Genomic DNA, 71,598 nt, shown 5'->3' with positions numbered 1-71,598 from the left:
CGTAAATTTCGATAAAACCTCCCGAAATTATCATACGAATAGCGTGCTTTGCCGCATCTCCGAGGTACGAAGTCGGCCACAAGAAAACCTGAAGCGCCGTCTGTAAGCGCCCACAAACCACAAAAACCCAGGTATCAGCTTCTTGATGCTTGGCAAATGCTGGATGCTCTCGTTAGCATCCTCAACCTTTCCCAGAACATCCCGTACCGCGCTCACGTGCAAACGGTGCCAAGGACTTCAAGACTTCCCTAACCCAACCAACCGCCTAGCAAGCTGGAGTGGAAAAGGTACGTGTGTTGATGAATGTAATAAATTTCCTGAATTTCAAATACCGGGGATTAGTGGCAATGGGAAAAACCCTCTTCAAAAGTTGAACTATTTTCTACCGATGCCGTTGCCAGAAAATGACACTCTTCGTTCGTAAACCTTTCCTTAAGGTACAACCCCGCTATCTGATCGCACAAATCGATAAAATTCTTTCATCTTTTCTTCCTTTTTCGAACCAAGCACACTCCAAGCAATTGCTCGTTATCGGGAACCAGTCACCACCGGATGACCGGTGGGGTAGCCACGTGGAGCCAGGAAAAGGCATATTCTTTTCGACAATAATGTGCACTGTCGCGTCAAATAGCCATCGCTGTATCGTTCGTTCTTCATCGTCATCATAACCATCCTGCTCATCATCCTCGCTCCTGGCTCGTTAGAAGCGGCCCTGCACTGGCCAGTAGCCACTGCCGGCTTCCGGTTCGTGCCGGGATGAAAATTGACGATACCGCAACGGAACGAAACCGCAACACTGGTGCCGCTGGACGCTGGAGCTGCTTTGGCAACATCATAAAAACGAACGAAGTATGTGCAAGCACGCAGTCAAAGATGATTATATTGCGAAGACGCATCGTATAGAGCCGAATGACAAAGGCATTTTGCAATAACGCTAGCCCTGGCGGTTGGAATCTGCCCGATTCTTTTTGTTCCTCTTTTAGTTTGGGGTTTTGCTTGAACGCTGTTCTCACAAAAAAAGGGATAGTTATTAGAAAACGTGCGTCTTCATCACGGACGATGAGTAACGGTGGCTTCGTTCAATGTTGCATCTAGCTAGCCGTTTTGGAATTTGCAATCGATGAAAAACATAACTCAACTCTTATGAACCAATGTTAAATGCATCATGTGTAGGAAAAAGGTTCGATACTATTTTTTAAATGGATTGAAATATGTTTTCACGTGAATAAATGTAATAATATTTCAAATATTTCACTACACAAATGCTAACTTAGAACCAAAAAACCAAAAAATGAAAATAATACATTACTATTCGTTTTCTAAATTCTTCGCTGTGAAAGTTAACTCAGATGCAATACAATCGCAGTTAAATATGCAATTTTTTTAAAACACTTTCCTCTTAGATTTAGATTAGCTTTTTTTGCAAAATAGCCTACCTTTAGGGGCTACTGTTGAAATTGAATCAAATCGATTTATTTCAACCACTTATTGATTAGAGGTCAAATACTTGTGTTTTTTATCTTTTACATAAGCTGCTTTTCATTCCATAAAACGTCGATAGACAAAAAGAAACCATCCCAAAACGATGAACATAATAAAACTCACATTAGATATGACCTTTGGTACTTTATATTGCGTCAAAAAAAAAAGACGCCACGCCGTAAAAACCTTACACTCCAACTACCAACTACATCGTTACAAAGTTGCCATTCATATCCACTTCAATTGGCAATTCGCATCGTTAGCTATCATCACGGCTGCAAAATAACATCACTCGCAAGGTTTAACGGCCTTTACAACTATCCCGCTGCTACTGGCTGGCAATGACTGGTCGATTTTTCCTGCTTCTTGCTGCTTTTTCCTTGCTATGCTGTAGCTCTGTACCCTTTTCCTAACTCGAAAACGACCCCGTCCATACTTTCTTCACCAAACACATAAACGCTGCTCCACTGTCCGATCGTATGTAAGAGAGAGCATTTAGAGCTTCGAAGAGCAAATAAATAAAAACGACCAAAAGCATCATGAACTATCGCTATCCTTAACGTTTTCTTTCGGAGTTTTTTTTACCTTCTCCTGCATCTTGCTATTTTGCTACTGCTTGTACGCCGACTGAAAGCATCCGTAATGGTTCGTGAGCGCATGTGATTGCGATGGCCGGGAGTTTCCCTAGCGACGCTAGTACCGAAACATAACGGATTCAATGGCTCTTTTCTTTCAGCATCCTTTCAAAATCAACGAACCAAATCTTAGAACTTATCCTGTTCCGTCCGCCCATCCCAAGCACCTGCAGGAAAGCGCGGGGGAGCGCTTTCTCACTCTCGACTCTGCAGTCTTCCTCTTTACCTCGCTTGATCCATCGTTTTGTCCTTTTATTACGTTGCTTGCAAACGAATGCTAGCTCGCAGCATGGAATATATTTATATTGAAAGGAAAGTTTATCGATTCCGATCCCACCCACCGATCGCGTCCCATATCCGTCGGCTAAACTATACACTATTCAAGGGCATCCACGCAATCGAAATAAGGGAGCGAAGGGACTTGGTGAATGGCAAACGACGAAACGACGACCCTATCAAAATATGTCACAAAAACAGCAGCAACCGTACTGGGAACAACACAAATACAATCGCAAAAAAGCACGTGAACGCCTCACCAAACGACGTTGGATGACGTTTGTGAGCTTTGCACTGAACCGCTGTAAAAAGGGAGCAGGCCAACGAATGGGCGCTAGGTGAAGGTATAGCAAAACAAGCAAAAATAAGCTGCAACAACATCGAACACGAACAAAAAACTCAACAACTCACTACCAAAATGAAAGAATATCGTCAGCAACACACACCTACACACCACACCTGACGTCCTCCATTCGTTCCGTAGGCCGACAGCTATGACATCAACGCCTCCTAGCTGTCATTCTCGTGCCACACACACACACACCGGGCACAGACACTAAAGAAGATGTTATTTCCTCTGCTAAACATCTCATATATGTCACACATGTTTTCCTAAACGATTGCCATACATTTTTCTCCCCTGCTTCAGCACCGCTTTCGCACGCAAAAAAGTTTCATTCGTCGCGAAATTCGTCGGTGCTTTTTTGTTGCCAACCATTTCTTTCACTTTCGCACACTACTGGGGTACTGGGAAGGAAGAGGCCGAAAAAATGGCACACACACACCGCCGTCCAATAGTTGCTTTTCCTGTTTTCAATTTCGACAGCTTTTCCCAACCATCCTTAAGCCGGTAGGATTTGTGCGATGCCACAAATGTAGCCACGACAACGACCAGCAGCCCTCGCACGCTGAAACACGGCTGCTGAACTTTCTCTCACTTTCAAGCCAACTCAATCCACCTGCCCCCGCTACCCTCCCCCATCCTTCCAAACCGCACCAACAATCACCCCAAAATCCTGCAGTACCAGCAACCAAGCGCAGGGCAATCGTTAGTTGTGTGTGAAAAATCAGATGACAAGTTGAGTTTTATGTGGCCATAAATATGTAGCCCACGGCGGCACTTGTGTGTTGTTCGGTGGTGATGCTCTTGAACGACGCCGAGCCCGCATGGGGGCGCGTAAGGGGTTTTGTGAGTGGATTTTCGGAAAAAACGCGAATATTACCATTTACCAACGCAACAACGAAAAAAAAAGAACACACCGCATCTTCCTAACGACTGTGCGCCGGGAACGGACTTCGATCGAATCACACGAACACACGCTTGCTTGGAGGCTCAAGTTACCGCCGGAAGGCAACACCTTCCTCTTGCTACTAATTCAGGGATTAGTAAACTTTACCATGTAGCTGGAGCCGGTGTGTTTTTGTGTCGAATGGTTTGAATGATTTCGAATCAAATTTATAACCCCCCGAAAAGTATGCAATTCCCGGTACAAATATTTTTATGTGTGTACAATGATTGCTTTTAAATTTATTTAAATTTTTTATGATTAATACAAAACTTACACCCTCCTAAAGGTAAATTTATATACCGAATTCTACATTGACAATCACTGTACCGCTTCACTCGGTTTCGGCGAGACATTAGCAAACGCCTCAACGCCACCAGAAACTGTGTTGAGCTTGAAAATTCATCCGAAAAGCCAGCCGCCATTCTAATGTTTGCTCACCGTCTTTGCTGCGGATGGAAAATCAACAATTTTTCTGCAAGCTCTTTCGATTTCGCTCCCCTCCGCTCCATTCCTACCAGCACGTTTCCCCTTTCTCAATGGCGCTCCCTTAGTATGGAATAGAATACTCGATCATACGAGCGATCCTTTAACACTAACGCTCGATGAATTGTTACGGGTACGCGACGAAATCCTGTAGCTGAAATGCTTTTTTTTTTGCTCATGGCGTCCTCCATTTGCTCCACAATTCAAAATCACCCTTTTGTGAGAGCGTGTGTGTTTGTGTGTGTGTGGGTTGTGAACGAACGAAACGATCTGGAGCGTCATTACTCTGGATTGCGTCCTTTTACCCGTAAGCGTGCCGGGTGCTGGTGCCGTGTGTTCCTGCTGCCATACCGTACGAAATATGAGTTTTGAAGGACGCTCCGTCCGGGGTGGTGCGACATAAATTGGGACAATGTTGCTTTTTCGGTTTCACTTCCTAACCCATCATGGATCACGACGGACCATTCGCACACATACACACATGCATCGTTCCTCTTGTTCCGGTTCACCTAAACGCAACATCAGCAGCCGAGCAAACACCATACCGATCAGTTTTATGTTTTCTTTGTCTCGACAAACGGTTGAACAGTTTTCGCAAGCTCATGTATTTTTACGTAAACCTCGCTCGCACCATCGCCTCCCCAACAATGGTCCCACACAGCCATGCAAGCACCACACTCGGGAGGGTTTTATTTTTTGTCTTTCTTCCAACGCATTCGATTTTAGTGCTCACATGTTTTACGATTAAACAAAATATGTGTCCAAAGCTTACAACAACGCTTCACGGAGCCTGCCTGCGTGGACTATTCATCCGAAAGGGTGATACCCAAAACGGTAGACGATGCGTAAATTTCTACCCTGTCCACTACGTGGCATACGGTGGGAATTGCTGTGGAGCTACTTTTTTATACTTACCCTCATCCCAATCACTCGCTCGTACCATCCTCCTCCGGACGCGATCATGCGTTCGCTTTATTTTCTTCCTATTTCGCATCTTTCTCTCTCCTGTCCCTTCTCTGCTGCCAATAATTTGCCAAAACCAAATCCGGTTATTTGTCGCCGGTGTTTCGTTGCGTTTACGCCTGCGTGTATGCAACCCGGGCCAGCCTTATTACTAATAGACGTTTACGACGGTGGCCCAATTCGTTTCGAAGGCACTGGGGTTCCTTTTTTCGTCGGGGGACGATTTTTCAAACCAGCTGTTTCCCAGCAGAGCGAAGTTTTACGATAGGGTTCCCCGGGACAGAATTACGATATTCAGGCAATTTGGTAGTAACGACGCATGGATTATTTTCTCCTTTCTAGCGTACCCTGAGCATTTTCGCCTAGCGCCCAACACCCTTCACGAGGGCACCAAAAAGGGGATGAGTGAGTTGTGGCAAACAGCTGTTCGCATAGTAATCGGGGTCCACTAAACCTTCACTGTAAACTATTACAACAGTGTTTTGTTTCTGCCTCTAATCCTAAACTCATAGCTCTCGAGTGTGGCGTTGAGTTTTGAAAGAGTAATCTGCTAGCAGTACACCATAATTTATAATTTCTAGGATGAAGGATAGCAAATAGAAGCGAATGGAGTGAGGAACATGAGAAGGTATGCAATTTTTCCGGGCAAACAAGGTAATACTTTGTATGCGGAGTATAAACAGGAACTATTTTTCGCTTGTGTTATCTCGCTTTATGTACAGTTCATTCAGATAAAACACTGACAGCAGGATAGTCTGCCGAAAAATTGTCTAACTTTAGGCGCTTTTCTAATGCAACGTGCAATCCGTTTTGCTTCACTCGCACAGTTTATTTTATACAAATTACAATTATATCATCCAGCTATCCAGCAGATACTAAAACCAAATATCCTATCATAATTCAAACATTCATTAATTTTGGTTTCCAATTTTCAGCCCAACTGCACGCACCGTTTAGTACGTTCGTACCACACTGCAAACGGGAAGATAAAATTCATCCAATTATCTTTCTCCCCTCCACCGTGGGGCATATACACATCACCCCCACCACCAAAGTAGACCGTCACTAAACGGTCTCCCCCACCCTAACCAACCGAGAAAAAAAAAAATCCCCTCAAAACGCAATGACGTTCCCTTGGCGTAAGGTCGTTGCGGTGGGTGATGCGCGCCATATCGGCCAACCAGGTGCATTTTCGTTCACACAGGTGTAGGAACGCTTCATTTTTCCACACGAAAGATGCCTGCACCAACCTGTAGAGAACGAGGAGGAGCGTTCAGCCCGCCGGATAAGTTTACGATTCGGGAATGGGGTTTCGCTTGCAACTGGAAAACTGCTCCAACTCACCTCAGGAAGTCGCGCTTGGTTGAATCTGTACCATCATCCACCCTTTCCTCCAAACCACACATCCACCCCTCCCACCGGGAATGTGAGCTTATTTCGCTTTTTCACGAGCCACGAATGCCGCGTTGCATGTTACCGGGGGTACGATTATTCTTCGAGCGAGCAGGATAAGTGGTTCCGGTGCACACGCTCCGGGGGTAAGTGGCTTTTAAAGTGCGCCACATGCAATGCCAGCCCGACGATACGTCTCATTGAAACAATTTTTCTGGAAACATTCGGAATCACCGTTGCCAGCGCCAGTGTTGCCAGCTGCTAAACTGCACAATGTTCAACTCGTGCGGAACAACGCCTTCGGGCCGGAGCGACCGCCTAGAGTAGCAGGTGTACCGTGTACGGTTGGCTTGGAAGATGAGCTGGCAGTGGCTATCATCCTGCACCAGCAGCTGCGATACCAGCGTCGGTAAAGTCACGCAAAGTCCTCACGGGTGTGCAAGCTAACGTTTACCGCCACACGCGTGACCTCACCAATGCCGCCCTGGGACACTTGAGTACGTTTTTCATGCTACAAATGAGCTTCCTGCTCATTCCCGCCCCCGGCTGTACTCTTCTCATTCTGCGCCGTATTAGGTATGTGCGACTGTGTGTATTCATATCGCAAGGCTTTCGTCACCTGTTCCCAACCATCCTCGGCACGGAAAATTCCCCGGACTGTATCGTACTCAACAGACTCAACAGTTTAACGGCCGGATTGTGTGGTACGTTCCCCGGGACGACCACTATCCTGCATCCCCTGTCGTTTGCATCCATTGCCCTGCGGTAGTTAAAATTTCCAAAAAATCACAACCAGATCACAAGGCTCAAACTCACTCACATTCGTTAAATGAAGTTACCGAAAACGATTCCTACAAGAACTGACACATCCACGCGCATCAGTCAGCAGGTCGGGTCTATTAAGCGGGCGAGCAAGAGCTGGTCGGCAAGTCTGGCCATCTGCACAGAACGTTCCCAGCGTCTTTCGTTTTCGCTTTTCATATTCACCCAGCTGTCTTCACATGTTTTCAAGAAGCCTGCACTGACATGCAGAACAACATCAAAGCCACTCCTCAGTGAGTTCTCACACATGCCAAAGGCGGTGCTGTGAGTGTGTGCCTGGGACAAGGCACAGATTCTCTCATGTATATTGACACAAAGTGCTCGCTTCGAACGTTCGGTGGAACCATGCGCTACGCTAATGGTTAGTCGTATAAATCGGTTTGAAATATCAATTTTCTCTAGTCATTGCTAGTGTCCGAATCAGAACCAATGCTCATGACACTTCGGAGAATGTTCTCTAGAATATTATTCTTCGAATGAGCCTGTAATTCTGAAACATTTCGTTGCATAATAACGCCTAATATTATGCAATCTGTTCTTCTAAAGAAATTTATTTAGTTTGAAGCACAATTGCTAATAGAATTAATCATGAACTACAACATATTGGAAACAGGCGTTTCCGATAAAACCTCTTTCCTAATCAAAAACAAAGCAATATAATGCAACAAAACAAATCTTTCCCGATATGATATCCGTGAGAAAAACTTCTATCCGCTTATCATATTTCATTCGCACCCATAAGTTGAAATTCAAAACAATGTGAATTCCGATTCCGACCACTTTTCTAGGGAAAAAAATACAAACTCCCTCTACCCGGAAAACGGATACAATCGTCTAGAACTATGCCCCTAACGCTTCATGAAACATCAACACTCAACCGGTCAATATCGCCATGACAATCATCCGATAACGTTCCCATCGCTCGTGCTCCAGCGTGCTCTATTGTACCTGCAGTTCTCAAAACATGTTCTCCTTGCAGCATGGTTCGAGCTCGTCGAACGGCTACGGCTTCGCAATAGCGCAGCAAATGGCTGTATATTCTATGCATAAATAATGATAACAATAATAATAATAAAATGCACCATTTGATTTAGCATGCGTAAAGAATCGGTTTACCGCTTTTCGTGCGAAGTTTCCGGAGCGCTGAAAGCATGAAACCTTAATGCGCACGGGTCGTCCGAATAGCCCTCCGGAATCGAAACGAACCAGTGCGACGTGTATTATGTGTACGGTTTGCAATGAATCGGATGGAAACGTCGTCCTGCTGGAGGAGCGATCGAACCGTATTTGATACTGTACGGACGAGCTGCATCACACAACGGTCAGGTACATTCTTTGGCCGAAAGCTATTTGTGTATGCTTCAGTTGACAGCACAATGGTGCGAACAAGCAAACCATACTGACGTCAATTTGTACGGTTCACCAAGAAAGTATCCTCTTTCACAGAATTCTCTACGTGCCGGAGCCATATTCCTTCTAAATCGCTTCCCGAACGATTTCATTTAATTGCGCATCATTACAAGGACATGAATCACGCCTAAAATGCCACCAGCACAACCCTTAATTGGGCTGTATTTTGAGGTTTAAAATTAAATCAAAGTGCAATTTAGTTTCATTTACTCGATCTCCACCACAAAACTGAATTATGTCGGTTCGATTTGTTGACTGTTTGATCGTTGGAAGGTAGTAATCAGCTCATGCTGCACTTGGCCAGTGATATTATGTCCCACATATAGCTTCAGCATGGTGCTGGCTCCGTTGCGAGTGAAATAATTACGGTATTATATATTAACCCTGTGCCGTGACCAGTATACCCAACCCCCAAAAGTGAACTCGGTTCCGTTTCGAAGCTTGTAAAAATAGCGTTACGCTGCAGACTAATACGCACCGCCAGCAGATATTACATCCAATTTGTTCAATTAAGCCCAGCACGCGAAAAAGCACAAACGCTTACAGTCCAAGGCCGGTCCAGCACACACAGAAGCAAATGCGTCAGCATTCAGAGGTTGTACAATTCGAAATCGAATTCATTCCCGCACAAGCACCAACGAACACACACACACGAGTTTTTGTCGCTAGTTGCCAAAATGCAAAACGATGAAATGTTTTTGCTTAAATTAATTAAGTCAAAATAATGATGTCGCGCACGGAAAATGCCACGCCGTGCCGTTTCTCGCATCGCTGTGTGCCGATCGGTACGGAGCAAAGCAGTACCCGTTTGCCGTGGTAAAGCGTTTGAGCTCGGGTTGAGGTGAAATATTTGCCACCATTCGTGCAGTCGCACGATAAATGCTTCGCCGAATCGGCCAAACAATTTACGAAACCGGTAAGGGAGAAACCGTGACAGTTTGTGGATCGCGATTTTAGTGCTTTACCCGGAGCACTTGCAGGCTAAGATCGTGGCAGTAGCTGGGACACGGGATCTACAACCCTAGCAATGGCAAGCGACTAACTGCCGGTAGTCGACCTGATGGCGCTAAACGAATCTCCCACTTTCGACAAATGCGTGCTGCATTTGGCATCTTGGTACGGTAGTTTGCAACCGTTCGAATCCTGTTCCTGTCCCGAACTTATCCTGAATGGATCTGTCGTTTGTCGTACACAAAATTTCGCTAAAATGCGCTGACAAAACTTGCCACCGAGAAGTTGTTCATTACCGACTTTGGCCGACCCGATGCCGGTGGGATCAGCAAGCAAGCAAGGAAACGGTTGCGGTGAATTGCTGCGGATTGCCCCTGGCAGTGGTGACATTCTCACCCGAAGGTTTGTAGAAACGGTTCACTTTCACCACCGCCAACACTACCTACTGGTTCCCGCGCGGATAAAGATATAAATTAAGTAAATGCATATTTATGCATGGTTACCCGTTTTTCTCTCGTGCCTGCTGCCTGCCTTGGCAAAGTGCATCCTGTATCTCCCATCCGGCCTCGCTGCCATCCATATTCCGTGTGGAGTGTCGCGTAAAAGTTCGGTGCAAATTTATGCAGATTGCTACAAACGATTTTCTTCATCCAACCGAAATCGCTTGATTGCGGTCCTATTGTGGTAAGAGCGTTTCATTTGGACAATGTTTCGGCCGGTACACGTTATGAGTTGATACGAGTGTACGCAAACACCAGTACAATGGCTCAAAGTGGTGATGGTTCAGGATACGCACCAATCGATCACATTATGACGCAGATTTACGCTAACGAGCTAACGATCCGAGCGTGTGTTTAATGTCAAAACCAAGCGTACACATTCACATCCCACAATTTTTTTTAGCTTTGCAAAAGATAATTTATCCTGTAGGTGTAACAAATGTGAATGCTTTACCTATTTTTTCATCAATGGTTCATGATATATCCATTAGAACGGTTTAATTAAGCACCCAGAGTTCTTAGCTAAGAAACGGCTAAATATATGCAATGCTATCAATCTCAACCACCTGAAATGTACAGCAAAAATACAAATCTATTACAACAGCCTCTTTCTCTCTAATTCTCGTCATGCTCCAAAGCTCCCAAGAAGAGGAGTGCTAATAAATTTAATGCGTCTTCAAGCTCAGTGAAACTTCCGCGAAAAATCGCACTGCACCGCTCCATCATCAACGCAACATAATTAAGTAAATATTGCACGGTCACAAATCAACTGGCGGGTATCATAATTTCTACGCTATTGCTACGGTCGCGCACCGTTAACTGGGGTGCATTTTCTCGAACGAGAGCAGAGCATCACCCGAAAAACCCCCATAAATACTCCATCAACGATCGCAATCGTCATCAATAAACTGTCACCATAAATTACCGGTCCGACCAAGGCCACCGTGCACTGACATCGTCGTCGTCAACGTCTGCGATGTTATTCATCGTCAGCCAACCAGCGCCATCATCAGACGAAACCTTCGGTCGGACGATTATCATTCCGAATCGATGCCATTCCAGGTATAATGACATTCCCTCGGTGGATATGTCCCACCTCTATGCACTGTCTACTGCTGCTCTTAGCGCTTTCAGCATCGGTGTGCTCAAAGAAAAGGATATAATGATGAAATTCCTGGCATTCAAACCACACGCCACCGCACCGGTTCGTTCCTCATCATCGCGCAATGGCTCGCGCCCGAGTTCCACAGATGCCATAGACAGGCTCGTTTGAATTTCTGCTCCACAAACGATCCAACCCCGTCGGGGGTTAGGCTGCCGTGTTTGGGCGGTACAGCAGCAAGAGCTTTCAGCACAGCAGAAGGAAATTCCCACCGTTGGAACCGGTTCCAGACGTGTCCAGCTCTACCGAACCGAACCGAATCCTTTCACACAGCTCTGAGCAACTTTGAATCACTTCCTGTTGAATGCTAGTAAATCTTTACAGCCTGCACAAATGCCCTCATATTCTTAACCTTTCCACTATTTTCTAAACCTAGCCCACCGTATCCTCATGCTTGCCAATGTTCCAATGGCCTGTAGCATTGCAAATTTCAAATCTCACCAACGCTCGGCACAGAAGTGCCGAGCACCGGAAAGCCGGACTTCGTCATCCGGTGTGTGTTTTCCCACCGGGTTCTTATCGAACCCGATCGAGTTCCAAAAGCGTTGTAACGGGCATGTAATCTGTACGCTGTACCACTGCTCATCGAACGAGTCTACACAGCATCGACGACTTCTCGGAACGGGACAGTATCATCGTCTGTACCAAACCGTACCATACCCGTTTGCGGATGTCCCACGATGGACACACAGACCGCAAGACAGTTGTAATTGAAATTGTAAGTCACGCAAACTTGGTCGCATTACGGCCATCCGGAGTGCTAAATTAAAACCGGTTGCTGGCCAAAGCAAACAGGAAGCAGTCGGTTCCGTTCGAACCCGCAGGGTTATAGATCTTTATGTGCTTAAGAGTCAGTTGTGTTTGATGATGTTGCCGTGGGAGTTTGAGCAGGTACGCTGAAGTAAGTGTGTGTAGCTTTAAGAAAAGTTGCGGTTCATAATTCTTAGAGAGAAACAGTCCAATGATGGAAATTAATTATGAGTTTGCAGGAAATTCCAAGTTGTTGCAAATAAAATAGAAAATAATAAACCAAGCGCCCAAAAATATACACATTTTACTGTACAAATTAACGTTGAATTTACACAAAGAGAAGAAGAGAAACTCATTTGCTACGAAAATCAATTGCATACCTTTAGGCAACCTAGGCTTTCATCATATCATTTTTTGATAACGACATTCAAACACTCTTTTACAACACAAAAACCAAACCATTCACCGATATAACAATTGACGGTCTACCTGAAAAGAATCCTTCCCAGTAAATTGGTTTCATTTTCATTTCACAAACCAAGCTACTACCGGCAAGATACTTCAATGCGCCTCTTCAGAACCTCGGTCCAATCTTCAGGCAAATGACAAATTCTTTGCATTCTTATCAACAATTTGCCACGCCACGGGGTAACATCCGTCGCTCAATTCGCCAGTCTACTACGATGGTGGCCAATAAGCACGTCGTTATTGTTTTGTGTAGGCATCCGAACGAAGGTTCTCCACGGCCTCTTGCTCAGTTCCATCTGTGTTTAATTCCAGAGGTATTTCCCCAGCAGCGACAGCAACGCACCAGTGGGCAGCAACAGTCGCATCGTTATTAATGTCAATATCTGACAATTGCATACCTATCGCTTAATTCTGTTCTTCTGCCACTGCAGGAGCACCATTCTTTTCCTACGCCCTTCCACCTGCCTATCTTGCTTCCTTCAACTCCTTCACACCTATTCAACAAATCTGGCGCCTTAGTTCCATTCTACTTCAGTGAAGCATTTTCATGCTTCACAATTCGCGTAGGCAGCATCGCATACTTGCCATTATCTGTCTTATTTTCCCGCCTGCTGTGACGCTCGCTTTCTCGTGGGAATGCAGACTAAGCCAGATGAATGAGTGCCCCGGCGGTCCGGGAACGATTGGACAAAAATTTTAACCTCCCTGATGATCATCATCATGGACAGCCGATTGCCGGAACAGCAATATAATGAAGCACCAAACATCCGGCAGTCAACTGTGCCCAAGTACGCTCCCCTAGGAGTCCAGTTTTTATCCCGTCTTCATTGCATCGTCTCAGAAAACGGACACTTTCTTTTATTTGTTTGCCGTCTCTATATCTCTAACCATATCTTGCCGGATGCACACTGGAGAGGGGAAAAAAAAATCACCGTTCGATAAACCGGTAACCGGAAAAGGCTCAATTATTACCGTCTGGAGCTTCCGGCCGTTCCTGAGCTGCGTTACGTTAACAACATTGGCTTCTTCACAGAAGATGCTTAAATGCAATTGAAAATCTCTCATAAAAAGCATGACACCGGAAATCGTTGGGTGCATACGATTGGTGCAGCATACTGTCCTGGAGGATGAAAGTGCCCAAAGAGGATACTTAAATCGGAAACCTATCATACACAAAAAAACACCATATTGATCCATGATGACAACTAATTTTAAATAAATCCCCAACTCTCGATTATTATACTCTGTTTAAAAAAGCAAAATAAGAATTATTTTTCATGCCGTATATTTACGGATTCTATCACGAATTTACAGAAAGTCTTAAATCAAATATACTCCGAAAAAATTATCATCACGCGACGCTCGACTACGATGAGGATGAAAATTGATTTTTAATAATGTATGATAAACTCCATCTCCCAGTCTCCCGCCAGTCCCGCCAGCCGTACAACCGACCCGAACGGTTTACTCATACGATGGATACGAAAATACAGCATGAAACTGAACGTTTCTTCCACTTCTGAATGTAGTCTTTCATCTTATGACTTTCAATAAATTGCTTTCAATCAGTCACACGGTGGCATTTTACGTCAATGGCAATCGAACAGTACTCAAACAGTACGGTACGCTCTGGCCATCAAATCCTTTCTACCCTCCCAACCAGACCGCTTCAACTTAAGTATAACGATAACCTATCGTTCGGTTTACGGTTGAACCACTTGTTGCCTTTGATCAGAATGAAATGGGGTAGCGTGTCTGTTACGTTCTGATATCGAATGTAAGGTGCGCTAGTAAATGTATTCACACGAAGCGATCCGGGTATACCCAGCGTCTCATCATGGCATCATCTTATGAAGGAGTTTCTTGTATTTATAGAACGAAAGTATTTTTAACATAAAATATGGCTAAGTGATGCAAATCTATTTTTAAAATAAGTATATCCTCCAGATGATCTAAATAAATTTCATTTTCAAAAATCACTCAAATCTATCTTCATTTTCTATACTTGTTTGTGTATGCAAATAACAGTGATTTAAAGCAAACATTAAACATTTTCCCACCGCTCAAGCTAGAGCTCTGAAAAAGCACCCTTCAATGGCAATATAAACATATCCAATATCGGATCATCTTAAGCGAATCATGAAAACTGTTCATCATTCTACAATCCATATAATATCGTACGTTCCATTCCACACTCGGTCCACACTCCACAAATCGAACACGGTCGTTAGGTGCATTGATGGACTTCTCTCCCGTCAGAAGATGTCCTCTTCAATAGCAGAAAGATTACATATAATAATAAACTTCAAATCGCTTGTCAGTACATTCCAGCAGCCAACGACACTGGCACCCGTACGATGCACAGGCAGGGGCCAAGTTCATTGTTACATAACTTCCAACGATAGTACTAGCACACGTATGTATCTTTGTGTTAACATATAAAATAAGGAGAGAGAGAAAAAAGGAAACACAGTACAGTGGGTGCACACAGAGTAGGTTGGGATTCAATCATTTCTTTGCAAGGACTTTCACAATACTACCCACTTGTACTGCTCCGTTCGCAAGCTTCTCCATGAACGACTGAATCACGCAGCGTTCTAGCGAAACCAGCTTAAGATCCAGACCAACGTCCAACGCAACAGTCACCAACAGCACGAGGTGGACACGTTGGAAGGTGTTTTTTTTTTTCTTTACTTTTCTCTCCTTTTGGCGCCTTCATGCTTTCTTCTTTCTCGTTAGCAACTTTCGGACGTTTCCCATTTTCAGCATCTTTCAAGCTGCATTCCCATCCCTCCCCATCACGTCACAATCGATCGTCTCGGGAAAAAAAGTTTCACTATTCGAGTGACAAGACAAACAGACAAACCGAAACGGACGACGACACTCATAATGCTGAAAATATGATAATGTTTCCTTTCTACCATCATCCCCGCCAAGCCTCCCCAAACAACATAGCGTACCGGCACCATAGTTGGCACCTGCTCCCGGTCACGTCACCGACACTCCTTGGAGAGCCCAAGTCCAACCAAAGCGGGAAAGAGTATCAACAAAACAAAGCAAAAAGAAAACACTGCATCGAATACTCACAAATTTTAGCCAGCGCCATAGAAAAGTTATGATAACTTTTCCACCCTCCCCGTTCAACCGAAACCGTTCCCGGCCGGGGGTTTACTCTACTGGCGTAAAAGTGCCTGGGAGAAAATACCGAAAGAATGAAAATGAGATGATGATGATGATGAAGCATTCAATAGCGTCAAGCCAAGTACAATAACAGTGTGTTGGAAAAGCAAGCAAAAAAGTCAACACACACACAACAAACCCCAAACCAGCCACATCGCCAACCAAGTGCTCGCTTCTCCTCCCTTTCTATCCTTCCTCTATTATCCGAAACTGATCTTGCTCTCGCATCCCGATCGTCTGCCCAAAAAAAAAACGAAGTGCCATCGCATGACAAAATAAATAACGAACTTCGAACATTTGGACAAACATGCGCCCGATATACGCGGTGTAGGTGAGTGTGAGTGCGAAATGGCATCTCACGCTTGTCATGGACTTCCTTCTCCAAAGCACACCACCCCACAGATCGTTCCCACATCATCACCCCATTCGTTCGAATATCCCGTAAAAAAGCGGGACCGCGGGGATGGGGATGGCTTCTCTGTACCGTTTTGGCTCACTTTTCCCGAACAACTAAATAAACCCCGAGAAACATGGAAAGCTCACGCTGGATGCTGGCGATGCCAAAGAAACCGGCTCGTTGTCAAGTATTGCGAAAATGTATTATTATTCGGTATATTGATCACATTTTGAATATAAATGATGTCAGCGTGTCGGGGTCCGGGGCGCACCTAACGAACGAACCGGTACCGGTCGCTGCGAGTGAACGAGCATCGGTATTGGCATTGTGAATAAATTGCCACACGGAAAAGTCACCGTCACACAGCGAGACACATGGAGACGCCCGGTGCTTTACTCCACGGTGCAAAACGATGGAGACGCCTAGTACACCACCGCCAACTCACAAATCTCACCGAAGCGGGGCGAAGAATGTATATTAACCGGCAAATCACCAGTGCTTACGGAAAAAAAAGGAAATAGCGGAAAAGCTACTAAAATCAGCCACCGTTTTATTACCGACATTCTTAAAAGTCCCGGCCACATGCAACAAAAAATCTTCCAAAAATCGCACTGTACGGCAGGAAAGCGTTTTGTTTCCACGAGGGCTTAGACGAACACCACCACCAATGCACAGATTTGGTGGTGTAAATTAGTTCTAAAGTGAGCTAACATCTCTCCGTAGGGTGATTCCGCGTTCTCGTAACATTCCCACGAATCGAATCTAAACGTGCCAATATACATGCAAGGCGAAACGGTGTCAGAGCAAAGAGTAAGAAAATGGAGCGAGTCCAAAAAAAAAAGTGCTCACCCTGTTAATGGGGAAAAACCTCAACCTATTTTCATCATCTTCTGCCCCCATATATAGCCCCCCGGCAGTGTTAGTCAATCTATCCATCGAATCCTCCATCTTGCGCCTGCTACTACTCTGCTCGATTTTCCACCCGTATCCGGCATTTTCTATAGTACGCTGATTGGAGAGGATCTATTCAGAGCTACTTTCACTGTACTTACTTACTTCCTGCTTCTTTATTCTATCCAGTATGGGCCCCCTTTTGTGTTGTACTCATCGCTTGCTCCTTTCGATTGCCATTATTTTTTTGGTTCGTCCCTTCGCCCAGCCCAGCGCAATCTCCCTTCCTATCAATACTTCTTTGTCCTTGTCCACTGTTTCCCACTCTCCTTCTCTCTACGCTACGCGTGTCCCATTTTCCCATCAACCACCAAATGATCTCCCGTGATGCGTTTCTTGCCCGAGGACATAAATCGCTTTCGCGCTGCCACATTATCCAAAAGTTCGAAAGAAAAGCTATTTTTCTTTCTGCCTGCGGCAGATCGTTTCGCCTCTTCTTTGCCCCTGCTCTGCTGCTTCAACCGTGGTGCGTTTTTACTTTCCATTTTCAGCCAGCTTCCACGAAATGGTAGCTCAATTTTTACCTCCCCATGTACAAACACACACATACATGTACGCATATACGTCACATGCTGTTCGATTTTAATCCCAAATATATTGGAAAACCACTACACACTTTGCACGTCTCGTACGGCACCTCCATTGCCGATTGGAATCGAAACACGAACATCATACGCTCGTGCTGCTCTATCTTGCTATCGATCTTGTGGTCTGATCTAGCGTGCGTTCTGCTGTAGAATCGACTTCCGGTGTTGGAAGAAAATGTGCGCTTCTTTCTAGATGCTGTCCTATCACAGGAACCACTTTAGTGTGTGTTCGTTGCTTGAAACACCTTTAAACCATCAGCTGAGGGTTTTTCTGGTTCACATCAATATCTATCAACTACTATTAATTCAAATATCTTATCTCGTGCATGTCTTTGACAAAATATTTCATACGTTTTTTTGTTAGAAACAAATATTTTATATTATTCTCAGCCTTTACTTCATCTTCGTCGTACCAATAGTAATGTTCCCAACTCTTCGCCAAATCTTGCTGTAAGGGTGAATAACTTAAATCGTTTCATAAGCAATCGATCGCGGAAGAGCTTTACTTATTGATATTGTAATCATTTTTTTTCCTCTCGCTTTTCGTCTTTTCTACCATTATCTTCTTACCATTCAGAATGTCAACCATCCCTACCAATGCTATCGTGCAGCCTTGCCTTAAGCAATACGTTTCTTTCCTTTCCTGTCGCTTTCTTTCATTCTATTGACTGTCCACACTTGATCGAAATTTTCCCATTACTATGTACATAAATACATACGGAAGCTGGAAAGGAACCCCGCTCACAATATCGGCATTGTGTCAGCTGGTGGTCCCAGCATCTTATTGCTCTTTTCCTTTACCACAGGAGAACACATGAGTTAGTTTTGGCTCATTTGCTATACACCGTCGTCATGAGCCCGCGAGCGGACAATCGGTGACTTATAGTTTACGGTTGATTTGGAAACTGATTGCTCCACACACGTTTTTGTGTGTTTGTGTGTGTTTCACTGTCAGTGGGTAATCGAACGTACCGTTTTATCAACAACTATACGACTAACTACTACCAGGCTCTACTAGCAGGAACATCAGTTGTCGTAGAGGGTGATTTATGTTTATGCTCGGTCAAGCCCAACAAAAAGAACGGACAGGCTTTTGAAAATCTGTCCCACCAACAAGAGAATATCTACGAACTATGCTTATTAGTGAAACACCCCAGGGAATGGTGGTGCTTGCTGTGCCATCTTATTGCCATAAATCAGTTGTTCTAACTGAGTTCAATTCTTTTAATGTGTGTGTGTGTTCGGTGGAGGAGAAGAAAATAAATATTCAGCAAAACAAACTTTTGCATGCTAGCAGCTCGTGTATCTTAGTTTTATAACCATTTTCAACTTAAAAATTTTCTGCCAATGTTTAATTCTGCTTAATTTGTATTAAGAAAAATTAAACAACCTGAATGTATACAATTTGCTGTATTTTATTATCTCAATTTGGTTTATCTTTTAAGGTGTTTCAAAGACACAAAACACCATTCTAAATGCATAATACAAAAAACAAACCACTATTTTATAAAATTTGTTTTGTCTTCATCAGCATGCAGCTTTAACATAATCGCCTTTAAGCAATGGTCATCATCAGCTGAAACCGCACAGAAAGCATCATATCAGTTCAACGCGTACAACCTCTAACGCCAGCTCGTATTTCCAAACATCCCCTGACGCCCTTCCCGCCCCAACCCCCTTGCCACCGCAAACCGCATCACCCGGGGGCCTGCTTTCTTTAATAATAAATGAATTATAAGCTACTTCAATCAGCACTTAATTAAATGGTAGCTACGTCGCTGACCACTTTGGCACTTTAAAGTCCGGACACCGGGGAGTCGTCTGGGTGCTGGCGTTCGTACAAAGCGAACGTTCTGCCCCGAAACAGAGGGCTGCATAAAAAGTAGCATGTGAAGTCATACATAATGCTATCAGCACGGTAGCAAACGGTGGCAACGCTAATGAGCGACGGAACCTAAAATTAGCTCGCCGAACAAAGCGTCCGACGAACAAAGCAACGAATTTGAAGTGTTTCGTGTTTTGGTTGTTTAGATAAGCGAACAAAAAACCGGGAAAAGGGAAAGATTCAGTTGGAAAATTTACTCCTAATTTGCTTTATTTGTTGTCCATTTTTTTTATTTCGCTGATGTGCTGGTTATTATGGCTTTCTACGCTCTTCATTCTCTCTTTGATTGATTTAAATTAAGATAAGTAAAACAAACGTAGCAATTTATAAACTATTTTTAACCATGTCCAAACGTTCAACCGCTCGGTGTGCAACGTGGGTAAAAAGAGCCCCAGGACACGATACAAAGCAGCAATGTTTTAGCCGTGGAACAAAACCACAACTTGCGGGCACCTACGTGAAACACATCCCAACTGTGAACTAGTATCTAGTTTACTAGCTGTTCTTTCGCTACGCTCTCCATTTATCCTTTCATTCTATATTCATTTCCAATCCTTCCCACACGCCAAGCACACACACACACACACACACAAACCCATACATATCCGGCACAGAAAAACAGGGGTAGGCCCCCCCGCCACCCAGGTTCCCGCAAGCTTTCTACTGCATGATCAAAAAAGTCTACCAAACCGAATCACCTCAACCGAATCGCCGTCCGCCCTGACACTGAAACTGATGAAAGTTCTCTTGAAACCAGCGTGTTAGTGTGTGTGTGTGTGTGTGTGTGGGGCTACGAATAAAGAAGAGTAGCAAACAAAATACAAACAGCAAAACAGCCAGCCCAACAAGCCTTGCCGTTTGCGGTTTTTTTCCACATCAACACCCACATACACAACCGTGCTTTGCAATATACTTCGGTAACTCTTGTCGGTGCGATTCAGCCTACGGCGGTTGGAATGTGAAAAAAGCTTTTTTCCACAATACGCGCGATTGAACAAAACTGACCGCTGGCTACCGAGAAGCGCAAGCCATCGCGCTTGTGTAGCGATTGCCAGCCGACAGAAAGACTTTGCGCGTATGGGAGGGAAAGCAACTCGAAAGCCTCAAAGACATCAAACCAAAAAAAAATGGCGGTGGACTGCGTTGACAACGGGGGCTGAGCGAGAATAAAGGGCATTGGTTGTTTTTCTTGGAGCACCAGTTTGGTAATTGTGGCAATTTTTTGTCTTGGAATTTTTTCCCGTTGAAGCCCACGCCGGTATTGACCAGTTCACCAGTTCACTAAACAAAACTGTGATTGATGTTTGTCAAAAGCATTAACAACCGTCACCGATACCGTGCGTTGGTTGTACTATGGAGAGAATTTTCATTTGTTGCACACAGAATAAATGTATTCCATTAGCGAGCGAAAAAGGGTATGAATGGCTTAGTTTTTTTTAGATTTCTTTCCCTGTCATTGTATAGAGTCGCAATGGGAATGCTATTGAATAAATAGACGAACGGAATAGACCATATTCAGCATATGCGTGTAAGACCGACGGAGCGTACGCAGAAAACCCCGGATCCCGGTACTATTGGTACGGAAAGCTTCGATATTTACGACATCTAAATCAGAATTCGAAGCCATCCGAGGGCAGTAACCGGCAGTATTTATGAGCCGGTCGTAGCACACTTTGCGTTACACACGCGTCTTGCGATTGAACGCACAGAAAAATTCACCGTTCACAAGCCTGTAAAGCTTCTGCAAACCAGCATTAGTGTTTGTGCGAGTCGAGTATCTGGTTCGAAGCTCCCCAAGGACACGTTTTTCATCGGCTTTCAATGGACGGTCTGCTAAAGTCGCCTCCGCCCATTCCTTCGCCATTAAGCGGATAATGGTTTCCGGGAGATGGTGGCACAAAGCATTTTGCCGGTTGCGTATAAAATTTCTCCAGCATGGTGCCGACGAAACATTAACGTACCATTAAATTGAATCAACCGGGCAGCAAGCAGCGAAGTAGTCAGGCGTTCTGTATTGGACTAGTTGAAGTTTGGAGAACGGGATCAATATCATTCGCGGAATGATAAAGCTTGTTGCCTAGCAATAAACAAGTAAAAGGTGTTAAGAGATCGTTATTTGCTGTATTCTTATTTTGTTTACCAGGTTGTATACATTTAGGCGTAAAAATTCAAACAAAACTATAAATTGTGAAATTTCTATTTCACTGAAATTCTTATTTTTATAAATTTCTCATAATTTCATTCACCGACCGTTCTCTATCCGCAGCATCATGAAAGCTCATGGTGCCATCATGGTGTAAAATAATTACCATCCCCCAACAAACCTTGTCTTTGTTTACACCTATGCTTCTAATACATCGTCAACACCTTCCGCTTAATCAGAGTGACTCTTACTTGCGGCCTCCTTTCCCATACTTACCAATCTGCCAACTATCCATCCCACACGTAAACGATGGTACCGGAGAGTGGCCCGGTTACCCGCATAAATAGTCCAAGATTTTCCAACCCATTAGAAAAGTCAGCTCCAGTACTGCTCACCACATTACCAGCCACCATCCGGGTGATCTTCCGATGCGCACCAAGCAGGGCGACTGAAAGGCTACTGAAGTAACAAAGTGAGAAACGAGAGAAACCAAAATTGGTTGCAAGTTCCTGGTGAAGAAACGCTGCCAGTCAGTGGAGAAGCACGGACCAAAGGAATCGGGTCGAATGCAATGCCAGAAGCATAAGCAACACTCAAGCAACAGCAGCTGAACCAGAAAGCGTACGAACAAAAGGGGATTAGTACAAACGGACGAGCGGCGAGCGACGACGACGTACAACAAAAACCAGATGAAGTGGTAGTTAATGAGGCAAGTAACAATGCATTCATTATTTTCCCTACCAGTCCAGTGCCAGTTCCTTGGTGGTGCTAGTTTAATGCGCACCCCATTTTTGCTTTTCTTCCGAGCTTTCCCGAGACATGTGGGAAATTTTACCAACGTTCCTACGATGGGTATGGCGTCGTCCTTCCGAGTAATGCTGCCGGCTGTGGTTTTGTGTTTCTTTGCTACTTAAGCAGGACTTATCCCAATGCTATATTGCGCGCTGTGCGCGTATGTGTGAGTGTGCTGTTTCTGAAGCTGCTGCTTTTAGAGTTGTTTGCATTCCTTCTAAACCAACTCAACCTATCCAACCCAGAGCAAAAGCAAACATCAGCAAACCTCGTCTGTTCTGTCTCTCGGTTTTTTAGCTTTCCATTTTGCATACTTTCTTGATGTTTCACAGCCCAGAGGGTTGTCTCCATTAGGTGAATCTGTCCCTTCCCTGCCCCTGGCTACCTCTTTCCCTTCCACCCATACACGTCACGAGATTAATAGAAATGGACGAGCAACGCAAGCGAGCACGGCAAAACGAAACCTTTGAAACCGACTGCGTCTTTTGCGTGTTTTGCTCAAGGGGACAGTTACGAAAACATCTCTTGACTGTGCTTGTACCAATCCGGCCAAGCATAACGCCATCCTCCACCCCCAAGCCGCTCATTCCACAAACCCGGAAGAAAGGAACCGGATCAATGGTGAACCTTGATCGACGAGCGTTTAAAAAGCAAGCGTCCCTGAGTTTGTGTTTGTGTTTTATCTTTTGTGCATCCGGGTGGAAAATCAGGATTCATTATCGTTCCAAACCAGCCGTCCGAACGCTCGATGCGGTACAGCGGCCCTAAACTATTGGCATTTCGAACGCCGCGGCTGCCTGCCAAGCTCGGGGACAACACAGGCGCCGGAGACAAGACACCGATTGAGTTGTAACGTTGTTACGTTACAAACTCACCCAAGCAAACAGGGTTTTGATGCCGCTCCAGGTTTTCTGCTCCAGAAAGCTAATTAACATATTTGAACTGGCGAAGCGCAAACGTACGCGAATTGCTCAATGATGAACGAGCTTATTTTAAGAACAGTTTCCGATGTGGATAGTGCACCTTTTCCACCTGGCAGCTCAACGAGGACAAATCTAATTAATATGACACTGTGTTCCCGGTACCCGGTGTTTCATTCGATCTGCGAAAGTAAATCAAGTTGTTTCGGTGTGAAGAGCTGCATTTTCTTTGTTGATAGTGTTTGCTCAGGACAAAGATTAACAAGAGAGCCTGAAAGTATGCATTTTTGTAATATGTTGTACTGACAATCCTGCCACGGCTATAATCAAATCAAGGAAGGCAAAAAATTACAAAAATTCTGTAATAACTATTCATGAACCATTGCCTCTTTAAGATAAAGCTTAAAATCGTTTAGATTGCATACTTTCAGGCTTCAACGATCAAAACAAAATACAACGCTCCTTTCTTAGAAAAATTAGTACTTTAAACTACTAATTATAGAAATCCATCATAAAATCATGATTGCTAGAAACCTTCTCAAGTTTCACGATATAAATATTGCTGTGCTCATCCATACGTAAAAATCGTGTAAAACAACTCAAAAGAATAATACAAAAGTTAGACTTATACTTCTTTCTCCCATCTTCTGTTACCGCAAAGCAACGTTCACAAACAATCACATGAAATTATCATCAAATAATTAGTAAAGCTCACACACTTACTGCTAATGTAAACACCGCAAACCTTTCCGAGATTACCGATGACACAATGACGATTGTTACAACCGTGGAGGACTATTCTTGTAAACAAATAAACAATCTAACCATCGTAACAACAAAAACTAAAGAAACGCACACAATCTTACATTCATTGCGTTCGTCCGTATTTTGTGCAGTGTGCGGCAATGCATCAAAGCGATTGCATTTTAAAAAGCGGTACGGCTACTGTCAACACTCACTTTATCGCCGACAGCCATCCTTCGCTACTTCCGTGCCCGTCCCCAAGACTGCACCGATGGCACGTTAAATGGAAAACCTTTTCCTTTTTCGTTTTTTGCTCGCTTTCCTTCCATCCCCTCGGCAAACGGCAAGCCTTGAAGAAGGCATTCCCTCCTCACGGTACACAATTTTTCGTTTATGTTTTTTCCTTTTATTTTCTTTCATTTTCCTTTTTTGTTGTTATTATTTACCACCGCCATGCGATGGCTGCATAAAAGGAAAAATCACTTCAAGAAAATCCTCTTGTCCTGCGGGGTGCTTATGTTTCGTTTTTCGCTTTAGTTTTTTCACTCTTATTGTGTCTATGTGTGTGTGTGTGTGGCGTTGAAACAATTCAACCGTTTCCCTCCAATGTATCTCGATGGATGAACCTGAGGGTTCCGTCTTCACCTAACTGTCCCCGCTTTTACGTACCCTTTTCTATAGAATTATTCTCCCAACACCAACACCACATCGACGTCAACCATCGCCGTCACTGGCTGTAACCACCCCATGGTTCTTAGTTTCAACCAAGGTTGGAGTATTTACTTTAGCCCTTTCACCCTACCCAACACGTCCATCCCAACACCCCCTGCACGCTTCCGGCCGTCGCTGGTGAAAACTGGCTTTATCAACACCAGCAGTCCTCACGACGGCTACTTCCACTTGCCATAAAACACTTCCACTTGATGCTTTTGTTTCTGCACAGCACTGTTTGTTCCACACTGACAGCTTCTTAAGAAGCTCGTTTTATGCTCGTCTGGTCTTGGCTACCACCAAAAAACCACAACTCCCTCGTGTTGCCGCTGGGCGATCTTTTCATCGCGCTCATTGTGCAGCTCGTTCCCGCATTCGGAATCGCAATGATGCTAAACTGCAACAACAACAACTGGTGGCCACCCAACCCACTTTTGAGTAGCTCACACAAGCAACTTATTTCGCGCAATTTCAATCCATCGAGAAGAATTATTTCGAACAGCTCGCTTTGCCATGATGCATCACCAAAAAGCATCGTACAGCTCATTCGATGAATCAAACAAACATTGTTTGCGAGTTTCGAGAAGCACCCAGCAGCAGGCTGCAAGTGCACTTTGTACCGTTTCCTTCCGGAACAGGCCGTCGAGGAAGAAAGGGGAAATTGCAGGAGTTAAGTTCACTAAGTTTTCCACCGTGAAGCAAATAGTAAGGCGAACGTTTGCTGCAAGGCTCGTAGTTGATGCAAGGCTAACACTTGAGCCAACACAGCCCGTAGAGTACAACAGGTTTTGCAACATTCATTCACGTTGATTGTTGCTGATAAATGAGCAAATTTACATGTGCTTGTTTAAAATTCTAATTTAATTAATTCGTGGTACGGGAAAGGAGCGCAACAGATAGTTATGGTGCTTTGTGATTTTAAAGAGCAGCAATAGTGTCTACTGCAAAAAAAAACAATCTCTTAGGTATCAGATCTTAAGCCCCGTCCACACAGGGGCTTAGTATAGTGTACTTGGCGATGTTGATACCTGTAGGAGGTGTTAATCTTGATCAATCTTTTTCAACCTGCTTCAAAGCGCTCACCTTCATTCGCTTAACTATGTTTGTTTAAAAATAGTTTCTTTAAATTCAGATCTAAACATCGACATCAAATCCTCATTCTGGTAGATTATTTTAATTGCTTGAAATAATCAATGCTCCTTTCATTGCTTGTACATCATGCTAAAGAGTCCTCAGAGATCAGAGAAAAAGCCTCTAAAACATCGCATTACACACACAGGATTTCCTCATAAAAGCGAACCTTACCCCGAGCGTAGTCGATTGTTTCTTTGCGTGATGTTTTTCTTTTTCTTGGCTTAACGACCTTCTAGTTCACGCCGGCCATCTACTCTCCGATACCACGTAAATGGATAGTCAGTCCTCACTACGGGGGGACGGTCCGGATGGGATTTGAACACCGGTCTTGCCTCGTGAAGACCGGCGCCTTTGCCGCCTATACCATCGGTTCGCCCTCGATTCTGTTACGCTGTTGTGTAGTGTTCCGTCATCCAAAAGCAAATTCCTGTTCATTGCAAAGTTCTTCATCGTGATCAGACGTATTATCATGGTGTTCGTCAGGCGCTTGATTGTTTATAATCACTTAGTCTATGAGAAAAAAAATCGAGGCGTCAGACTCTAGGTTAGAGCATTCTCAGGTAAGCCTCGTCTGCGTCACCCGTTTCGCAATGTAGCAGGTTCCGTATCGGAATGGTCAACCACTTTCCCACAAAAGTCCATTCAAGATCCCGCAGTCATTTACTTTGAAGTCAACCTGACCTGATACGCTGGAGATGCGTGCACAATGTGAAATTTCCTTGGACCTAAGCCTAGAAACTGTTTGAATGAACGCACGAGCCAAGACGGCAGATACTTGAGGTGTGACTGAATATAAAAAAAACCTTCGGACCTCATCGGTGTCCCACATTTTTCCCTTTATAGAAAAAATGAGATCCAAAATTATGTTTAATACACGCCCAAAGGTATGCAAATTCCATTAAAAAGTCACAATTGTCACACGTGTTTTATTTGATTTTATAAATACATTCTTAGAACAAAACTGTAACCGTGTTCCTAGTAATCATTATGTTACTGTGCATTTTGAATCCCTATATATTTCCTATACACACACCTAACACCTAACTACAAGCGTAACAGAGGACTCTCTCATATCTCCTTGCATAAACCGTTTCCCAGAAACTAATTACATTGTTTGCAGGTCTGTTTCATTGAGCACACCTAATCGATTTCACCTGGGCCAATCCTGCTTCGTGACCTCCATCGTACCCACGATGCGAGGGATTCATGATAGGTTCATAAGCACACACACACACCCGCCTCGGGTGTCCCTATTTACCCCACACGATCCACACGGCAACCATCTCTTCGGGGCGTGCAATTATTAATTTTAAATCTCGTATTAAATGCGCTCACAAACGAGCGTTTGGAATTTTAGATTTTCACCCTCCCATCCAGCACCCGTTCTGGGCTCTTCACGCAGGCAACAAAATCTCACAGCTATCAGCTCGCCGCTAACGATGAACTGGTGCGGTGCAAAAAGCGGGCTAACGGCTGCGCCTGGAAGTGGTTAAGCTATTGCAATATTCACGATGCTAGCCCAATGCACTAGCCCACCCAGTTCACTTCCTATTTAACCGGTGCTTGTTAAGGCTTTTTACTCGCTGTTTACACAACTGGATGTGATATTTGCACTTCGTGCACCACGCGGCAGCACCACACATACACCGTGCACAATTGGGATGACGCTCCACCAAAGGGGAATGCATTTCGGTGTGTTTCATCGTTACTAAAAACACGCTCACCCGTACACACACACACACGAATGAACAGTGGAAGGAGAAGGACAAACGTTGCAGCAAAATATTGCACCGCACTCGAGTGGCACACTCTGTGTCAACGATATGCAAACGATAACCGCAAAACGCGCCATTCAATCCATGCTTCTTATCGGTGCAAAAAGTTTAATTATACCCGCTTTCAATAATTTTATCACCGCGCCACCATTTTGTTGAAATCAGTGTTACCTTCCGTGCGACTGGCGGGGCGATTAGCATGACACGTGCTGCACCGCCCACACATACACACACATACACTGACAGGTGGAGCTTCCGGAAAAGCCCATTTCGGTCGATGACGGCGGTGATGATGGTGCCGGTGCTAAAGAATCTATTAACCGGCTCGGCTTTATCAAACGCACGCTGCTTTTCGGGTGGAAGTAATTGAATGTAAAATGCAGCTGCACGCACAAATTAATTTTGTGTGCACAATGGTTATCAATCGCTGTTCAAATTAGTGGTTGTCTACAGTAAATAGCTGGCGGGATCGTATGAGCTAAACTAATTACTTGGCTCGTTAAGAAGCAATGGTGAGTTGAATGTTAAAAATCGTTTGCTTTGGGGATGAGGATTTTTGTGGCACAAAATAAGCATGGAAACTGTACACTTATATATTCTAAACAGATAATTTGTAACACACATCAGCTTATAAAGATGTTGTTCTTTTTTCTAAAGCAACAGATCCTGTGTTTCACGAGCAACCGAATACTTCACTGTTGATATTTCAACCACATTAACGTCTTCCTTCTGATGCCAATCCAATTATATCTCAAAGCTTCCCATTGAGAAAAATCGCCCAACTCCATTACCCCACTGATCCGACTGTGACAACCGTGCCAAGCTCATTTTATTCAGCACCAGCAACAGGAAGCATCAACAATTCTATGAGATTCAGTTCAGTGGCTACAGCTAAACAGAAACAAAAAAGACCATGAACACCAAACAAATTATCTAAAATCCAACACAACACGAGCCAGCATCCTTTTTCTGCTGGCACATCTCTTCGGCAACGAACAAAACAATAGAAAAAAAACAAAGCCAAAACCAAGTCGCAAGAAAAAGGGCTAAATTCAAACCCGGCCCGAACAACATGGAAATGCTTCCTCTTTATTAAGTTCGTTGATTTGCCGCCTACTCGGGAACTTTTTTTTTCTCGCTGTATGTTTCTGTATGTGTAGGCGGAAGAACACGCTAACGCTGGTTTCACACAAAAACTACACCCAAAACGACATAAAACCGAATGAAAACCAGCACGGAAAATAACGGAAACATAATAACATCTAAATAACCAACTTCACCGAAAAAAGGCGGGTGCTCGTTTAGTTTGGTTTTTCGAGGGAGGGTATGGAATGGTTTGGTTGCATTTTTATTTTATTTCATACAGCGGGTTTTCTTTCTCTATTTTTCTTGTTTTGACATTCACTCTCATCTCACCTAACATCGGGTGCTGCTATTTCATATCTGAAGCTGCTGCCCGTTTGCACCGATTCGAAAAATATTCACATACGTAGTTTGGCCCCCTGTATGTGAGAGAACTTTTGCAACAGTCGTTTACGTTATTATTACACCCGTTGGCTAGATAGCGAGGGGATAAAGTTTCCGTTTGCTGCCTGTTTCTGGGAGAGAACAAAAAGAAAGGGGGTTTATGATGGCGCCTAGCCGAGCCGGTTGCCCGGGAATAGGCACAGGAACCTGGAATAGAAGGTTTTATGGATAGTGATTTTGGATTTTGAAACACACGAGTTCCGGCAATAAGCTGCGTTTTTATTTACACAAAAATATGGCAAATGAAAAATCCAATACCCGGTAGACCATAGAAATGTATTTTTGCAAAGTGTGTTTTCAAATCGGTCTACTTAGTGCCATCATCCGGTGTATTCGGTGGTTAATTTTTGGCAAATTTTACGACCTTGGTTGGTGAGAGAGAAACAGAGAAAAAGGCTGCCCTTTATGATTTCTTTTCCTACAATTTTCTATCCCACAAAACTGTACGTTTGGGGTGCCTGATTTCCATGTTACCCGTCTATTATGTGTTGTGTTCTGAAGAAATATACTTCCCTCCCGAACCCGATTTAAAAGGTAAACGATTTTTAACCTACCACACCGCATTATCAACACGATGAACGAGAGATTAAATCAGTTAACCTTTTCTTGTTCTCCTGGCAGGATATGTAAAAATAGAATTTATTTCCACATGCTCACATGCGGTTCAGACACCAGGCGTCTCCATTCATCCAGGCGTCTCCATTAATCTATAAACCACCGGGCGTCTCCATCAAAGCAAACGACCTTTTTCTACAAAAGCGTCCAACCGTACACGTCAAACGAATGAAAGGGAATGAAGAAGATACTCGGAATTTTTTCCCCTCACTGCGCACTTTTTATTCATTCAAACTGATCGGCTGTTTGAATACTGAAGACAGTTCCATGGCTTTTCCCCCTTCCTTGGCTTGCTCACCGGCAAACCATCGAACGGGTGCTGCTCGCCATCTTCTGCTCCTTCTGCCGCACGCCCCCGTAGAATTCTCTCAAGCTTCTCTTCCACTCAGTTAACAGCTTTTGTAAAATTTTAATTGCTTTTGCTTGTAGCTTTCAATTTTGCACCACTCGGAGTCATTCTCGGCATTAGCGAGACCGGGACGGTAGAGGGGCGGGCGCTTTTATCAACTATCTTCCGCCTTTGCAAATGGAAATAGAATCACTCTCACTATTACACCCGGGTCGATGAATAGGCTAAAGCAATACAACAGCAACAACAGCAACAGCAAAAAAGGGAGACATGAAAACCTCCGAACTGTTAAACTACATCGTCCGTCGTGTTCGTTTACAACATCCACTGCCAAGCAACGATTCACATTTGGGGTAGGCAAATGGGTGAGGAAATAAAAACACTGCTTCCACCACCAAACGCTGGACGGACCATTGAAGTAAAGAAACAGCTGATTTATTTCTACAGCAGCAGGCGAAGCAACACCGATGCCTCCCGGTCCCGGCACGCCAAGTACATTATGTTTGCTGATGAATGTATCAAATGCAATAAAATGTCCCTTTCTCCAGGGAACATTTCAATTGCAGCTTCAGGAGAAGTGCGCTGATTTTGCTTCTTCCTGCTTTTATCCCCCAAACCGTGCACGGTTCGAATGAGCATTCAGGAAAAAGTGTACTTGCAGGATATCCTTTCGGCAAACCGGTTAAACTCTTTGCTTGGTTGCAAGTTTTTACTCTGCTGCTACATCATTCGTTTACCTCTTTCTTTTCTTTTTTTTGCGCCCACTTCTTTCCCTGTATCTACGCTTAACCATTTTATTTTTTGTCCGCCAAAGCTTCAATCGCACCGAAGGGATTCGCGCTTTTTATACTCGTGAACCGATCTTTTTATTCTTCAAATCTAACGATATTACAGCAAACTGCAAAACCACTACGGCGTTAGAGGATTTCTCCGAACCGCTATTCCGTTGTAAATCGTTAACGAAGCAACACCGGAAGGTGTAAAAATGACAGCTTTAGCAAGCATGTATGAAGCAGCACAGGTGAATTTCGTGCAGAACGCTTGTTAAAATAGGAATATTATTTGCACGAATTGAAACTGGATCGTTTGTATAGAAGCAGCGTGGCACTTAACAGTTGACTACACTAGGGCACCCTCAGGAATAAAATGCTAGGATAAAATATTTGAGAAGAAAATGATTAAAAAATATATGTAATATGATTTACGCAATTGTTTGAAGAATTGTACTTGAATTCTATACTATTTTGATATTCCGTATGCGTTTAAAGATTTCAACACATTTTTATGAGGATTTATTATATCTTCAGATATAGAACTAGGAAGAGGATGAAATTTACATTACTACTAGACACTCGAAAAAGCTGCTATGAGTCATTTACTAACGGGAACAAAGAAGTATTTGCTTTCTAATCCGGAGTTACAATCGTATAAAGGCTTTTATATCGTCGACAGTTGAGAGCTGTCTTCTTCTTTTCCGTCTTCAGTGACACCCGAGCCTCAAGAAATCTTGGGTCTGAATTTCGTAACTTTTTTTCACTCCTCACTTTTTCTCAATTTGAACCTTCCAAGCCTTCTTTCTACATGACAATGACATAAAACGACTTCAATGGCATGGTAGTGCAGTGGAATTCTTATGACATGAGCATGTCAAATACCGGAGCATACAGCAATGAGCTTACCATACAGTTCATAGAACTCGTCAATTTTCTATAATTAAGTCTAGTAACCTTCTACACAGTCAGAAAGACTTAGATCTGAAACAAGGAAGAAAAAGCTTGATGAGTTTGAAACATTTCTAAACACTTCCAGTTGCAGTTTATTAAAGATAAACTCAAACATGCTGTTAAAACACTAAAACAGTCGAATAAATTGTAAAATCTCCGCAGTTCTGCACATCGTAATTAAAATGAAGATGTTTTACCATCTCATCGCGTGGTGTATTAAAGCTTAATGTCTTCGGTGAACAAAATTCAGCCCAATCAGGGACACTTCCTTCTACGGTGCGCTTACGGAAATCTATTATTATTGCTTGACAACGCCACCAGTACCACACCAAGATTACCTTCCCCCTTACCAACTCCTCTGTCCTGTCCATAACGAAACCATCATAAATCATCATCTACACTGACTGGTGTACAAAAAGGTATAACCACATCATAACAATCACCACGCAATGCACTATAGCACTCGGCGCTCTCTCTCTCTCTCTCTCTCTCCACGCATTCGGCCATAGTAACGGAAGCGCCCACGACCATTTTCGCCAGGATTAGGAATAATTATTAATTAGCTGTCATCGATTCATTTCCTGTCAGCGGGAGATGATCACTCACACGAAGCGAGCGTGCGCGCTCCGGTAGATCTCGCCGGTCCCCTGTAATCGTCAAGCTCATCCCGGACACAAAGTATGCTGGAAGCGATGCCAGCTGGACACATAATAATGATAGTAGTAATAATGATAAGCCCGTGTCCCGTCTGCGGTCCGCCTCATCAAAGTTCCACGCAATCGTTTCGTGCGTGTGGCGTAAGATTCGCGCTCGCACGACTATTAATTATCCAATCGGACAGGCATACAGGCGTGCAAAGTACGAACAGCTTGATGAGTCGCCATCGGTGGCGATGGCGTTTGCGGCCGCTTTTAAAACATAAACTAGCAGCGATGGATGGAAAATTAATGATGAAAATTGTACCATACAAAATCTCACTGTTGTTCCCGGTGGGCTCTTGACGCTCACAATGGCGCTTATAAACTCTCAAGCTGCTCAACCGTGTATCCGTGGAGGAGGAACGATTTATCATCCGCGAATCTCCAAGTGCTAAGGTACCAATTGAGTGACTCAAACAAAAAAAAAAAAAACAATACGAATCCTCCAAAACAATCACATCACCTTCTCGCTTATGCGTACGTGTGGGCACAAACAAATGGTTCAGCATATTTACCGACCGGATTGTGTCTCGCGGGCCTACCAGCGTATCGCGTATCGTTTTACAGCCGCCTCCTCTGAAATCGCTTTGCTAACGATATTTAAATCTTGTTCACATACTGAGAAGGAGCAGGCAAATTTCCGTCTCTTCGTCTTATCAGCCCATGTGCAGACACGGCCTCGGATACCTTCCACGTAAACTTCCCTTTACCCCCTAACCCAACCCGTAGTAATCTACACGTACATCTCGGAACGCTTGGTGCCTTTACGTTACCGGGTGATGCGAGCTACCTTGAAATTCGATTACATTTTAATTAATGTGAAAGTTAAATATTTAATTATCAGTTAATTAAGGTGAAATTGTACTTTACTCCATATACCCGAACGTACGACCTTCATACCTTATCACGCACATACACACTAATTCTCCAAAGCACGGTGACGGATTTCTCTTCAAAACCGAAGCTAGGTACTGAAAGTGCAGTACCGCGGTTGCTGTAATTGTGTAAAATATTTCATCGGTTACTTGCATTGCATCAACACTGCTACTGCACATCCGATACCCCGATGCAGGCATGAGACGCAATACATTAAGCAGCAAAGTGTGCAACGCAACGTCGCTTTCCTTTCCTTTACACACACAATCAGCTATCCATTGGAAGGCGTTTCTTCCTTGCAAAGTTCCGCCTGGTATAGCTGTATGATGAATGAAACTTTCGCAATTACACTTGCTGAAGAGTAAACAATAATTCCACTTATTAGTGTAAAGTGCTTTTCACTACAATTACGAGTTTAATTCTAAGCAACGCTAACCCCGGATGAGACATTGCATACCTTCCAGGCGCTTTGTGAGTAAGATTTCAAAATTCAGCCTAAATGTATGCAATCTTGCCGTTTCCTATTACCAGACCATTCTGCAAGCGAATAGAAAACCTCCCTCCGTATAATGGGGCTATTTTCACTCCGCTCAAAAACAATGGGAAAGTAATGATCCACCAACCCCGTCGCCTATCATCGCTACCCAAGGGCAGTGCAAATTCACACGCCATCGCCGACAAACCGAGTACAAGCACAAGTTCTTCATGCCACAGAAAACTGCACGCGCGGGCTAGCTATCGAGAACGGTACAACGTTGGTTCACGCCAATGGTTTACACACACAAAAAAATGCAATTAAAATTGTACTGCAAACCACCGACGAAAACCAATGATCTCCATTACCTTCGCCGTTCTTATTCTAATGAAGTAAAACTCTCCCGCCTCACTCTTTTTCGCGCAATTCCAGCAGCCACACAAAAACTTTCCCACAAAAGGATTCCGATCTTCTTTTTTTCTCATCGTACAGCTTGCATGGGCCCGTAGGAGAACGTTCACCGTTCCACAAAATCCCTGCGAGCCACCAGTACCGCCCGCAGTATCGTTCGCAGTCATGAATGTGATTATGATATCAGCATTGAATATTTAAATTAATTTAATGAATTTCTTTCATTGCAGCATGGATTTACTCGCTTCGTGTGCTTCGTTTTTTTGCGTTCTGCCTGGCCTGGCAAGCAATAGGTAGGTGGTGGTTCTTTCCTTCTGCTGCTTGAGTGTGTAGTTTTTTTGTTTCTTTGCTGCTTTCTTCCCATGTTCTGCATATTTTTGTCTCATCCATTTGTTTCTTACTTTGGCAACTTTTCGTTTGATCCGGCATTCTTTCTTCCCATTCGTGGGAATGTCTTCATCGCCGTGCCTGCCCTACGCTACACTGTTCTGTTCGCACGGTGATGACATTTTCTACTGCCAAAGTACTGTTTCGCTCCCAAAACGCCACACCACATTCCTCCAGCGGTTCGCCATGCTCATGAATATTGCAACTCACTAAGCAGATCATCAGTTTCATCGCACCGTACTTTTGATTCTGAAAGGTTCACTACTTGTACGCGGTCGCATTCTTAAACTTTGCCACTTTTCCTTTTGACATGGAGTGTATTGTGTGTGTGTGTGTGTGTGTGTGTGTGTGTGTGTGTGTGTGTGTGTGTGTGTGTGTGTGTGTGTGTGTGTGCATCTGCACTTTCTGCAACTTGCTGCATGAGATGTACGGTTGATTCTCTCCTCTTTTTTAACACGTTTACATTGAAGCATACTTTCAGGCGCAGGTGGTTGTGAAATACATCGGTTTTGCTATTTCTGGTGCAGATTTGTCCACGACGTTCGTGTTGAGTAGTAATTAAATTCTGCACTGAGAAGTAAGAGTTCCCATAAACACACACACACACTCATGGCCAGCAACAATCGGGCAACATTCATTTGAATATCAATGGCAAAAGAATGTTTCACAAACTCAATCTGATTCAACCAAAAGCCAGTGTTAGGGCAGTGAAGGGTTTGAACTTTGTAAGAGTGCATTCCAGAACAGGCCACGGAACCGATCAAAAATGCAGCTGATGTAAATAGACTCCTCAATTTGCACTCCCTCTTGGGTTGTGATTTTATTTCTTTGTTTCGTTTGATTATTGATGAGGTTCAATCGTGCATAGTTGAAGCAGCGAACTATGATTTTCTTCAATCAATGCAATAATAAGCTTAAACATAGCGATACGAAAATAAAATTAACAACAAAAAAAACTCCCAATAGTACTTTTTTGCACGCTTATGATGAACGTTTAAATCTGTATTAACAAAAAATGATGCATACTTTTAGGCGCGTAACCACGATACAAACTCCTATCATAGAATACAGCTAATTCACGCATCTGTCAGCATCTTGCAATTATTTGGTATGCATAAACAAAACTACTTCATCATCGCAATGCACTTCCAATCCGGCCCAGCCCTGCCAGCAGCTCTATCAATTGTATATTTACCAACTTGCACGGCACAACTCCGCAATCGAAACAACTTTCCAAATCGTGACACCGCCAACACCGTCACCACACCCTACCAGCACAAGACAAATGGCTTTGCAGAAAAAGTTTGTCAACTTCCGCTTTGCGTTCCGCTTGCGACATTTTTGGCCGCGGCCGGAGATGAAAACGGATGTGGTTGGTCGGTCGGTCGGTCGGTAGGTAAGTGTTTGTCGCCGGGCAATGAGAAACGCCGGCGGTACTCCGCTTTGAACCCCGAAACGAAAGTGGTTCAGTGAATTTGATGTAGTGCTCAAGTTGTGTGTGGGGAACAAATGCTACGGGCGAGCGCAACAGCATCAGTCGCACAAAAACTCCTGTCGCCCGCGTTGGAATCGCTTGCCGCGCAATCTACTGCATATTTTATTCATAAATCATCCGAGTGATGAGAATTTTATTTGTTGAAAAAATTTATCCCCCAAACGTGATTCAATTTGCATAGCACGTGAGCGCGTATGCGGCGCGGTGGCGTCTGCTTGCACGGGAAATCCTTCATACGGTGCGTGGAACGCGAAGGCATGGGTTGGCGAGGGGTCACATCCCGTCTGTGTCGTCCGGTGGTGGTCGACAGCAGTTGAGAAGGTCCCATGGTGTAGCGTGAAGCACGTAAAAGATTTTCCACGCCCGTCCTGATGCTCCCTGCTCTCCCCGAAAATGGCATCACGGTTAAAGCAGCAACTCCTCACACAAGAAGGTACGCGTCGTATCTCAACGTTTGGAGTAAACGGATAAATAACCTCGGAACGGAAATCATCCAGCATCAACCGAATCGTGCCAGTGCTACTGTTGATGTGTCTTCTTTCCCCCCCATTGGCTGTCCCCACGGTGACATTGACTGACTGGCTGCTGAGGGACACTGTTGTCTGGAGCTATCCGTCCACGGAGTCACCGTCATCGCTCGCTATATACGACCTCGGAGAAACACCGGCCCCCGGGCGGAAATGGGGAATGATAAACTTTTTCGATTTGCCAGTCATTTCTAGCGCTCGTTTCCGGTTGACTCCTTTCGTGCACTCGCTTCCGAAATGTTTGCCTTGCTGGATGGGATAAATTTTTCAACTCGTTACAACTGTAGAACTTACGTACCTTCTCAAATGCAACGCTGTAAACTTCAATTACTCACCTACCTGACAGTGGTAGTCCGATTGCACACACTATTCAATTAGCTCACTACGATAATCTTAACCGTCTGACCAGTCCCAAACTAATGGTCACAAAAGGCTCTTTTCAAAGCTCCAAACATCATCCGAAATCGATCTAGTCTGCCTTCACTGACACTGAATAGTAGATCCCTACCTCTACATCGCTACTAAGTTTGTGGAAGCTTTTCCAGCCGAGCGAACAGGAGCTACGCTTCGTACAAACCCAACAGGTACCGGAGCATTACAGGGTAATGTTTACCAAAGGATACACGATCAAATCAAAAGAACATGTGCACCAGACCGTACGTATACCAATGATATCCACATTGTAAATAAACTAAAAGCTCTTTCCCCTTCTGCTCTGTGCCATCATTCTCCGACCGTGATTTTTTGGATCAGAAGTTGTAAATAGTTCATGCAAGTTTGCCCACTTCAGCCCACAAGGCAAGGTTGATTGCCAATCTCACCTCACCCACAAACGATGTTCAACTACAGAAAATGGGTCCGACAAAAGTGAGCCAAATACAAATCTCCATATCAGCTCGAATACCTCAAAGTGCCTTATCCTGTGACGTACCTGAAACCTTTTCCGATTGTAAGTTCAATGTGCTACAAATCCCGCCTCGGGCAGCAAACGACTGACTGGCTGACTGGTACTGATTCCCAGTGCCGTACAATGTTTTAATGATTACCCATGAGTAGTTTTCCCTTCGTGCTGTTGGACCTCTGCGTTGGGCGTACTACGCTGCCAAGTGGTAAAAATGGAACGTGCGAAGAATACGGAACCAGTCTGTTTGCCTGCCTGCTCTACCAAGATACACCCGGGATGCTTTCGCTCCCATAGGACCAGGTTTGCGACATACACAAACACACATGCATCCATCAGAGAGAACCTGAAGCCTGTTTGAGCCTTGCGGGAACGGCTCAATCTGTCGAAGGAGTAACTCAATTCCACCGACCGTACAACGACAACGAGGGAATAACATATTCTATATTAAATCAAATATTTAGAAACAAACTCTCCCCTTACTGTGGGTACTCCGGTCATCGCCACAACCGGTTGTTTCGATCGAAAGATAAAGTGTCGCTTCTTTCTACCGCATCCACGCAGTACACAGCATCCAGCCACACTTAACACCTGCTGCAAGTACTTTCCGAAGGCGTTTTATTACCCGGCAATCGTATCCTTCATAGAGACACTCACCTACAGGACACCACATCGTTCGATCCACATCGGGCAGAGTATCAGAAAGAACCCCAGAGAACATCCGATTCGTCCATTAGCATGACAAATTGATAACAAAACTGCATCCATTATTGGAGCCACTTCTTTCCAACCCGTTGTAAATGTGCAGCCTTTCAGATATGACGAGGCTAGAGTTGTGCAAGTGTTAATTACCCTCAATATCAGAGCACTTTCTTCATGCGATTGAGTCGGTGTGGTGTGATAAATTGCTAAGTGATTATACTTTATTTGACATAAAAGTCTTCAGCATCGATTTTCTAACAGCTCTGCTCGACAATCTAGCGCTTCAAGAATTCTACAATACTTTAAACAGAACTTTACCGTACCGTACACAACTTCATTAAAATTCTACTCACATACACCAACCGGTCCGAGTCCCCGGTGGGCACGAACGGGGCCACAAGTTTTCCAAATCGAAACCCGCAAAACTTATTACCGTATTCGCATGTAATGTCCAAACGGGGTTTCCCCCAAAAGATATCTTTTTTTCCTCACTAGTGTAAGAGTGGTGGTTATCCCTTTGCGATTCACCCTTATTTTATTGAAACAAACCAACAGCTAGCGGTTGACTACACGCAGTAAAGAATTGCAGCCTGTTGCGAAGAAAAAATGCTTCACATCAAACAGAAAAAGAGGACAGAAGGCGCGCGTAAGCGTCATAAAAATCACCAAAACATTGCGGGTTCAACGAGCTCCAAAACGAGTTAGAAGGGAGGGTTGTGTTTTTATTGTTTTTAAAGTCAAACTGGCCGCTCTGGAATGGAATTCGGTACCGAGTTTTAGCACAGCACAGCAACGTTGCCCAAGCGCTACAAGGTGCGAGCAACACACCATTCGAGATGGACAAGATGTAATAAGCCGTTTTTTTGTTCTCCGGAGTTGTTACACTGCCACAGCACATCTGGTGAGTGGCGAGTGCACACGTAAAAACGAATCAGGCGTAAATCGTCTGCCACGTCTGAAGCCAGATGAATGTTTTAAGCATTTACACTACAGCTAGAGCGGTTACAGTGTACTGCGGATTGCATACCTCTTTTGGGTTGGGAGGGGTTACTCCAGATAAAAAAAACTCGTAAAACAAAAACCCACCCTCCAAAGGTTGTGGCCAACGCACACACACACCAGTCATCTCGTTCGGTTGTAGTTGATTCGCACGGTACCAACACTAATGCGGTACAATTTTGCTCAACTCTCTTTGCCCCTGTAGGGTATGCAATGTGTAGTTCATCCTCGCGAAGCCAGGATCGTGTCAGATCAGATTACTTGCCTTGGGCAGTACAACTCAACAGTACACCCTTGCGGGTACACACGCAACATACAGGATGTTCGCTACACTCGTCTCATCTTTCAGTACGGTACGTGACTCCCTCGACATCGATTAAACTGATCTCCCAGCGGTGCTCACCAAAGTCACCAACAAAAAAACGCATGTGAAAAACCCCGGAAACATACGTTTACCTTGAAGGGAAGTTGCGTTGTACTTCCAACGAAAGCAACAACAAAAAAACACCCCCAAAATGAAGCATCCAACCGAAACCGTGTGCAGCAACGGAATAAAAACGTATCCACTTCCGTCGTACTTCATTAGTTTCTTTTGTTGGTGGGTCCCACTATTACCAATGGGATTTTTTGTTTTTCCCTGCGAATCATTCGCAACTTGTCTCACTCACTTGTGTCGCTCACAAATCCCACCCACCTTCCGGGATTCGGGTTGATGTCATCAACACGCGAGAGTCAAAGCGCTCATAAAAGCATTAGCGTAATGGTGAAAATTATGTACGCTTTCTTCCCTCGGCAGGTCCGTCTTGCGCTGAAGGACCCGGTGCTGTGGAACGATATTTAATACCTCAACCTCGCAAGAGCATATTTTTCCCTCCAGTACGCTCTTAAATGGTTCCAACTTCCAGCAGGAGCTAGGGCCGCTTCAGAGCGCCGGTTAATGGTGCGCTGCTAGTCGTCACTGCGGCCTCCACACTGTGAGCCAGTTTAATCTGACTAAAGCCGACCGAAACGCTACTGACAGCAAAAGTTTACGGTCTAGTGCATGGTGTAAGACCGCACCCGTCGTGTGTGTGTGTGTGTGTGTGTGTGTGTGTGTGTGTGTGTGTGTGTAATGAAGCGCAAACGACCTGACATGCCGCACCATGCCCAGGGACCTCTGAGGTGAAGCTGGGGCGATCTTACCCGAAAGTACCGCAGTCAAAAGCCAGGGTACAAGGTAAATAATGCAACGCTTTACCACTTTACGGGATGCGGGTGGTTTACGACCGTGAAGGTTAACACTGTTGATGGCACAATTTATTAGAAACCTGATAAAGTCACCGTGTGTTGCTGTTGCGTTTGCGGGAATTAGTTTCTGGTAGGATGAATAGAGGAATTCCTGGATCTCTCCTGCCTGTTTACTGATGTTGTAAATACAAAATACTGGACGACTGTTCTGCTCACAAAATATAACACTCTTCCGAAACTCTTGAAGCATATGCTAGAAGAGGTACGTCTTTTATTACCGAAAGACATCACACTGAACAATTGCTCAGCGGAATGTAAACAATTAATACACCCGGCCCCAACCAACGTGCTACTTACACTGATTGGCATAATTTCCCATCCTCCTCCCAAAAATGGATGCTTGTCACATTAAATTCGTCGGCCGCGTGTGCTAGACATAAACCGTTGACGCAAAGGTGTCCTGAAAAAACGCCGGTCCAGCAGGCTAATCAGTGGCGCAAATCCGTTGTACACAACTCTACCCAGCAGGAGGTCCACGCCTACTTCATACACCATATGCTCAAAAACGCTAACCACAGCGGCGAGCCTTTTCTTTTTTTTTTTTTTTTTTTTTTTGAGGGATGTTTTGTCTCTCCCACACACGTAACGTCCGCGATGGAGTCAATTAAAATGCAAATGAGAAACCGAATAAAATTCCTCGCAATCAGCGTAAACTTCGCCGAAGGGCGAAACGAGCGCCGAGTGTGCTTTTGTGTGTGTGTGCAGGGACAGACCGAGAGGGAGAGAAAGAGTGGTCCCTTCTGGGACGAATCCTAATTCATTAAAGAGCCAAATACCGAGTTCTGAGTATGTTGCCGCATCTCCCAGCATACCTGGCCATTCATTAGCGAACGAGAACCGGGCATACACGGTATTATCGCTTGTTGCGCACGTGGTGACCACATTCGTTCGTGCGGTTTTGGAAAAGCTGTTTCTTTTCAAGCTGTTTAATTTATAATAATATAGTTTGAAAGTTTTGCTTAACAATTCAATTAGTGCGCTTAGCTTTTCTCAAATTTTAGTAACGAACAGTTGAAAAAGTAATTAAAAGAAATATGCATACTTTCAGGCGTAAATACGCTATCGCCGTAAGCTATGCAATTTGCATGACAGCAGGTTTGTTTCTATTACTACATCTACTACCATCAAACCCAAAGAAAATCCGTCTGGACTCACCTTAAAGCCAACAATGCGATCCCACAACTTCTCAAGCGTATCCCACGCAGGTTTCTGTTCGCACAAATACCAGGAACTGCATGCAGCACTGCACCAGAAGCAATTAACAAACAGTGCTCTCTCTAATGATGGTGAATGGAAGAAATTCATTTTCCTTATGCACGACCATAAAACAATCACGAACACTCAATTAATTAGCATCAATTGCAAGAATTCATCCTAGCTACCACCATCCGCCCCACACACACCCACACCACCCAGACACCGACGATTGTCAATTCACTTTACCTTTTCCGCGTTAATACACATGACTCTACAAGCAACGGGATCTATGCAAACGATAGAATGGTTTTTGTTTTAATTGGCAAACGCTTAATGGAAATATCTTTCCGGTGCTGATTGTGATCTACACCCGTGGGGGTGGGGGGGTGAGGGACGATGCAGTTGCGATGGGAAGCATGTCGCAAAAGAAAGCATCAATGCGATAGTGCACTTTCTTGCGGACTTAAATGAAATGCTATTAAGTTCCTTGTACCTATCCGCAAGAATCGATGCAGCTGCACAAGTGCTCCATCGCTTATATTGCAAACATCTTTGCTTCTTTGCTGTGGTAAATTCTCGTACCATAGTTTGGAAAGTTTCATTTCTTTTCTTTATTAGTTCTGCTTTATTGAACCCGGGGATCAATCGTTATGACACAATTTGCTTTCCACAACTTTTACTGCGCGACATTGGAACGGATAAGTCGTCAAGTGGTCGTAGTTCAATATTTCACATTCCATTCTCAATCCCCACGCCAGTGATAGACTGACCCGGGTCGCCAAAGATGGAGCAATATTTATTCAAAAAGTTACCACAAGAATCGCTCGTTTCGCGGTAGGAAGACGACCGCACTCGTGTCACCACTTTTGCACTTAATCTTGAAGAGTTTACTTTCCGAAAAAGGTCGCCCTAGGAGCGAATGGGGTACCAACCAGTCCATCACAGTCCACCCAATATCGGTCACATTTCATTCGCAATTGTTCGTCATGCTCACTCGATAAACTCAGTTAAGCAAACTTTGCCACACTGTGGCTAGATACACGTTGGAATAGCGCTATGCTGTTGGTAGCTGCTAGCATCACGCATTCTCGGTACGAAACAGTTTGATTGCAATTTAACAAGTTTTCTGCTCAAACGGTTGTTAACCCACGCGAAAACAATCATGTTTGTAACGCAACTTTACCAAACAGCTCTATTGAATGGCTCAGCTAAATTGTTACTTTGGAATTATTTTGATAAACTCACAAAGAGAGCTCTTTTTAAGAAGCTTTGAGTTGTTGCTTAACAGAGTAAATTCTAACATTTCGACTACTTTTTTCTGCACATTACCATCTCGCATCGAACCAACTGTCATTTCAAATTTGGGAGCATTTTCCAAATGTCACTTTAGCCGGCATTTTTTGACAGCTCATCCTTGACGACACCGATTGTGTGTTGATAACAAAGTGCAGTTTCATTTGCTTTTCGTACTCCAATATTACACCCGCATAATTGCTTAACTTTATTCCAACAATTATCTGCCTAATTCCAAAAGTTAGTGGCCTTTTACGCTGCTCAAAGTTAAGAACTAATCCATACTGCAGTAAGTACACAGCACACGCACGCATCAACCCGAGGGTTTTAGTAATTTCTATTCCTTCTTCGCCCAAACCAGCGATGACGATGATTTCGCTTATCTCATCCACGAAATGCTTCGGTGGATTGCAAAAAATATACTCCCACCAGTCTAAAGAACTGGCCTGCGAAATGAAGTTTGCCGTCTTTCTTCCAGCGTCCACGGAAGATCGGCGCCTTCCCGTACTCTACTGGCTCTCGGGGCTGACCTGCAACGAAACGAACTTCATCCAGAAAGCCGGTGCGCAGCGTTACGCGACCGAAAACAATCTAATTATCGTCTGTCCAGATACATCCCCGCGCAACGTTAACATCCCAGGTGAGGATGATTCGTGGGATTTCGGATCCGGTGCCGGATTCTACATCGACGCTACGAAGGAACCGTGGAGCAAGCACTATCGCATGTACAGCTACATCACGCAGGAACTGATCGATGTGATTAACAACAACTTCCCGACGGTGGCGAATAAGATGAGCATCGCCGGTCACAGCATGGGTGGACACGGTGCATTGATCTGTGCACTCAAGAACCCGGGTCTGTACAAATCGGTGTCGGCATTCGCGCCCATCAGCAACCCTACCAAGTGTCCCTGGGGTGAGAAGATTTTCAGCGGTTACATCGGAGAGGACAAGAGGGATGAGTGGAAAAATTGGGACGCTACCGAGCTGGTGGCCGGTTACAATGGTCCACCGTTGGAGTTGTACCTGGATCAGGGATCGGAGGATAGCTTCCTGAAGGATGGTCAGCTTAATCCACAGAATCTGGTCGATGCAAGCCGTGCGGCCCAAGTGCCGTGTGTTTTGAACATGCGGGAAGGCTACGATCACAGCTATTTCTACGTCGCTTCCTTTATCGGGGAGCATATCGCTTACCATGCCCGGCACCTGCAGTAAAACCCTAGCACGCTATAAGCAGCTTTCTTTTGTAAAATTGTCCCTTTTGTTGTGTGTGTCTGCGTGCCGATAAATCAATTTGATTGATGAAGCAATAAATGTGTCGAATTTTATTCGTCTTTTCGTACATCGCTTTTGTCCGACGGTGTTGGCAGTAAGGGTCATTTCTTCGGCGGTCCTCTCATCTCGTGCCAATAGCCGATAAAGTATTCCCTCAGTGGCCACACGTTCTGACTACCGAAATAGCACCAAAAAAGACCAAACAGTGCACCGCCCAGATGTGCGGCGTGGTCGAAAATTCTCCACCCCAGCAAAACACCCGCCAGATCGATGCCCATAATTACTTTAATCGCCTAGGATGGTGGAAAGAAAGCAAAATTGCTTTAAAACTGTTCTAAAGAGGTAAAGAGCATTAACTTACAGCTCCGGCAGAAAATGTGTACATCGGCAGGAACAGTATGCTAAGCTGCGTGTCCGGATACTGAGAGCACACGTACGCCAGAATACCCATAATTGCACCGGATGCACCCAGCGACAGTCCCGGCTGCCGTACGACCGTTTTGAAGACATGGCTAGCAAAGGAGGCAATCACACCGGCACTCAGATAAACGCCCAGAAACTGTTCCCTGCCCAGCGTGGCAACGGCCGCATGTGAGAAGCTGTGCAACACGTACATGTTTGCCAATATGTGAAACAAAGAATAATGACTGAAGGTGGACAAGAACATTGGCCAACAAACCGCTTCTGCAAATGGAAAACACTCGTTACTTGTCCCCCATCACACACAGTGCGCCACTGTAAGTCTTACTTGCTGCAGGATTTGAAGCGAAATATTTCACCATCGTCGGTGCAAGACTCGGTATCCGCCACAGACCGTAAACGATCACGTTTAGGGCACAAATCGGTGCAAATATCCGCTCGCCGGGGGACAGTTTGTTCCACCAGCCGGTCAAATCTTTGCGCCACTGTTCCATCTCCTGACGATTTTGTTTCATCCGGTCCTTGAACCAATTGACGCTCAGCTTACTTCGCAGTGCCTGCATGGCCCGCGAGCGTATCGTTTCGTACTCCCAGATGGAAACTCCGATGAAGCTTCCCGTGGTGAACTGGAAGAGGGGAACGATCAGAAGTCAAACACGATGCTACCGGAACAATCAGTGAGACATGAATTACCGCGGCAGTGAACAATAATGATCGCCATATTTTCGATGGATCTATATAACCGGATTCAATCGCAATCCCTTGCACCTCCGTTGGTACGATCGTTTGCTTTGGTGCGAATGATTCCGTCCGTGTATTTCGCGCATTTCTCGTGTATCTCAGTATCGTTAGCTGCCGGTCACTTCCAACGTTGCTTAGTATTTTCCGTGGATGATGAAATATTGAGCCATACCTGGTAATGGGTGGAAAAAACAGAAACCGGTTACCGCTCGTGTTAATATGAATACAAAGCAACGCGCTCGATGTTATGAAGCCTCACTCACCGGTACACGGAAGGAATCCGCTGACAGTTCAACACCAATCGTAGAGCCATTTTGTCTTTGCTTCTGCGTAAGTTTGCCGTAGAAAACGCACAATTACATCCTCTAAACTGTCGATAATTTACACCAAAATAAAGGCGTTTTGCGTTACACAAGTTTTCACTGTTTTTTGTTTTGTTTTCGTGGCTGACAGCGGTAACAGCTGATTTACACCAGTTGTCTCACAATTGCAAAACTGACAGCCAAACAACAGCTGTTTGACAAAATGGATCCGATTTTGATTTAGCAGTTTTTTTTTTTTCATTATTGATTTTTTTAGATACAAACTATTCATTTCCATCAAGAATATTTGAAATAATACGCTAAATGACGTATGATTTCATTTGTTTTTCTAATTTCATGCTGCAACGTCTAAATACTAAAATTAACCTGGTATTTTGTAACAACAAAAGTTCTTTTTGGGGTTCTTTTTGCCCCTAGTCCCCTTCTGATTTCATTTTCGTTCGATTTTTGACAGCCACATACACCATTCATGAGTAATCCAGGCTCGACAATCCACAGTAACATCCCGCCATAATTATTGAATAATTTAACGTTTGTTTGAAACAGAATTCAATTCTCAAAATAACTTTTCTTGGCCGTAAATTGGGAGTGAAAAACCTTATCTATTCTTATTTCACCATAAGTTATTTCAACTACAATAATTTTCACAAAAATTAAAACAAAATAGCCTATTCCACTCAAATTGCTTTATCAGTCTGACTGCCTTATGCCAAACAGTTTCTTCGATTTTTCTTCAACAGCAATCTGACAGCACACACCACACGCACCTTCGCCTATCGAGGGTTCAGCTTTTGCAGCTGATCTTGTGAATTTATTTCTCGGTTTCGGATTCTGCAAGTAGTGCACGGTGCGAGAAAAATCGGAAATGTTTTTTTCCAGTGCCTTCTAGTGCGGCCATACCGATTCTATCACTCTTTATCCTCGGTTCTCGGTGTCTATAGCCGTGTAGTGCTGTGTGTGTATGTGTGTGCGCATGTTTTCAGCTACTCCAACTACACTACTTCTCAGTAGCAAGAAAAGCAACTCCGCACCAGAAAAATAAAACATCACGGCCGAATGCAAATCGTGCACAGGAAATCTCGCAACTCCCAGTGGTGTGGTCTATGGCCGGTCTGTTGCCCATCTGGAGACACACAGCTGTGTAGACGCGTACGAGTTAGTCTATCCGGTTCCGGTCACCCATTTCGGGTGTTTTTCTTTTAATCCTTCACTATCGTGCGTGTGTGTATTTGTGTGTGGTACTGCTGCTGGCAGGATCAGTTTGCAGTGCAGTTGTACAGAATTTCCGGAGTAATCGACGGCAATCCATCCCCTTTCTGCATTTGCTGCCCCAAAAGCGCCACACAGCGCAAAATGTAATTGTCCAGTGAAGTGTGATGGGCGAATTTAGTGCCAATGTGCATCCTGTGAGTTTGCGTGAGCGTGTGATACTATTTCTGCTAGTGCTATGAAGAAGAAAAAAGAGTTTTAATTCGCGTGTGGCTCCCGGATCCTGCATTACTACTATCTACTGAGCAAAAATTGAAGAAAAAGTGTGTCCTCAACAGAAATTGCGTGAAGAAAAATAAAAGTGCCTCACTGCTACAGTGGCGTTGGCATCTCTCCTTTGTGTATCTCCGTGCTTACTCGATTTGCCAGCCATTCCTTTCTTTTGTTTTATTTCGGATCAAGTTTTTCGGTACTTCCACCCCCACCACCACCACCCCCACATCCCACAGTGCCCTGTGCGCTGTCCTACTTGTCGATGAGTGAAGGTTAATAGTGGAAACAAGTGAGCAGAGAAATAGTGTGTCTTGGTCGCTATAGTTTTTCTCCACGGTGCGTTTGCGTATGTTTGTGTGGCTCTGGTCGGTGTGCTTGTGTGCGAGAGTGGTCTGATCTGGCCGGAAAGCAGCAAAAAAAACCGGTAGAGCGGGTGGTAACAGGTGTACGAGCGGGAGGAAATGTCTCAGACCAATTCGTTCCAACCGTGGAAACAAACGCTCCCGGTCGGTTTGCCGTCCAATCTGGGCTCCGCTATCTTCGGAGGCACCACAGCTGTCAGTGCAGCAGCAGGCTATGGAAAAGTACCAGCGTTACCGCCACCACCACAGCAACCCACCCCATCACCATCGTCCTCGTCGTCATCCTCTTCATCCCTGTCCTCCGTAAGCTCGTCGACACCGGCACCCTGCACTCCAACCGGAGGTCCTCCGATGCATACTCCGCTGCTGACCATCCCTTCGCCCGGGGGTGGTGCTGTATCGTCATCCACATCCTCCACCGGTGGGGGGACTGATTTTCTCGCTCAAATGGCCGTTAACAAGTTGAAGCTAGGGAAGCTGAATGCCAGCTACGAACTATCGACGGTGGTCGGTGCAGCATCCCACCCCCCACCATCACAGGCAGGCGGCGGCGACGAGATGGATATGGACCAGAGTGCGGAGCATGATCCGAGCGTTGCTGCCATGAAGGCGATGTTGGCTAGTTCCGGTTGTCACAATCCGGCCGCGCTTGGGGATCGAGATCGCGAGCAGCAGATACAGCAAATATTCGAAAAATCCATCAGGTACCTTACCTTTACCGCCAACAGATTTATTTAGTCAAACTTACTTTGGTTCAACCTGCTACGCAGATAGACTTACAGACGCTATGCGCACTAATCACGCTTCTCAGTACATACTCGATGAAATTTCATTTAGTTGGCGTGAAAACAAGAAACGAAATAGCCTACTCTTCCGCACAGAGAAATACAGGGGTTTTCATATGATCACACAAAATAACAATCGTTTGGTCAAGCACTTGGCTGCAACTTGCAGCATGTTTGGTCTTTTAACAGAAATATGGATAAGGCTTGAATACGGAGATAAATCTGTCAATAAATTTAACGAACATTTAATTTAAAGTTGTTAAATGCTTAAATCCCCCTCATTGAATTGGGCTTGACCAGCAACAAAGTTACCAGTAGCTTTTCGAACTCTCAAACTCTCAAACACCTACGTCATTAGACCAAGGGTTAAGGTAATAACAGCCCATGCTGAAACATGAAACATTCAATAGTTAATTTCAGAATGCTATCACTTATAGGGTTAGTTTTCGCAAATGTTATTGGCTCTACTGTCTCAAGAGGTTTTGGTTTTGGTATCTTGACGTCGTTTTTTTTTCAGCTGCTAGGTCCTGGTTGCAAAAGGAACATTTCAGTTAGAAAATAACTAAACCTTGTATTCTGTTCTTTGAATTTTGAGCCTAGAGGCAACAAAATTCGATGGTTCGATTCCATCACTCAACAGATGACATCCCCTCGTTTCTTCGCTGTTGAATTTTAAATCACCAATCGATATCGACGATCTCTCGCACACACCTGACGATAAAGAGTTTCGCAGCAGTCTCACACTGTCAGTGCCAAGGTCAACATTACTCATCCCATCTACATTATCCAATAATAATCACCCAGAATTGTAGCAATTCGACATTATTCTTAAGTTGTGGATAATGTGATAGCATTCTAATATGCCTGTGGTCCTACCGTGTACTTCTAAGCGAAACCCCTGTAAATACACAAACACAAAAAATGGCGGTGAGAATAACATTCACCAACCCCAAATAAAACAACTGCAACAAAAAAAAAAACACCCATAAAAATAAGACGTTGGGGTGTTTTGGCTAGGAATGCTGCTGCCGATGGTGGTGTGGATGGTGGAGCAACTCCTAGCAGAAGAAAAACAAATCATCCGCGACTGCTATTATCGTTATCTGGGGACTCGCGCCCGCGTACCTTATCGGTTTGATTTTGATTCCATTTGAGCCACGCCGAACACACACTCATTCTCGGTGTTGGCTTGCGATTTTTGCCTTTCGCTTCTTCATTCCCGTTTTCTTACCCCCGCCCTTGGGATGAGATTATTTGTTTTATTGTTAATGTTCGCTCACCTTCTAACGGCCCTCATCTTCCTCATCGATCTTTCGCTATGGCTGTTTTTGGTAGCATATTTGAAATAATGTTTGACGCGTGCGCTCGTTGTGATGAAATCCAACCCAACAACAAACATCCCTTTGTTTCGTAGTTGATTGAAGAACAAAAAAGGAAAAACATTAATTGCTGCTAATTCGTACCATTAGTACATCCTCCTTAATGGCTGATTTATCTCACACGCCACCGCTGCCGATCGATTGATGTATCAGCTCAATTAGCATCGTCCGCTCATTTCCTCACACCTCGATGAAAATCGGATTTATGATTGATCTTCTTTAATATGATCAGTATCCATGGCACAAGGGAAAAGAATTCGACCGACAAGATGGCATGCTCCGAAAAGCTAGAAATTGTCAGCCCTAACCGGTTTACAACTTACTCTCGCGACCCCTGCATTTAACATTCACACCCGTTGTCATCGATCATGGCGTTGTGGTTTGATTTTAGCAAACAATCTATAAATGGATGGCATATCTTGATTGCTTACAAATGCATATTTTTGCAGCGACAACACCAAGAAGCAGATAGTGGAAATATTGGAGAAAATATCAACACTTCGGCCCCCGGAACGGTTGCTGCTGTATCTTCGCATGCCTGGCGGTTATCCGGAAACAGGTCCGTACGATAAAGGAAGCAGTTTCCGTTCAAGTCACATTTCAAACTTCTTTCTTATTCTCTTTCAAATAATCTCTTCAGATCCTTTGCGTCAGTCACAGAACCCTCTGGGCACGCGGCAAGAGATTAATCACACGATCAACTGGGTCCGATCGCATCTAGAGCACGACCCAAATGTGTCAATTCCCAAGCAAGAAGTGTACGATGATTATGTGTAAGTGTAGTTACAATGTGTTGCGCTTTCCACCCCACCAAGCGCACAATCTTCAACCATTTTTCTTTCTTCCCCATACAACCGTACAGAGCGTACTGTGCAAGGATCAACATAAAGCCGCTTTCCACCGCAGACTTCGGTAAAGTGATGAAGCAGGTTTTTCCCGGCATCCGGCCGAGACGGCTTGGCACGAGAGGACATTCCAGATACTGTTATGCTGCGATGCGCAAGGCCACGAAACTTCCCATCCCGAAGCTTCCCGATCTCAGCAGTGCAGGTGGCTCAATCGAGGTAAATTGGTTTGTCCTTTCCGCGCATTTTATTAGCCCTTCCACGTACTTCTTCAACACGTTTCCCTCTCCCGTTGCTCTCACGCGTTACAGAAGCAGTCCAATGAAGGGCAAAGCTTCAACGAGGAAGAATCGTGGAAGGTGGTGAAGGCGTGGGCGGAAGCGATGCTACCATCCTGCTTCACAACGATCAACGAGCTGGCCAGCTTCATCGCGAAGAACAATCTTAACTCACCGTCCGGCATTGGCAGTCGGCAGCAGCTGCACAAGAAGATCCTGCAGCGTGAATTGAAGGAAAAGCGAAAGCTCTCCGTAAGTACGATAGGAAACATTTCCCCTTACAAGACTCTAGGATTCTTCATAGCAAGAAAAGAGCAGAAAGAAACAAAACAAAAACTAGCGCTCCCGTTTCTTATCGGCCAAAGCTCCCCCTTGCTCGTTTGCAAAGCGTGCAGCCAAGCAATCTTAAGCTTAAATTGTGTAGACCCTTGTAATCGAAGCCAACTGTTGCGTCGCTTGGCTGGCACATGGGGTGTGTCTGGTTGTCCCCTCCGTGTGTGACAGCGACGTGGCAAACGCGAAGCACGCGCACTGAAACGTGACTCCGGTGCTCAAGTGCGCGCAGTTCGCCGACCATTAAGGGAGAGAGAGAACCACAAGTGCATAATGAATATTTTTTTGTTCCTAGTTTTTTTTTGCATTCGTGCTGAGGTTTCTGCTTCTTACTGTTTCTTTTCTTTCTTGCTGTGTTTCTGTTTTTTTTTTCTCCCACTGCCACTAAATATCCCAATCCGAAAATAGGCGGTAGCATTGAAGAAGCGTCGCAAGAAGCGCAGGAAGACCCTCTCGACCAGCATTTGTGATGCACCGGAGTCCCGGAATACCAGCACACCGGACAAATCGAAGTCCCAAATAGGAGCCTTCGGTGGAGTAGAAACACAACAGCAGCAGCAGCAGCATCAGAGAACCGTAAGTACAAAGCAGCAGCAACAGCAACCAACCACACCGATCGATGGTGGGCTAAACGCTTCCTGTAATGGGTCTGCCCCGTCTGGGACGACGAATCAGCTGCTTCAGCATATGATCAAACGCGAGCAGCAGGATTATCTCGACGAGGACAACAATAATACGACCTCTGGTGGTAAGATGATGCTTCTGCAGCGTCAGCAACAGCAGCACCAGCAGCAGCAACAACAACAACAGCATCAAAGTACAAATCTCAACTGTGATACTAGTAATGGTGTCTTGGAGTCGTTGAACAAAGACCTGATCATGGCGGTAGCGGCCAGCGGGTTTCTTCCACCGTCAGCAACCGGGATGCCATCGGTTATCGCCCACGGTCCTCACCCACCGCCACACGTGCAGCAGCAACAGTTGATGCAGCAACGTCTCCTCGAGGGAGGCATGCGGAGCCCCCAGGACCAACAATTCCTTCAGAATGTGTACTGCAAAAAGGTACGCCAGGCGCAACAGCTGAAGGCCGTCCAGCAAGCACAACAGCAGCAGCAGCAGCAGCAACAGCAAGCACAATTGCAGCTGCAGCAACAGCAGCAGCAACCATCTACCGGACACGCCCAATCACCGTTGTTCTTTCCCAACCGGCCCACTAGCGTTCAAAAGCGGCAGCTTGCAAACAGTGTAGCATTCGCCGGTAGACAGAAGCGACTGAAGCTACTCCAACAGCGTCAGCAACGATCGCTCGAAGCCCAAAACAACAGTGCGCCCCGGTACGACGAGCAGGGCAATCTAATACTCATCGAAACGCAGGACCCAACAACTCAGGACGAGTTTATCATTCCGCGCGAACGGGTCATCAGTATTTGCAACATGGACAAGAACGCGCTCGACGGTTACCTGAACTGTGAGGAAGAGAATTCGCAGGATCAAGATCAGGAGCTGTTGAAGTACTTCCCGGAGGAGGACGGTACCGGTGGCAACACTACGCAGCAACAGCTTGATGCTTCTTCGGTCGAGAATGATGGCGCAACGGGTGGACCATCGTCCAGCTTCGGCACCGGTATGTTCGATGACAACGAAAAGCTGTTCCAGATACGCATGATTCTCGAAAAGAACCAGAGCAACCAGAACAAACAGCAGATGTTACAGCATCAGCAACAGCAGCAGCAAATGCAACAAGCACTAGAGTCCCATCTGGCCGGGTACGAATCAGCCGGCACGATGAACCAAGCTATGGGAGGACTACAGCCCGGATCGGCAGCCGCTTCGTTGGCGGCTCTTTCCCAGCGCCATAACACAACCACCAGCGATCCTTCGACTGTTGGTGGTGATCCGTCATCCACCGCTGTGCTTGCACCTGATCAGCATCAAAGACAGCAGCTAAAGCCTCATGAGGGTGGATTATCTTCGCAACCGTATGGAATGAATCAAATGAACGGTACAACACCAGGCTCCAGTCAAACCCTTTCGCAAGCGTTACAAAGTCCAACGGCACGTCGCAAGAATTTTAGCTTCGTTCCCATCTCCGAGCAGCCACGCGGTGGTGGCCCGGGTGCCAAAAAGCTGTCCGGGAATAGTAACATCAACCACACTCCCACCGACAGCCCCTTTGTAAGTCCCCGCAGCACACCAATCCATCGTAAAGCTCTCAAAGCATCGAACGGACTAACGCTAAACCTGACCGAGAACAAGTTTAACAATCACCAAGCAGCGCACGGACAACACCACCAGCAACAGTTACAGCTCACCGGTGTTGGTTCGTACAATCTTCCGCAACAAGCGCAACATCAGCAGCAACAGCCACGGTCCTATCTGAGCGGATACATCAAGAACGAACTCCCAGCATCGGCACCACCCAGTCCTTCCATGATGCAACCGTACCGGTTTGGGCCTGTAGCTATGAATGGGATGAACTGTGGCATCTCACCAATGCCATCCACTTTCCAACCCATCTGCAACCCGCACGGAAGTCTTTCATCGTCTACCACCGGAGGTGGTGGAGGAGGCAGTCACGGTGGACCAATATCGTCGCTCGAGTCACGCTCCAGCAGTGTGCCGCTGATCCCCAACTACGACGCGTACTGCAATTCAAACTATAATTCCGTCTCGCAAACGCCCGTCCCCTCGGAGTACGATGATTTCACCGAAACGAGCAACATACTCGATATGCTGAACGAACAGTCCAGCCAACTCACGGCAGCGGTCAAGATCGAAGAATCCGAACTAACCCTACCGGAGCTACTTCCCGAGCAGCTACAGCAACAGCAGGAAGATGGTGGTGGGTCATTTTTTACACGCTCAGCCAACTATAACATCGTGTCCCGTTCCGTTCCTTCCACTCCACTACCACATCTGGGTGGTTTTAGAGCGAGCGGATCGAGTACTGCTTCGGGTACAGGTAACTGCATCGGTGGTCCAATGGGTGGTCCAGGTGGACTTGGGATGGTAACGGCCAGATCGATGTTTGAGCTACCAAAATCTGTCCCATCAACACCGATCGCACTGAACGATGCCAGCTGCCAGGGTGAATCAATGTTCCAGTACAGTCCGGAAACTTCGCGCGATTTTCTCATCAATGGGAATTCTGTCGATCGTAGCAAATCTTCCACCGCTTCATTCTACTCCCCCGTGACTGGTGGTAATGGGTCCGGAAATTCTGCATCCAGCGTTTCCGGTTCACTAGCAATGACAACTAAAGGATCAGATCCTATCGGTGCCGGTGGTAATGGAGCACCGGACCTCGGTGCGTCACATACTACCACCACCGTTCATTCCACATCGTCCGCTACGGCTGACCCGATCGCACCACCATCGGCCGATCTGGCCAGCGTACTTTCCGACGGCATCGAGGGCCTTTCGAATGAGCTGGACAGCATGGCAGAATCGATGATCAACTCCGACATCTTGCGGAATCTGTAAACCCAGGGAAAGGGCAACATAGTGGCTACAATGTAGGTCGAAAGGGTTTTATTTGTTTGGTAATTTATTCACCACGTGCCGCCATCAACTGCTGCGCTGCGGTCGAGATTGCCGTACCGCCCCTATATACAGACACACACACACACACACACCCGTACATAGTAGTGCGCACCCGATCGTTCATTACCCTCCGATCGTCCGGCAGTAATCGGATGGGGCGAAGGGAAAGTGGCTCTCGAACCCCTTCTCTATTCGCAAATGTTTCGTCTCGGCGGTTAGGTTGAGGAAGCTAGTAGCACTAGCGAATGCACTCAGAAGAACGCTTCTTCCCCACTCAATGAGTGGCTATTTAGATGGAGGCGGTGCAATTTACTGCAACTACTATCGCACAACAGCAGCATCATCGGAAGTGAGGGTACGCAGCGGGGGGAACGGACAGTGTAGGTTGCGGTTTACCGACGCTTGCCGCTGTACATTCTCCCGACCCACACACGTGCCCGGATGCACGGATCTCAGCCGTCGCCGTTGTGACATTGGCCTTGAAATAGTGCACACACTTTCTACACTTGCGCACATCAATAGCGTTTCGTGGTGGTGGTTGGGCAACGCGTAATGCGGTTCTGCCGGCCGGCCACTAACTCTATGCACGATACAGTCAGATCAATGCGAAAAACAGGGACAGCCACTTTCTTCGGAAAAATAGAGAAATGTAGGAAGGCGCTGAGAGAAGAAGAAAGGGAGAGGGGAACAGTTTAATGCGTGTTTTTTGGGATGCACTTTGCTGATTTTATTAGGTCCCATCGACCGATCGACTGGCGAATGACGTGTGGGCGCGCCGGAGTGTGCAAGTAAAATGAAATGGAAAACATTAATTTGTGCCAAGAACCATTTTACGTCGCGTTTGTTAACTATTTTTAATCGTCTACAAATAACAGCAACCGTTCAGCATTTGAAGCGTGGAAGCATGGAAAAGCTTTTTGTAATTATTTTTTATTTAACCGTTTTGGCATTTTATTGGAGTGAAAATTGTAACATTGTAACAACAACGGCTAGGGAAATTTAAATTTGGCACGGCTCCGTGTGCGGTTTAGAATGTCGGATTGCCAAAACTGACTCCCTTATTCTGACGCTATACAGTCGAGTGCATTGTTTCGGTCGGTCGTTCGTAAAAACGCTGACGTCTTGTGTACGTCATTAATTCTTAGTGACCTTACTTTTTTCGGATGATGTTTGTGGATCTATCGATCAAGGAACAGTATCGATTTGCTTCTAACGATTTCTTTGACACCAAAGTTTTTTTTCAACCTGTTCTGATTGCTTGATGACAGTAGTATTTCCTCAAAGTACTTGTTATGTGAGACATTGTGGAGAAATCCAATGTCCAAACATTCTTCTTGATCATGTTGCTATTCATATTAGTGATGTATTTTGTTGAAAGAATGCAATTCTCAGTCGCAAATATCGTTAACTTTGTAAATAGTACCCGCTAAGATAAGGCGTCGATCAAATTGATCAAAAACTTTCCAACGATATTCCCGCCTCGGCAATCATTTGGTACTCGAATGAATTATCCTTTCAGAATCTTCAAAATATTCAATTTAAATGTATTTACGGTCATCCTAGAAATGAGTTTTTTTTTACTTTCAAATTTCTATGTACGCCTGATGGGTATCAGTGATCACGGCTTTTAGTAGCTATAACCCAAAAGGTCCATCCCGAACGTTCATATGGCACGTAGAACTTCGGAAAAAATTAAGTGAAGGAAATCAGAAATTGGCAGAATAAGAGCACACTCAAATTTGTAGTACCAAAGAAGAAAAAACTAAAATCGCCGATTTTTATAAAACTACGTCGCACATTATAAAACGCTACAAAGTCTTCAATGTGTCTTTGAACCCACGAAAAACATCCCTCGTAAGTTGAGACATCTATTTCGCCCTGCGATTGGGCAAGAACTTGCAATCTGTCCCAAAAAACGTCCCAACAGGAGGGACTATACTATAAAAATAATCCACGCTATTAATTGTTATAAACAACGTGCTTAGCTACGAACATTCCAACCAATCGAAAGTTGTTCCTGTGTTCCCGTGTGGAGTCGGTCACACACTGTGGCATGTAAATTAGCAGTTGAAAAATCAATAATCCTCACCACCAACAATCTCGATCCTCCCGTTACAAAACCTGTGCCGTTGATTTACGGTCCTGGCGGTCTAGCTCTCGTACACGTGCCAGACGCTAATAGGCCATAGCACACATACACACAATCACACGCGTGGCAATACAAAGTTGCACGCTTTGCGCTGGGGCCAGAGGAGAACAAACTACGAACGAAGACAAAATTTTTGCGCAGTGATCGTGGTGTGATCTTGTTTGGTGGAAAAATAGACGCATTTTATTACATTTTCTTTCTAATCCGATTATAGACGAAGTGAATGGTGTGTTGTGAGTCACGGTGTGTAAAAGTGCCTGGTTTAAAGCAGACGTACTTGATAAACCCACTTACAATTGATACAAGCTACAGAGGAGAGTCATAAACCTTTTTTTAATATGTTTTAGAAAAGAAAGTGTGCCTGAAAGAGTGTGCCTCACTCTTATCATTCGCCATACATTGTAGCCCTACAGCTTTGCCTCGATACAAGAAGGGAAGCGTGCGTGGAACCCACTATCACCGCACCATCACTGATAAGAAACTAACTTGCCAATTCAATGGGACACTGTGTTGCGTCAACCCTCCCGCGCTTGGCTAGACTGGACCATGCTCGATCGTTCAAATGTTTGTGCTGGGAAAACTTTCGCACTCAATGTATATGGGATGTTCAAGTAGCAAGTATCTTCCCTTATCTGCCATCTTGTGAGTGATTTTGGAGCGCGTAAAGCGTAATGTAAAGCAGGCCTTTCCTGGAATGTCCAGCCATCAGACGACGCTGGTGTGAGGGAGGATTAAGGGAGCTCGATTGATAAGCACACACATGGGCTCACGTGCATCAGCATATGTGCGCCGTGTGTGAAACCTTCTTTAATCACGGGTGAAAGTGATCGATGAATCGGTGTTGATAGGAGGTTCCGTTGAGATTTACCTTAAATGTTTTATCGTGCAGCGGATTAGAGCGATTGGATATGTGGGTACACAAAACACTCCGTCTATACTTCGTACTCCCGGTGTGTAGGGTTGCGTTTGTATCGGCGTTCGCTAATTTGCGAGACAGAGAAGCACAAATAAAGGGCGAGAACGAGAGTGGGAGAGAGATACAAATGGCCCTGCCCTTGAACGAGTATCACAAGTTCATCGACTTTGCCGTTGTTATGTGCATCCATCATCACCGCTTATGCACCCCATCATATGCAGTTCCGGAGCGTGACAAGCCGGTCCCACACCACATCGTTGTGTAACGACGAATCTCTAATACGGTCTAGTAGATGACCCGCTTTTGGATGTGTGCACGCGCTCGTTCGTGTATGCAACTAGGATGCAAGCATTTTACCCCCCGAAGCATGACGGAGAATCATCCCGTGTAAATATATCTACATACAAGCCAGGCCCGGCCCGTTTTGTAGTACACGAAGTACACTAGAGATGATTATTACATTGCATCGGCCTGCGACGTTTGATGATGTATGTGAGGTGCAACAGTGTCTAATGCACCACACAGGTGTTGTTTGCATCGTACGATGTGCTTTAATTTATACTATTACTATCGATCTGCGATGGCGTCACTCTGAGTGTGTCGCACGTCAATGTGTCACTTTGCTGCTGCAAGATCAGCCGGCTCCGTACCGGCTCTTTTGCTCTACAGAGTAGTGCAATGGGTGGAAAAGTGCATCAGAGGCGTTATGTAAATGCACTTGCACTTAGTGCAGCTGATTAGAGCCGATGGTGGCTGTCAAGGGGGGGGAGGCGTATGTTTTTCCAGCATTGTACCATCACGTCCCTTGGTAACACAGAACCCGCACGTACGAAACAGTGTTTGCATCGTATCCCACGGCGAAGGGATGCAAGAACAGTGAAGGCATTATTTGTTTTTTTGTCTGGTCCCGGGGACCTGCTTCCCCTGGAGAGCTGCGCTCTCCTCCCCGAGGACTGCGGCTGCGTTATTAATTCATACAAAATTTATAGTCAATCGCGTCAATTCCTAACAAGGGGTAAGCTAGCTACTTGCTAATGTTAATGTGATGTGTGTGTGTGTGTGTATGAATTGTGAGGATTTAAAAATTATATTTATTGGTTGGTTTTGCTCCAAACGCTCCTCTTCTTCCCAGTGCCAACCTAAACCCAGTGTAATGAAAAATCCCATTTAACCCCATTACTCCCCCAATGTTTTGTCCTGTCCTGTATCTCAATCTCGACGAGCAGAACGATATAAAGCGAGCGTACGTAAAAACGAAAAATAGCTAAAACAGGCTAAAAAGATTGAATGTTTGAAAAGCGAAAATTAAAGATAAGAAAAACTTAACAGTAAAACAAACACACACAGAGAGCTTTTGAGGAATATGATAATGTAGCGTGTAAAACAAAAGATATAAAAAAAACGAACAACAAAATTGCACAAATTTAAACGTTTAATCAAAAGTAAGAAACAACAAACAAAAAGGTTTACATCTCGGACCAAATTTATTTACAATGAATAGGCAAAATTTAACGAAAGTGAACGAAGAAGACGAAACAAAATTATAACAAAATTCAAGTGCTAAAAAACAATGGAAACAAATTATTAACGAAATTTTAGGACAAAAAAAAAACAAGGAAACTACTGTTTAGAAGAAAAAAGAATCTTTAAAAGGTGCTGTTTTCTGTTTGTTTCCCTTTGTTTTTTTTTCTATGTACGTGAGACGAAATTGTGGTGCAATGTTGCGTGTAGCAAGTAACGAAACTGAGATAGATAAGAAAGGAACAGTATACCAACCAATCAATCGATCGAAATCCCACCAGAAAGTGTATGTACACTAAAAATGAATGTCAGGCGGTTGAGGCAGAGGTTGGATGGCAAAAGGATTAAAAATCCACCACACCCCCGTAGTAACGTCCCTCCCTTTCCCCTTATTGCACGATATATTACCAGTTGGTGTGTAAAAGTAGACGAAATCCCTTAACGCGTGTTTTGTAGCACATGCCAACCATTCGACGGCGGGAGAAAGTTTCGCCACGAACACTAAAGAAACGAATGGAACATAAGCAGAACCGTTCGTTCGAGCCGGTCGGATGGCGAGAGGGAAGTGGGAGCATACGATGATCCTTCTTAACCTAACGTTTAATTTAATGTTTAAACACACCTGCGCCGCGCGGGTACAGACGAGACTGCTCCATATACCAATCCCTTCCACGGGAATGTTTTGTCCCCACTGTCCCACACGCGCGCGCGCATATTAGCATACCGCATAAAACACAGAAAGTGCAAATTAATTGTTAAGTGTTGAGTTGTTGCAAAAAAAAAAATAAGGAAATAATCCACGTTACATTTATGTTTATGTTTTTGTTTGTTTGCGAAAGACGAGAAATGGAACAGAGATTTTGTACAAAATGGGAAACCCGAATCCGATCGTACGCGTGTAACGGTGCAGAGAGTGAATCACACACAATTACAGTACGATTATTACCTACCAGCAAATAATGTAGGCGCGCTGAGCTAGCGAGTTGAAGATAGCGAAGTAATCTATTACCACGTCCCTAGTCGGCGTACCGTTCCTTGCAAAGGACTAGTTTTTCATTCTCTTTTTTATTGATTAGTTATTACAATTTGTTTGATTGTTTGTTATTTTTTAATCGCCAGGCAGAGGCGTTTTTTACACACGAAAAAGCCAATAAAATGTTAATGAGTCAATGACAGGATTGTTCACGCTTTTTCCGAATTTTTACAAACTTCTGGTTACGTGCTCACTCGTGTGGGTTTAATTGTCATTTTACCACAGCATCAAAGAATCGAACAATTTAGCAAAGCCAGACAGGATAGGAGGACGAGCGCTCTAGCCTGCGCTGGTGCATGGTGTAGACATTATATTTAATCAATTCAATTTTGGAGAAAGCAAAAATCCGGCTCCTACAGCTGCTGTGCGGAGTGCCGGCGATTATAAATCGGCCCAAGCGCGCGCTCCGTGGCTCCGCAGTGCTCTTTAGTGGTTATAGTACGAACAAATTATGATGAGAACGAAGGTAAAAACAAACAAAAACACACACTTATATTCATATGATGGATGTGCCTAAAAACAATATACGAACAAGCTACAAACACACACATATAGTGGAAACAGTTGTAATTGTTTGTGAGTTGTTTTTTTATTATAGTAAGAAGCGTCCGAAAATTCTTTTGTAGTACCCTTTTATGAAGAAGATGTCAGTATCACTATTCCGATACTATCGATCAATGAGACTTCCTTACCCTTGATTGGACGTAGATCTGAGACGTAAGAACGCGAAATTTCAATAATTGATCTGTTGATCCTTACCAGCTTGTCGAAGACTCTGACCATGACCAAATCTGCCTAGAGAACCTCGAATTAAGTTAAAGGCAATCTGGACTCTCCTACTGAAGGCTCCAAAAATTCCTCCAACCCTGAAAATACAAGGTTTCCGCCTCGGGCTTGGCTAGCAAACTTCTATTGGCAGATCCTTGTATGTAAGACCTCTTCTTGAGGACAAGATAAAATAAACCGTCTGGTAGAAGCAACAAGGATCTTCAAAGTTCCTGCCCTGTTGATATTATAGCTTCACTTGGCTCAAAACTGTAAGTACAAATACTCTAACACATAGATTATCTATTCACTTCATTTCAGATCACAATAGGAATGTAATCTTCACAAAAATACACTTCAAACGACCAACAATCGTTTTAAAAAAGAATAACTTTTTGAAGGGAAACCTTTGGCAATTTGGCAATTCAGGTAAGTATTTCTATTCCATCTCGGGGATGTTTCTCATAAGTCTCATGTCCAAAATTTCATCTATAAATAGTTCTTTATTAACATCTATCTTACTTCGGTAGTTCATAAATTATCTGATCATAAACTGTCTGATCCATAATCACAACACCCAAGCCTGGTGTCAAATTCATAAACGATAGGCAAACATCGCACCTAAGACACATCATCCGCTAGCTTCAACTGCTTCGCTATCCTAGAGATTTCATTGTCCAACGATTTGTCCTTCAGCTCGCACACGTAACTAAACTGTGCTGAGCAATCCTCTCCCCGATATCCATACGTGTACAGTGCAGCGTTATAGCTCAACCGTAAACAGCGTCCACTGCCCGTAATTTCCAGCGTTGGCTGCTTATTGTTCGTTGGATTGTTAACAATCTTTGTATCGCCGGAGGTATCTGTCCCATTGCTTAACTTCGTTACATTCGTTGGTGATGATGCACTGCCGGCCGTTCCCTTGCCCGGTTTCGAAGAGCTTGTGATGGAGCTTAAGTTTGTGTTAGGATTTACTGGTTTGGCTGAGTTTGCCCAAATCCATAGCAGCCCCGGATTCAGTCCACCGAGCCAAAAGTCCTTGCCACGGTTGACCGGATTGTTTAGGATGTACGCAACCACATCCTGGAACTCGGCCACCGTTTCAAACTCTGCCAGATGTGCACCGTACGATTTGCACATCGTACTAGCAGACTTCCAGTTAAGGCCACGCTCTATATCGAAGTGATAGCAGCGATCGTGAACTTGCGTAAAATTCTGCGGACATGGTTCTGTGAAGGAAAGGAAAAAAATGTTAGAATACTTACAAAACATTCTCCCTTTAACCCACCCGTACCTTGTTTCTGGCTGTTTCCTGCCATTAGGAAATAAATGATCTGCTCTGCCCGTCGCAACCGATTCTCCATGTAATCTACCCGATAAACCAACTTCTCGATCGCACCCAAAAGGTACAAATCCGTCTCGGACACTTCCCGCGGGGAAGCTAACAGTTCGGTCGGACTAGCACCACCAAATGTTTGGCGCATGGGCGTAAATGTTGCACCATGATTCGCACCGTTCAGATGATTGTCACCGTAGAGGCCACCGGCACCGGTACTGGCAATTACTTTCCCTACCGGTGGTGAGGCTGGCACACGATGCGCGTGATGCTGCTGATGTTGGGGGTCGAGCTCGAGCGCTTCGCCGATGCGTTTGTTGATGTAGAAACTGGAGGTTGGAATGTACTTTGGTGCCGGTGCCGCCACGACGGTCGCTTGCATTACCCGACTTTCCCTCGGTGCACTCGTCGTGGCACTGTGATTCAATCTGGAGGATGGAAGAGAGGCACACATAAGTATGATCAACCGTACGCACGCTTACATGTAGGCAGAGTTGGTGATCAATGATCGGGTTGCAATCGATGATCTTGCTTTCTACTCGTGCGGAGATTGTTACTCCCTGTCGCGTTTACGTTGGTAGATTATGGTGATGTGTCCTATCTGATCTGGAACTATAATTAGCAAAATCACGATCAGAAGAGTCCTATCCCCATATACTATCCATCGTGTGTTAATCGGAGTTTCGAGAGTTTTTTTTTTTTTTAAACTCTTCTCAGTGTTCTTTTAAAGATATTCTCAAATTGATAAACAGTCCATCAACACCAACAAATCGACATCTTGGAATCGAATTATTTACTAAGCAGATCGCGATCATCATTACTCGTAAGTGAATTCGACATTGAAACCAATTCACACAGTCCATTGCACTCCAAAAGCTGTTATATTTAGCTGTACTCAATTCGGAATCAATTCCCGCATGGAGTTCCATTTTTTCCCACTACCTAGCCGCGATCACTTCCGGCTTCAAGCAGACAAGCCGTAAAAAAACGAGCACACAATCGGCATATGTAATAATTGTGCCTCACCCGACGGTATACTCCTCCAGCAGACTCGACCACAACCCATCATCCTCCGACCCATCCGTCCAGTGATGTGCGCCAAGCCGGACGAACGATTTCTTGCCGCCACTCTCAACCACATAGATTCCACTGACTGCACACACGGTCACCGCTACTAGCAGAAGAATCACTCCATGACAACGCATCTCGGAGTTCCCGGATATGGAAGGCCAGTTCCAGTTTAGGTCACTTGGGACACTTGTTCTTGGTTCCGCTGAACGAAATCCACACTCTTAATCGTTTCGCGCCACACACCTTACAGTTGCGTCACGTTTTCCTTCTTTTCTTTAAATAAGTTTCACTTTCATCCACTTCAACCTCTCCCTGGGAGATCACACGTGCGTCAGACACACTGGGGCGACTCCATAAATGGCATTATCTAACGCGACGAAGATTGCGGAATGTACGCCGGCATGCTTGTGTGCTTTCTCGGACACTGCCAAGATTCACGCGAAAAGTGGTTCTTCCACTTGCACTGATCGACAGGTGACAGCACCCGGGGTTGTGATCCTCTCACTGATATCTGAATACAGGGGAACGGAACTTGCAAACGCCTAACTATTATCCAATTGCGTTACCGATGGCACTCGAAAGCCCCTCCTAAAACGTGTCGATATCGAGAGATCGCGATCCGCACGCTTCTGCGGTCGTTTATACAATGTCAGCCACGGCCAAACCGCCAAAGAGCAATCCGCAACTGGCCCTGGTTCGGAATCGGGGATCTTCACCGGAGAAGAGGGGGCGTACGTGTGCCTTTCAGTTGTGTGTTTTTTTATCCGTCTGAAGCTTTTCGGATGCAATGACGACGACTAAGACGAGGTACGGAGGCAGTGACTTTCTACATCCGTTTCGCATTCGCAGTGAAGTTGTAAGCCGTCGACGGCAGGGAGGCGGCGTCACCAGGGTTATACAGGGAAGAGAGAGGAGGGCTGAAACCGAACGTTCGTGTCAACAAGTGGGATGATGGGTGGCTCGTCGGGGTGATGGTAGTGGATTTCCCATTCTCCCCACAGGGCGCACAGGACGATGCAGACGGGGCCCATGCGGTGGGGCATAATTTTTCGCGCTCTTCTGGTCGCGATCGTATGCAGGAATACCCGGGAGCGGCATATGCATGGTGGGATATGTTTCTGTTCGAAGGTGGTCAAAAAAGCTAGCTTGTTTTTAGTTTTTTGGAGTGCCAGGAGATCTCCGGAGAAAGGTTTTGAAGATTTATTGTCCTTTGAGAACTGCTCAACCTTCCAGTCTTTCAATTACACTTGCGAGATGACTTATGGGAGATAATCCTTTGACTTAGCGAACTAAGCTAGATCAAGCCTAGCTAAATTCTGGTGGTGTTGTAAGCATTAAGTGTTCATTCGCCAAAACTGAAGTTCTGGATGACTTATTTTTCTTTGCTTAACAATCATCTGTAGGTCGCGCCGGCCATCAAATGACTTACTAGACCCCGAGGTACCAGCAAGTCTAGTGAAGCCATTCGATGGCCGGCGTTGGATAGTCTATCCTCACACTACGGGGGAACGGTCCAAAAGCGATTTGAACTCCTACCTTGTGAAGACTGGCGCCACTGTCCCCTCTACTGCAGGATCGCTCAGAAGTCCTAATGAACAGGCGTCAGAAATGTTGACATAACCTCATCCCAAAGCCCACAGAAAACTTAGTAAACAAAAAATAAAAAGCATTAAAGCTTTGATTAGAAAACCCGGAATAAGAAGACTAAGATCTGAGCTGTTTGAAGATAGGTGCAATTCGAGCCTCGAGAATGGAGTGCCCGCAAAAAGCAATAGAGCAGTCTACCCTAATCCTACGGAGTCTCTTTATAGATGGGATTTGAAGGATGGTCTTCAACGTGCTAATTTAATGGTAAATTATACCTTGTTACCCTACAGTAGAATCATCAGCCCATTTAGTGTCTATTAGCACTAGCTTATCTTTATCTAGAAGAATCTACATCGATCTAAACAAATGTAAATTGAATAAATGTTTATTTGTTTTCCATATGGAATTCATTCTCAAAAAACAGTAGTTTGCTGATGTAAAATTTACACTATATTTCACTAGCCTATTTCAGAGAGTAGGATTGATGAAAACTGATAGTGTTTCCAGTATAATGTCTTTCCTCTTTCTACCGTATAGAGTAGTATACCACTTTTCAAATGTGTTAAATTGTTGTAAAATTCTACCGCTTATCACCACATCTACCGGTGATAAGAGAGAGGGCGTTCACGGAATCGTACGATCATAATCTTTAAGGTCATCGAATCTTCTAGTTTAAGTTCTTGTGCGGTCTTTGCTTTTCTGCATCAACGTAAAACTTCACTATTATTGCACGATCGGTAGTCGGTGGTTGGTAATCTAAACGATCGTTGATTACTGTTGCAACTATCGCGTTTCGCTCAAGGAATGCCTACCATTATCAACATTTCTCCCATACCTGACATCGTTTTGAAACTCTCTTAACCTATTTTCCAAGGGTTTCAGGTTTTAAAACACCCTTGAATCATAAATGGTTGAAGCAAAAATTGACCACCCACATCCAACGGCTCTTTCCCACCGTGCCAATGCCGTCGTTTCCTGTGTGTTTTATTTTTTATTTCGAAAGTATCGGAGAAATGAACGGTAGGGGTGCGCACCACAAGCACGCGCGCGCCCAACCACCGGTCGGTCAAGACAAGAAAGGCGATGTTAAATTTGCATCACGATCGCCAATATCACGCAGCGAAAGAGAAGTTCGATCGCGAGAGGTGTGTTGTGTTTGTTTCTTATCGCCGGGTTTTTGTTTTTTCGCTTTGCTTTTCTTCTCCGGTCGTTTCGCACCTCGCTCAATGGCGCAAAGTCTGCCCGTTTGTGACCGTGAAGGTTACCTCCGAACTTCTGCTGTTGACGCCAGTAAAGTTTGTTTTCTTGCTGGTTTCCATTCAACTTTTAAATCACATTTGCATTTCTCTTTGTGATGTACGAGGTTTTTTTTCGGGAAGCGGTACGGCTTCCTCCTGGACAAGGACACCCAAATCGACCGGATTCCGGGCTTTCCCATACTTTACCCTTAAAAACTTATGAATTTTAAAATGTGTTATGCTAAAGCAGTGGGTTCGGATGTGGCTCGGGAAGTGGGTCAACCGATCGATCGGTAGCTCCAGCTTATAGATTGCTGGTCGTAAAAAAATGAATGCTCATCTTCCCCGATCGAGCAGCTTCCTCTTCTCTTCGCAAAAACATTAATTTTCCGTTCCATTTAAAATCTCGCTATAAAGCGTGCAAAATGGCACCTTTTCTTCTTCTTTATTTCTCATCAAAAGCTTCCTAAAATAGCTAGCATATTAATACACTACATTCGAGCTACATAAAAAAAAAAGTTTTATCCTTTTTGTACACCACCTGTTCGCTTTCGTTTCGATTTTAAAATTATTATTGTATGTTGGCACAGTCGGTCGGACATCGAATCCGAATGCTTCTGAGCGGTTTCTCCTCGGTAAAAATACGTTAAAAAAGTACACACAAAAGTCGTTCATTTTGGTGTAAAATTAGGAACTACGATGTAAAAGGCATATCACAACGGACACTCTTCCTGCCTTCCCGCCATCCTTCCCTTCTACTCGTCGGTTAGCACTAAGCTTAACACCGACATGAGTGAAAATCCTACCACAACGGCAATGAACTGTATCGGTCCTAGTCCACGCGAATGCAGCAGCCGTTTGGACCGTTCGCGAGGTAACACCTCACTAACGGTTACGTAGAGTAGTGTACCACCGGCCAATCCTTGCAGTGTGGGCATGATCAGATTGGTAAGCGTTTCGTTCAGCCCATCCAATCCCATCCCGATCCCGATACCGGCCACCGACCCAAGCGAGAACGTAAGCACCTGCAACACGTGCGAGCAACGTTGTCTCGCATTGTACGTGCACAGTTCCACGCCAAGTGCGAAACCGACCACGAACTTGTGTGCACTGACCGCACCGAGCAGCAGCAGTACCTTGGGGCCTGAATTTTGAACACCGATTGCTAACCCTTCGAGTAGGGAATGCATACAGAGCGCTAGTAGCAGTCCAAACACACCGGTTAGCTGCATTTCGGCCGCATTCGATGACTGTCGCTGTAGTGGTGGACCGGTTACGGACGATCGGCGGGAAAGATTGGCCGCGAAACCAACCACGCTTTCCCGGTGTGTGATGTTAATTTCCGGATCATTTCTAAAAAAAATGCAAAATTAGCTTCTAAACCAACCAAAAATTCGGTTTTCGGTGAGGCAACTTACCCTTGCTGGCCGAGAAGAGATTTCGTTTCCTCATTCGTACCATACCGCCGTTCCCGTCGGCTGGATGTGCTGGCAGTATCCGAATCCTCACCAACACAACTGTGCCGTCGGTCCCGTTGCACTGCTGCCATTCCACCACGTTCACCACCGTGATCATGTGCACCGATTCCACAGAACAGCATCAGCTCGTCAATCGCATACATGAGGAAAAATCCACCACAAAACACAATCTCAGCATACTCGCCCAACGATTCCCGTATTTCCGGCAGCATGTGTACGATTGCCGTGGCCAACAGGACACCCGCACCAAGGCACAACAGAAACGAAAGTACGCTCGGGTACCGTTCCCGGTTACGTTGGGAAATGTAGATCGGCAACACACCGCACAGGAAGCTGCCAAAGCCGAGCACTACAATCGCCAACAGTTTGGCTTCATTTTGGCCTATTTTTTCTGCCGGATCGGATACATTCCTTGCGAATGCTGCTGCGACACTTTCTTCCTGCATGCTTGCGAGAGCGCTGGACCGATTTGATCCGTGAGCCTATTTGAGAATTCGCAAAATCGTACCAACACGGTTTGTTTCTCGGCTGGCGTGTGTCTGGGTTCTTATCGGTGTCCCGCCAGTAGCATTGTGTTTGCAAATGTGTTTAGCCGGCTACGTTGCTTCTGAAAAAAAAAAACCCGAAGGAAGATAGTTTAGTATGGGCGCCCTATGGCTAATGCTATTGTTATCTTGATTCGCCTAACGGTGCAATAGGAAAGGAGGTCAATGTTTGTGAACATTACATAAAGTAATAAAATAGAGAAGATGGAGAGAAACCGTGCTGAGAGATTAAAGCCAACTTCAAGCATGACGATAAGAATGCTGGAATACTTCCATCAAAATAGAGCTCACAACCTTCTTATGCTGCCTGTTTTACCTACTTTTTTGCACTTCAATCCAATTGTTTTCCCTCGTTTTCTACTACGTCGATCCCACAAGCAAACGAGCTTCTGCCAGCGCGGATTATCCAGCGGAACACGTTCCGCAGTGGCACAAACAATTTAAAAAACGGCCCCGAACAGATAGCTGTTTATACAACTGTTTAGCGCCCGTGAGACTAACGCGTCAACTTGTGCGTGTTTGCTAGGCCGTGATTCACTTTGCTTCAAAATGGAACAATTGCTTTTGATAAATTAGCTACTCACGACGATCCTACTTTGTAGTGGAACATATTTTTATCCTGGGTGGGTTTTTTTTTTGTTTCGTAGCAAACAAACTGTTTGAAACTACTCATAATCGGCAGCATGAGCAATGAGTCACCCTGTGCTAATGCGAAATGTCAAAATAGCACGCACACTACTTTAGGGCCGAGTCATATGCTCTTTGTTTACTGATGTGCCCTTGTAGGGTAAAACACGAAAAAAAACCCTTTTAATGGCTTGGTTATTTCACTTTCCTTATAGCTTTCCTTTGATGTAAAATAGATTTAGAGGGCATCAAATGATGTAAGATTGTACATAATAACAGAAAAAATTCTGGTACTAGTACTCCGTCTAATAATTATTGCGTTTTACATACACTTTTCCACACGCTGTTGCAACAACCCGCATCGTATCGCGTTTGGGTATTGATATTTCCCTTCTAAAATACTTACCGCTTCTTTCAGGCACAGCTTTAGCACGTTTCGGTAGCTAAGACAGGTATGTTCAGGTTGTATTTGATCGTAAACTGAGCAGCACACTGGCGTACACGTTTGGTCCAGTAGCGAACGTCCGCGAAAACGGCACGTTCCGACGCGAGCTAAACAACAACAACGCTTATGGACGACGAATGCACGCACACTATCACATACAGCACACCTGGACGCACATTAAGCACGGTTGAAACACACGACTGTGCATGGTAAAGACGTCAGTAACGGGCTGCTTGTTTGGAAAATCGTTTCAAACGCCTTGATTGAACGTATCAGCACCCAAACTTAGCTCCAACAGTATTTTGGAGTCTCCCATTCAACAACTCCTAGTTTAATTAACAGGAGCAAGCAAACACTTCAAAAACTCCCTTCCAAAATAGCAGTCACGTTTTGACTGATTTATGCCTGGAACCGTAGCAGACTGATGGAAAGCTGGAGTACAACTACTCTGGTGTGTCTGGTGGGTCCGGTCCCACCAGACACACAACAATTGGCAATTATTTACCCGTCAGCGTAAAGCTACAGAATTAAATTTTTTTTTTTCAGCTACAGTAAACACAATTCAACCCTTTTGCTAGTGTTGCAAAGTCTTCAAAGCCTGCCTCCTGTCTGGGATATCTGGAACGTTTGTTTGATATTCCTGGTGAGTGTTGAGGGGATGTATTATTTCGATGTTACTATAACAACTTTTCTTTTAAAGTTTCAGAGCTATGGACGGATACTCAGCGTGAGAATTGGTTCCCTAAAGTCGGAGTAGTCCAACAAAAATGTTCCTATGTCATGGTCGGGGGTCTATGTTAGAACCTTGGTATACTTCCTGTAGGTAGCGTAACCGTAAATACCAATTCTCCACACTGATTGGAAGAACATTGTAATAGGTCGTCTAATACCGATGGAAAGTCTTGTATACGACCATGACTCTACACTTGAGCCTTTGGTTCTCCACTATCTTTATGATCTAATTAAGCGCTTTTAATTGAACCATCGTTCTGCGATGTCGTCGTCTCGTGCATCAAATATGGGCTGCAAACCGTTCAACGGAAAGCAATCTGAGTTAATGACCCCCGCGTTTTTTAAAGGTACGATTGGCAATGCTAAGAAGTCTGTGGTGTAACATGCAACACGTTACTTTCGTTCCCCCCGAGAAACAATCAAACAATCGTGGCAGAATTACATTACGAAGAAGAAAAGTGGTATCATATTTTCGCCTGCCCCCGTTTAACCACGGTTGAATTCTTTATTCTACGCTTTATCGCCTCGTTAAATCGCCATCGCATAGGACATCCTTTGGTAGTTCCCGATTATGGAGCGTGCACAGGATGTTTGCCTACTCCACGTTTTCCTAAAAAGAAGCAGGTCAGTAAAACTTAAATATATAATCAAATTAGTCTGTTTGGTTTGCCCATGTCGTGACAAAGGAAGATTTATCAACTTGTATCACCGTGGGAGGCAACATCAGGTTACTTCTATTTTTTGCTGCATATTTTAGACTTGCAAAAATGTCATTTTAAATTTAGTTGCTATCAAATGCACAAATAAACAACTTGAATCCTATTTTTAGAACGAGCCCTCCTCGTGATCCTCACAATTGGACCTCATCAGAGCAATTACTTATGGTCATCATTTACCAAATTCCGCCAAAAGATCTCCCATACGAGGTCGCCTAAGCGAAAAGAAAACATGGAGGGATATTTTTAACTTGTACGACACACCCTCGTGTAACCGTTTTATTCATAGTCAAACTTTTCAAAATTGATCCAAACGCGGCCGCAGCAAACAAACAAAAAATGGACAATTTATTATTTAAGCTCCGTTTTGCCTTCCCGATGGAGTAAGGAACGTGCAGAGAGGGTAAA

The 71,598-nt window shown here is 44.8% G+C and overlaps 5 protein-coding genes across 5 annotated transcripts; 2 read left to right on the top strand and 3 right to left on the bottom strand.

Moving 5' to 3' along the window:
• Positions 1 to 43,628: 43,628 nt before the first annotated feature.
• Positions 43,629 to 44,480, top strand: LOC126558734 (S-formylglutathione hydrolase). Its single transcript, XM_050214793.1, has one exon. It carries the CDS (start codon positions 43,629 to 43,631, stop codon positions 44,478 to 44,480), a length of 852 nt encoding a protein of 283 aa, XP_050070750.1.
• An 86-nt stretch (positions 44,481 to 44,566) lies between these two features.
• On the bottom strand, positions 44,567 to 46,032 carry LOC126558401 (presenilins-associated rhomboid-like protein, mitochondrial). The gene is made up of 5 exons (XM_050214412.1): positions 45,965 to 46,032; positions 45,654 to 45,873; positions 45,289 to 45,586; positions 44,902 to 45,224; positions 44,567 to 44,833 (listed from the first exon to the last, which is right to left on the bottom strand). Exons 1-5 carry the CDS (start codon positions 46,012 to 46,014, stop codon positions 44,642 to 44,644), a joined length of 1,083 nt encoding a protein of 360 aa, XP_050070369.1. The 5' UTR covers positions 46,015 to 46,032; the 3' UTR covers positions 44,567 to 44,641.
• A 1,928-nt stretch (positions 46,033 to 47,960) lies between these two features.
• Positions 47,961 to 54,971, top strand: LOC126556709 (uncharacterized). The gene is made up of 6 exons (XM_050212153.1): positions 47,961 to 48,572; positions 50,482 to 50,591; positions 50,673 to 50,805; positions 50,895 to 51,096; positions 51,189 to 51,407; positions 51,897 to 54,971. Exons 1-6 carry the CDS (start codon positions 47,968 to 47,970, stop codon positions 54,969 to 54,971), a joined length of 4,344 nt encoding a protein of 1,447 aa, XP_050068110.1. The 5' UTR covers positions 47,961 to 47,967.
• A 7,064-nt stretch (positions 54,972 to 62,035) lies between these two features.
• LOC126559828 (uncharacterized) lies at positions 62,036 to 63,956 on the bottom strand. Its single transcript, XM_050216001.1, has 3 exons — positions 63,778 to 63,956; positions 62,710 to 63,179; positions 62,036 to 62,644 (listed from the first exon to the last, which is right to left on the bottom strand). Exons 1-3 carry the CDS (start codon positions 63,954 to 63,956, stop codon positions 62,037 to 62,039), a joined length of 1,257 nt encoding a protein of 418 aa, XP_050071958.1. The 3' UTR covers position 62,036.
• A 3,446-nt stretch (positions 63,957 to 67,402) lies between these two features.
• Positions 67,403 to 68,573, bottom strand: LOC126559854 (zinc transporter ZIP3). The gene is made up of 2 exons (XM_050216026.1): positions 68,066 to 68,573; positions 67,403 to 68,000 (listed from the first exon to the last, which is right to left on the bottom strand). Exons 1-2 carry the CDS (start codon positions 68,569 to 68,571, stop codon positions 67,403 to 67,405), a joined length of 1,104 nt encoding a protein of 367 aa, XP_050071983.1. The 5' UTR covers positions 68,572 to 68,573.
• Between the last annotated feature and the right edge of the window lie 3,025 nt (positions 68,574 to 71,598).

The sequence above is a fragment of the Anopheles maculipalpis genome, chromosome 2RL, assembly GCF_943734695.1.
Source record: "Anopheles maculipalpis chromosome 2RL, idAnoMacuDA_375_x, whole genome shotgun sequence".
NCBI lineage: Eukaryota > Metazoa > Arthropoda > Insecta > Diptera > Culicidae > Anopheles > Anopheles maculipalpis.
This window is presented reverse-complemented; position numbering and strand designations above follow the sequence as displayed.

What these genes read in the sequence shown, in the direction of transcription:
- LOC126558734 (XM_050214793.1), top strand. Translation starts at nt 43,629, where the DNA reads ATGACGATGATTTCGCTTATCTCATCCACGAAATGCTTCGGTGGATTG.
- LOC126558401 (XM_050214412.1), bottom strand. Translation starts at nt 46,014, where the DNA reads ATGGCTCTACGATTGGTGTTGAACTGTCAGCGGATTCCTTCCGTGTAC. An exon ending in CGCTTCAAATCCTGCAGCAA is followed by an intron (nt 45,225 to 45,288) that starts GTAAGACTTACA and finishes TTCCATTTGCAG; the next exon opens with AAGCGGTTTGTTGGCCAATG. An exon ending in ACACATTTTCTGCCGGAGCT is followed by an intron (nt 44,834 to 44,901) that starts GTAAGTTAATGC and finishes CCACCATCCTAG; the next exon opens with GCGATTAAAGTAATTATGGG.
- LOC126556709 (XM_050212153.1), top strand. Translation starts at nt 47,968, where the DNA reads ATGTCTCAGACCAATTCGTTCCAACCGTGGAAACAAACGCTCCCGGTC. An exon ending in ATATTCGAAAAATCCATCAG is followed by an intron (nt 48,573 to 50,481) that starts GTACCTTACCTT and finishes ATATTTTTGCAG; the next exon opens with CGACAACACCAAGAAGCAGA. An exon ending in AGGAAAAGCGAAAGCTCTCC is followed by an intron (nt 51,408 to 51,896) that starts GTAAGTACGATA and finishes ATCCGAAAATAG; the next exon opens with GCGGTAGCATTGAAGAAGCG.
- LOC126559828 (XM_050216001.1), bottom strand. Translation starts at nt 63,956, where the DNA reads ATGCGTTGTCATGGAGTGATTCTTCTGCTAGTAGCGGTGACCGTGTGT. An exon ending in CTGGAGGAGTATACCGTCGG is followed by an intron (nt 63,180 to 63,777) that starts GTGAGGCACAAT and finishes TCCATCCTCCAG; the next exon opens with ATTGAATCACAGTGCCACGA. An exon ending in AGGAAACAGCCAGAAACAAG is followed by an intron (nt 62,645 to 62,709) that starts GTACGGGTGGGT and finishes TTTCCTTCACAG; the next exon opens with AACCATGTCCGCAGAATTTT.
- LOC126559854 (XM_050216026.1), bottom strand. Translation starts at nt 68,571, where the DNA reads ATGCAGGAAGAAAGTGTCGCAGCAGCATTCGCAAGGAATGTATCCGAT. An exon ending in TCTCTTCTCGGCCAGCAAGG is followed by an intron (nt 68,001 to 68,065) that starts GTAAGTTGCCTC and finishes CATTTTTTTTAG; the next exon opens with AAATGATCCGGAAATTAACA.